Below are 72,089 nucleotides of genomic sequence, written 5' to 3'. Positions count from 1 at the left end.
ATAGTTTTAAAATCACAATGGAAGTATATGTTTTGGTATATTTGGCAGAAAAATGTTCTAAAATAAAACGCGAATTTTGAGAAACTTATGAATGAAAAAGCAAATTTTTGGTGCCAAAATACAGGGTGTCCAAGATGAAACACCCTAATTTGAACTGTCGTATTCGATGCATAAAGATGATTGATACAACAATGGATACACATAGTTATGAAGTTTTGTTTGTGCAATTACACCATTACTACATGAGCCCCATGAATGGCACGGAGGATGTTTTATCAATACTCGATTTCACACCAGGTAGCCTGTAGCATCTGTGGCGTATCTGTCTCAATAGCAGCTCTAATCCTCTCCCGAAGCTGTTCCACAGTTGTCACTTTGATAGAGTACACCTTATCCCTTAACATACCCCCACAGGAAGAAATCCAGGGGAGTAATGTTAGGCGACCGGGGTAGCCAGCTAATTGGACCACTTCTCCCAATCCATCTTTGTGGGAATTCTTCAGTCAATGTGTTCCGAACTTCCAAATGCTAGTGTGGAGATGCTCCATCCTGCTGGAAGAGCAGGTGTGGTTGTCAATGTCTTACCTGAGGGAGCACAAAATAACTAACATATCAAGATATGTGTAACCGGTGATAGTTGCCTCTGCAAAGAAAAAAAGGTCCAGTGACTTCATCCTTGAGTAAGCGACACCAAACGTTGACCTTCGGGCTGTCTTGTTGATACTCTATGGCCTCTCGAGGATGTTCACTACCCCAAATTCACACGTTGTGTCTGTTGACCTTACCACTGAGGTGAAATGTTGACTCATCAGAAAACATAACCTTGGCCAAAAAGTTGTTGTCTTCGGCAAACGTTGCTGTTTGGGTTTATCGTCGGGTTTCACCTCATGTAACAATTGCAATTTATATGCATAAAGCTTTAGGCACTTGAGTAGCACATCGTGGACAGTTGATTTCGGGACATCAAGCTCACGTGACGCCAGGCGAACAGATTTTTGGGGACTTCTTGCAAATGTATCTGAAATGCGCCAAACATTCTCCTCTGATGTTCTTGAAGAGCCACCACTATGCCTTTTAGCAAAAGATCCTGTCTCTAGAAATGCTGCTTTCCACGCCTTGATTCTCTTGTCATCTGGAGGGTATCTGTGATTCTCTGCGCGGAGACGTCGTTGAACTACAATAATGGACCCTAATTCTGCACACCACCACACGGTTTGTGCTTTTTTAGCATTCGTTGTCATTTTCCTTTTTTTTCTTGTTTTTTTTTGTTTTAAGCACCTGCAATTAAAATGATCTTCCTATTACATGATTAAAATTTCCACAGCTAATCTAGGGGTGTAAGGGGTGACCTTCCACATAGTACACCCAAATGTCAACCTCACTTCCACGTTAGTACACCCTGGACTGAAGACTAACGAGGCTCTGGCGACTGGCTCCATGGCCAGTATAATTTTGTTTGTATTGTCCTGTGCTTTTGTGCTGAGTGCCCCTTTACAGCCTCAGCTTTTAACAAAAGTCAGAAGATTTTAATATTTTATGATTTTAGTTCTGCAACGTTAGAACTGTTATTTGTAACGATTAGGGGCTGGACCCCGTATAATGTGACGGGTGCAAAATAGCCTTAGTACTGACGCACCCAAAATTTTAAATTCATTTCAAATTCACAGCTAATCTACCATATACCACCTAACAAAATTGTCTTGGTTGTTTATTATGTTCAGTATAAGTGTTTCAAATTAGGGCGTTTCATCTCGGACACGCTGTATATCGGTATCTACAGGGGTGTCCCACGAACGGCGCAACTGGGAATTGAGTGTGGCGTTACTTTGTAACCGAAACCTGTACATACATAAGTCATATACCAAATGTTAGGCCTGTCCAAGTAGATATTTTTAAACATAGAAACAACAAACGGGGTGCAGTGTTGTTCATGCAGTGTTGCCAAATGTAAGTGAAAGTGTAAATTTATTTTTCCACAAAGCATGGAAAATTGCATGTCAAACATTCGTACGGAAATTTGAACATCAATTTCCACCTTGGGTAGGTGGACTATTTCGCCATCTATAGTTCAGAGAAACCCGATCGTTTTCATCCTGAAATGCCTCGGAAAGGCGTACCGGTCCAAATGGGTGTTTTAAAAAAATTATGAGGTGCAGTGGCAACACTGTTGATGTTTGAAGGCAAAAAGTGATGGTCTATGACATGGAAATTCTGGAAACAGGAAAAAAAGAAAATTAAAATTATGGTGATAAAAGTGTTACTTACCTACTCCTGGCAACTATGCAATGCGCGTAACAGGCAGTGTAGCTTTACAAAAGATGTTGAAAATGACAACCATTTTCCCTGAGGCATTAGTCAACACGTTTTATCATGTTGGAAGTAATGCAACCTTCATGCAAGGTTGTTTGGTTTATATTGTTAATGGAACTTTATGCAAGGTTGATTGGTTTATATTGTTAATGGCTGTGCAAATGTTTATTTTTAGATCATCAAGTGTTCTTGGGTTATTAATGTAAACTGTTTGTTTCAAATAACCCCACAGAAAAAATCTGGAGACGTCAGATCCGAGGAGCCACTGGGCCATAAGGTTTTGCTTATAATGTGATCGCCAAAAAACTCTGCCAACATGTGTAAAGTTTCATTAGACGTGTGACATGTGGCGGAGTCTTGTTGAAACCAACAATCATGTTCATCACGTTCCAAAAGAGAAATAAACTGTGTGATAAGGTCACGATAAACTATTCCGTCAACTGTTGTGTTGAAAAAGAATGGACCGATTATTTTTCTCCGCGAAATCGCGCACCGCACACCGATCTTTTGTGGATGAAGTGATTGTTCATGTAACAAATGGGGATTGATAGTTGACCAGTGTCGAGAATTTTGAGTGTTGACATATCCATTTAAGTGGAACCATGCTTCATCCGTGAAAAAAACCTTATCCAAAATATTCACACCATTGTCTCTAATAAAATTTCTAAACCACTGGCAGTATCTTACACGTGCACTTTGTCTGCTTCCTTCAGTTCTTGCACAGCCTGTACCTTATATGCACGTAGATGCAATTGTTTTAACGCTCGTTGAGTTGTTGTTTTTGATACACCTGACTGTGCAGCAAGTTTACGAACAGATTTCCTGGGAGATTGTAATATTCTCTGCTCGACATCCTGCAGCACACCTTGTGTCAAAACTGGTGGTTGTCTGTGGTAGGGTTTGTCATTAACTGATCCTGTTTCACGAAATCTGGAAACAAGTCGATATATCGTCGAATTTTCTGGAACACTGTTATTCGGATATTTCTCGCGAAACACAGTTTTTACACTAGCGTAGGATTTTGAACAAAAAAATAATGTTCCACAATGTACACCCTCTCTTCCAAAGAGTACTTCATTTCACAGAACAATTCTAATCTTCCCCTACGAACAAAGCAAAATGCACGGCTCAAACATTTCTGAGTACATAACTAACTGATTCTTTTGTTCTCGTTCGGTGGGTCCACGTTAGTACACCCTGGACTGAAGACTAACGAGGCTCTGGCGACTGGTCCCATGGCCAGTATAATTTTGTTTGTATTGTCCTGTTTTTTGTCCTTATGTGTGCTGAGTGCCCCTTTACAGCCTCAGCTTTTAACGAAAGTCAGAACATTTTAATATTTTATGATTTTAGTTGCAACGATAGAGTTGTTATTTGTAACGATAAGGGGCTGGACCCCGTATAATGTGATGGGTGCAAAATAGCCTTAGTGCTGACGCACCCACAATTTTAAATTCACATTCAAAAAATTCAAATTCGTTCGGTGGGCGCTCTTATCGCATTGCATGGTTGCCAGGAGTAGGTAAGTAACACTTTTTTCACCATAATTTTCATTTTCTTTTTTTCCTGTTTCCAGTATTCCATGTCATAGACCATCACTAAACACACCTTTTGTTGCCTTCAAACATCAACAGTGTTGCCACTGTACCTCATAATTTTTTTAAAACACCCGTTTGGACCGGTACGCCTTTACGAGGCATTTTAGGATTGGCTATACGCGAAAACGATCGGTTTTCTTCTCTGAACTATAGATGGCGAAATAGTCCACCTACCCAAAGGTGGAAATTGACGTCTAAATTTCCGTACGAATGTTGGACATGCAATTTTCCATGCTTTGTGGAAAAATAAATTTACACTTTCACTTACATTTGGCAACACTGCATGAACAACACTGCACCCTGTTTGTTGTTTCTATGTTTAAAAATATCTACTTGGACAAAGCTAACATTTGGTGTATGACTTATGTATGTACAGGTTTCGGTTACAAAGTAACGCCACTCTTAATTCCCAGTTGCGCCGTACGTGGGACACCCTGTATTACATGAGATTGATGTAAAATTTTTGGGTGTGTTGCTATATTGCACCCTTCAATATATACGGGGAAAAATCCCCTTACCTTAAAATTAAAAAGGGGATATGGAAAATAACTTCCAAGGTATCAAACTCTCATGAACATACGTAGGCCATGTGACCTACAATTGAAGACAGTAGTTTAAAAATACCATGAAGGTATAATTTTAGGTATTTTCCAAAAAAATGTGCTAAAATGAAAATGTGAATTTTGGGAAAAATAACATCAATAGTGGGGTGTAAGGGGTGATTTTCCACGTACACCCAACTGTCAACCTCACTTCCACGTTAGTACATCCTGGACTGCGTTTTGCAGATGAACGAGGCTCTGACGACTGGCACTCTGGCCAGTATAATTTTGTGTGTGTTGTCGTGTTTTTGTCTTTGTGTGTGCTGAGTGCCCCTTTACAGCCTCAGCTTTTAACGGAACTCAGAACATTTTAAGCTTTTAAGATTTTACTTACGCAACGTTCGAGTTGTTCTTTGTAAAGATAAGGGGCTGGACCCCGTATAATATGACAGGTGCAAAATAGCCTTCGTGCTGACGCACCCAAAATTTTAAAATCAAATCAAAATCAACATCAATAGTGAAAACAATATAAAAGAATAACACCAAAGATAACGAAAAATCAAAGTCCCTACCTGTTAGTCATAACTAAAGAAGAATATGAGGAGTCATTTATTGCATTAGTGACTCCTAACCTAATTTTCTGCTATCGCCACTGTTGTTCTGGGAGTTGTCGTAGCATGGCATTAAATTTTGTATGCCATGGCTTGTGTGTCTCACAGCAAAGACTGGAACTATTTGCACTACAGTGTAACTGTCAAAACCTTGTCCTTCAAGAAACCTCTTCAGCTGAACAAAAAGATGTAAGTTGGTACATGCAAAGCCGGGACTGTGGTCCAAGATCTCTCATGATGTGATGCAAAGGAGCCCACATGTTCTCAGCTGTATGGGGTCGTGCACATTGGATTGGCCTTCCATGAATTGTCTGCACCATCGCCTAACCATACTATCGCTCACGACGTCCGGCCTGTACATCTCACACAATTACTGGTGGCTATATTCCGGATTCTGAGCGTGCAACAATCTGATTACCACATGTACCTGACAGTCGGCGGGAGACTGTATGGGAGTTGTCATCTTTAGCCTAAAATGGTTGCGCTGTGACTCCACCAGATTGCAGCCACTTTTTCCTGCCTACATATGTGCATCGCATACAGACGCCATTTGAACTTTTTCTGGATGCCCCTCATGTATAAACTTTTGGAAGCTGTTTTGAATAGTGTGTTCCTGTTTTAATATTTGATTAGCTAAATCAGGCACCTGTACAATGAAGTAGATTCTCCTTCTATAAATTGCTTGCATTAAATTTTTAATACCTCCCTATATAATCTTTTCGCCAGCAATAATTGTATAACTGCGTGTAGGCAGTTTCACAGTATTTCACTTGGATATACTGTGAATTTTTGTACTGAAGGAGACATCCTATTGATAATGAAAGAAATATGACACTTTGTTTTGTACGAATCAATTGTTTCACTTATGTGCAAGAGTTAAGTTGTTTGCTTCATAGATAAAAGAGAAGTACATACGTTGATGCATCAAAAAATAGAGGGTTCCAAACCTCAGTGGAAATATCAACATATAATAACGAGAAAGGATAAGGCATATGCAGAAATCCAGCCTAACAAATTCACTGTTGGGCCTCCCCAATGGCGCAGTGGTAGCATCGTTGCCTTGTAATCAAGGGGTCCCGGGTTCAATACCCGGTGGAGACACAAGTGGTTTGGATCCCACTTTAAACTGTAGGTCAAGTCCCGATTAGCCTTACTGTGCATAAAGTGGACTTAAAACAACATATCAACGAATCAATCATATTCACTGTTCGCTCCTTCTTGTCAATGGCTGAGATGAATGTCTCAGGATCCTCACTTGCATTAGCCTGTGCTAACTGCTCAGGTGATAAGTATCTGATGTCGTCGGGTAATTCCCCATGTAGTGTCCTGGTCCGGGTTTTTTGCTCTGGAACAGCTCTCCATGATTGCTATCGCTGTTATCCGTGGTGCTATACATTGTTCGTATGCACTGTGCGTCGTAGGTGATACAAGACCGAAGTCACCTGTAGGTGTTGGGTAATCTGGTAGTACTAGTATGGTTCTAGCACCCGTGTGGTCCTTAACATTTCCAATTGATCGGAGGAATCTAGAAATGCGGCTGGCACTCGGTTTTGTTTATTCCTCAGGTCTTTCACTAGTTGTTGCGCGTCATCATTTTTAATGCCGCGGTGCCTATCAATAGTGGCAATTCGGGGTGTAAGGGGTGACCTTCCACGTAGTACACCCAAATGTCAACCTCACTTCCACATTAGTACACCCTGGACTGAAGACTAACGAGGCTCTGGCGACTGGCCCCATGGGCAGTATAATTTTGTTTGTATTGTCCTGTTCTTTTGTCTTGTGTGTGCTGAGTGCCCCTTTGCAGCCTCAGCTTTTAACGACAGAACATTTTAATATTTTATGATTTTAGTTCTGCAACGATAGAGTTACTATTTGTAACGATAAGGGGCTGGACCCCGTATAATGTAACGGGTGCAAATTAGCCTTAGTGCTGACGCACCCACAATTTTAAATTCAAATTCAAATAGTGGCAATTCTGCCCCATAAGTGCACCATGATGTAGTGCAAGAAAAGTTCTGCTGTAACAGACTTCTTGAACTGCGAACTGCAGACCGCAATTCTGTAATACTCCTCATGGGCTATGTCAACTAGGTGCTTTGTAATTAATTCTATGCTCCTTTGTTTCGGGCCACGGGATTAAATCCCAAGTCGGAAAATCCCCAACTGCGGTCATGAAGGCAGGGTCAGTCTTCAACTCTGCTGGCTCTCCATTAAGTCGAGGAATCTCACAGACAACAATTTGATGCACGATGAAACCCCAACGACTGGCGGTCTCTTGCCTGTCCTTCTACTGTTTGTCCTTTGGTGTGGTCTACCTCTACGTAGCCCCCCCTCTCTCTTTTGAAATGCTCGAAATTGAGCTCTCAACGGCTGGTACACCTGCTTCACTCGGTGGGGAATTAGCTGGTGTAGCCATTTCGATCCTAGCGACTCACATTCTCTCATGGGGTGTAAGGGGTGCTCCTTGCACGTAGTGCACCCAATAGTCAACCTCACTTCCACATAGTACACCCTGGACTGCAGACTAACGAGGCTCTGGCGACTGGCCCCATGGCCAGTATAATTTTGTTTGTGTTGTCCTGTGTTTTGTCCTTATTTGTGCTGAGTGCTCCTTTACAGCCTCAGCTTTTAGCGAAAGTCAGAAGATTTTAATATTTTATGATTTTAGTTCTGCAACGTTAGAGTTGTTCTGTGTAACAATAAGGGGCTGGACCCCGTATAATGTGACGGGTGCAAAATAGCCTTAATGCTGACGCACCCAAAATTTTAAATTCAAATTCAAACAAAACTTCTTTTTTCATCAATCACACTTCACTCTAATCTAATTTAATCGTAATTTGAAAAATAATCAATTATTTTATTTAAAACTGGCAGCATTTCAAAAAATCCTGTAATCCCTTCCTAGCTTGTGAATTGTAATAATTTTCAAAATTCACAATTTGCAATTTGAATGCAAATCATAGGGAAATGAAGTACATTTCTTGGAAGCTAATATGGGTTCTTAATATAGTACATACCTGGATCTGTATGACTTTCTTATTTCCATTTGCAAGAACATGGATTTGGTTTATAATTGTCAGGGAGAAATGTAAATTTTGTCCTGGAAAAGTCTGGGAATTTTACTTCTCGTTGTTTGTAGCCACCCTGTATTTAGTTTTTTGACTGAATCGTCCTTTGTTATTCATTCAGAACATTGCTTTCACCTGAAGAACATTTCAAATGTTATGTGACATTAGAAACATAGGCGTAGGGATGTGACGACCCCCATCACCACAGTTAATCAACCAAATCGAATTTTGCAAAGTTGACGCAACATTGTCATCAAGATCCACTGCACACTCAAATGCATCCCAGTCGGCATGACTAAGATGCCAGTGAGGGAGTTGCTCAGGTGAGCACTGAAGATGTTCGAAGTATCGTAAAAGAGGGAAGATCAGAATGAACGCAAATTTGCTGATGCAGATAGATGGTGATGTTCTCGGACACCTTCTGCCAACTAATGATTTGCAGAATATTTTTGTTTGTTGTCTTCTTGACACTTGGCAGGAAGAGTGGGATGAAGTAATGGGGAACAAGCTATTAAGCTCACCATATGTGCATGACATTCCTTGTTCCCTTCCTCTCGTTGAGAAGAGATTCTCTCACCAAACTGTGTTGGATACAACTGTGTAATGTATGGTCACTTGCTTCAAGGACTGGACCCTGAAATCTGTCGTGCTTGTGACGTTATTTCAAGTATTCGGTAAATTCTTGTTGAATGTACCAAATATGCTTTCCTTCAGCAGACTATTAATCTATAGAACTGTTTGTCACCCATGTTGAGGGATGACGGCTGATTTTTATCATATGTTTTTAGCTTTTTGCGAAGATCTGTATTCTTGCACTCTCTGTGAGAAAGCTTTCTGTTGATTCTTACTTTTAATGTGTTGTGTTTGTCTTGTGCAGGTCCATTACAACCTTGCACTTTTAATTTGTCCCAATTAGCTTTTTACACAATTTGTTTCAACATATTCAGTAAGGATTTTAGATAAGGGGATATTTCCCTGTGTATATTGAACGGTGCATAATGGCCTAACTTTCCGACACACCCAGAAATTTTAATTCAGTCAGTCAATTAAAAAGTTGCTTGTCCACCATCACTTCATCCTTACTGGCTTCTAACTTTTCGATCAATTTTCATTCTTCAAAAATAAACTTAGGAGATAGAGAGGGAGAAAGAAGGATAGAAAGATAGAAATAGATATTCTACCCCCCCCCCCCCCCCATGGCTTGCTTACAAATGTAATTAATCCATCTGGTGATACACCAGTCATGGATTTGATTGTGAAATTAGACTTATACTGTGAGTATAATTTTATTCGACACTGGAGACACTTTCATCTCCACTCTACAAGTTCTGTACAGTCAAGCACAAACTTTACTTTTGGAAATTCGTTGAAGCACAATGTCCTTAACATCTGAAGGCCACGGTATTGCTGTTTCGAGGCACTCTGAGAAAGCAATAATGTATCAACAAATATTCTTTTAGGGGTGTAAGGGGTGACCTTCCATGTAGTACACCCAATTGTCAACCTCACTTCCACATGGGAGAGGCAACGCTTTTTCGGAAAATCTCTGAGGTGTTCTTATGCGCAATTTGAAAGCGAGTCGCACCGAAACCAAATCAGCTGGTGAGGGAGTTGCAACACGTGACTGTTGGTGCTAGTTTATAATTCTCGAGCAGCATTGCAAGTGAACAAAAATACAGTGGGTAACAATGACTCAATGCAGAATTGTACAACAATAAAAGCTCACTAGGAAAAGCAATACAGTAAGCTTACCTTATGTGTTGTAAATACTGCAAATAATATCAAATGAAGAAACCAATGATTTATTCCAGGTCTTCGATGCCGTCCAGTTCGGAATCTGTATCGGACATTTCGCAAGAATCTTCTGCACTCGAGAATGAATCGTCCGCACTGCTGCTATTGTCGCCAACACTGAAAGTAAGATGCTCTATTTCTGGTTCCAGTAAACCCTCCGTCCGAATGTATTGTTCCTTAGTTTTCCTAATATTGCTGCAACATGACTTCCATTCTTCCTCACTAATCACCGAAAACACTTCCTTAGACAGTTCCCACACATCATTTAATTTGCAAGTCACATTGCGATTTGCAACCCATTGTTTAGAAATGTCCCACATTTTCTCTATAGCATTTAAATCGGGATGATGTGCAGGTAAGCGAAGGACAGTGTAGCCATGTTCATTCATCAGTTCATCTAAAATGTAGGATTTCATCTTCGGTTTGTGCAGTTTTATAAGGCTGTAAAGTTCAGGCTTGAACATATTGTCCGTAAATGGTATATTGTTTTTTAATAGCCACTCTTGCATTTCCTTTTTCTTGGTGTTAGACGAAGGGCATCTTTCTTTCTTAATATTTTGGTAGGATGCGTTGTCGATTACGAAAGACTGAATTTGAGGGTAAATGAATGGAATGACCATTTCTCTTATCCACCGCATGTAATTGCTGGAATTCATCTCAGAGTGCTAGAATCCAGTTTTCTAATTTGATTTAAATATCAGAAGGGTATTAGGGATGAACCCCTTGTCGCTGCCTGCATGGACATTAATGAGACATTGGATATTGGAGATTTCAGGCCCCACGAGACTATCGTTGCACCATGTTTTAGTGGTTGTGTGGGAACTGTGGATGTATGTTTCATTGGTATATACAATAGGATGGCCTTCCCAACGATATCTACTGATGACCCGTAAATAAGCAATCCTTGCATTCTGAATGTCATTCCTCTCAATAAGCACACATCTATTAGTTTCCACTTTCTTCCATTTACAGTCTGCGCAGAAAGTATTGACGCCACACCAGTGAAAGCAAGAACCACAACAGATGTATACACCAAACAAACAACAAAATCAATGTTGTACTACTCACCTTGTAGTCAGTATTTTGTCGACCCTCCTTTATGCTTCCAGCATTCTGTCAGTCGTTTTGGAACCCTCAAAGCCAGGTTTTGGAGGAGATTAACTGGCAGATTGACCCAAATGTCCCTTATGGCAGCTTCTAGCTTAAGGAGTGTAGATGTGTCCCTGTTCCTTAAACGTCGCTTCATAATAGACCACAGGTTTTCAATCGGGTTGAGGTCGGGACTTTGTCCTGGCCAATCATCAAAATAAGGGACACAAGCATCTTTGAGCCATGACTTTTGACTGTGTGACAAGGAGCCCCATCCTGCATAAAAAAAGATGCTCCACTTTTTTCAAAGGACACTTCCAAAACATCATTTAAGAGCTCAAAATAGGAGTACTGATTCATGGTCTGGTTTTTAGGAAGAATAACTAACTCTCCTACACCACCATAACTAAAGGAACCCCAGACTATAATACTGGGAGGGTGTTTTATAGTTGGATGTGTGTACTGAGGAAGGGTGGGATCATCACCGAGAGAACGGTACACTCGCTTGGAACCACTACCAGTAAAAAAGAAAGTGTCTTCATCACTCCACAACACTTCTTTCCAGTCATGAACAGTCCAGTTACTGTATTTCTTACAGAAATCACGTCTTTTCTGACGATGCTTCTCTGTAAGGCGAGGTTTCGGGCGAGATCTGTAACTGCATAGCCCTATGTCATCATGGATCTTCTCCTGAATTGTCCGGAGGGACACATTATCAAGCAACAGAGGATTTTTTTCTTTGAGTTCCCTAGCTGTTAACAAAGGTTGGTTCCTTAGCTGCCTTTTCACGATGTGCAGTGTTTTTCCAGACACTTTCCTAGGCCGACCAGACTTAGGTTTTGGGCAAGGCATTTTGACCCCACCTTCGTCCTTGAAGCGTTTCACCAAACGTTGCACTGTTCTCAGGTTCACGCTTGTTTGTGTCGCGATTTCTGTGCTTTTTATGCCTGCAAGGCAATCACCTGCTCAGTATCACCAGGCTTCAATATGTTGTAAGGCATCGTTTCACACACAAAATCAATTCAGAACACCAACACAACAGCCCAAAATTCACAGGAAATACCACACGCACGTGCGCACGTACAACAACGTCTCCCACTCGAAACTGAGCGAGTTGAAACTTGCAGCTACGAACAAAGGAAGATCGCAGGTGGTAGTTTACTCTTTTCATGGTGTCGTTTAGGAGATAGGTGGTCCTATGTGAAAACGCGAAAATAATTGACGTCAATGCTGTTGGCGTCAATACTTTCCGCGCAGACTGTAAACCCAAGTTTTTTGAAGATCTTCAATAAACTGGTTGCCTGCCCTTTATATCCGATGGTTTTTCCTTAATTTTGCAAGCACAGATTTTACTGTTGGGACTTGCCTGTCTACAGTGTAAAATTCATTAATTGTTCTCCGAACAACGCACATGTCAAAATCATCTCTATCTGTACACGGCCGCGGCTGATTTTTATTTCTACGGAACGTGCTGTATGATGACGATGATCTAGCACGAACTGCCGAACTTTCCTTCTTAATTGATTTTACCGTACTTAAAGATACACCTGTCGCAGCACAAACACAGTATTGCAAGATGTTTGCCACAACTTTACGCGTTTGTCCCCTGAGCGTTCTACGGTAAACTTTGGAATGAACAGGAGGCATATTTTATGTGAGGAACACACTACGAAATTGCACTTCTATACACCCAGCAGCAAGCTCAAGCCTAGCACCAGATCCTCGCACCTTGGTATCACTTTCACGAATGTTTTCTGAGCATGTCGTTCTGCGCAACGTGCTACGCCGTCACAAGGAAGAAGACCATTTTTGGGTCGCTGACTAGCGAAGCGACAGAACTCAGAGCTGTTCCGAAAATGTGTTGCCTCTATACCCTGCACTGCGTTTTGCAGAAGAACGAGGCTCTGGTGACTGGCCCTATGGCCAGTGTGTGTGTGCATGTTGTCCTGTGTCTTGTCCTTATGTGTGCCGAGTGCCTCTTTAGAGCCTCAGCTTTTAACCGAAGTCAGAATATTTTAATATTATAGTTACAACACGACATTACAGTTGTGTTGATTTTAGTTCTGTTAACCTAAGTCTGAATGTTTTAGTCTTCCAACGTTACAGTTATGTTATTAGTTACATTTTAGTTCAGGTAAGGCGCTGGACCCCGTTTAAAGTGACAGGTGCTGACACACCCAAAATTTTAAATTAAAAAAAAATCTTTTAGCATTTGAACTGATCACAATATCAAACAAAACACTAACTACAGAAAATGTACAGTTTTGTTTCAGTTTAATCACAATCACACTTTCTTTTATACTCAATTTATGCATTCTCCTATCTTTACAAATTGCATCTACCATTGATAATAGCTTATATAACAAGTTGGAGTTCCAGTCACAGTGTTGAGTTTTCTGTCGCTATTGATTACCGTAACGTGTAGTTTCATCACTCTTCATTTGGACACACTTATTTTCTTTCTCAACTGTCACGCTGGTGTTAGGTAGTCCATTGGTTTCTAATGGTTTTAAATGTATAAATTTAGTTATACATTTGCAGAAAAATGTGATAAATAAAAATTCACTGACAATAAATAACAAAGAAATCAAGGTCCCTAATTATAAGCACGGTTTGTGGAAGCTTTTAAACACAGCTCATCTTATCAAGAACTCTTGAGACAGGTAGATTAAAATGCACATCAAAATCATTACAGCCACATCTCAAGGGCATGGAAACAAACAGTAGCCAAAGGATATCAGTATAATGATAGACAGAGTGGAAAAATTCAGATGGATTTGTCTTGATTGTGAAAACTTCTGGAGAAATTGCATTAAGAGTTCATTTTTAGTTTTATTTTTTTTATTTTGTTGCTTTCCTTCTTGAGAGTAGTGTTCTCCTCGGTGTCCTATCTTCACTTGTGAAGTTCCTGCACCCTTGCTGCTGCCAGCTCCTCGTTTCTTTTTCTGTTGATATCCAGTTTCCTTCTTTGTACACATTGCCCTGTGCAGATTAAGAATGTTGGATGGAGGTGGTGATGGTGGAGCAGGAAGAGGAAAGACACTGGCATCACTGACCCCAAGGAAGAAGTTGACATAGAATGTCTGCAGGAAGAAGCCAATGTAAGACTGAAATTACAGTATGACATGCATTGAACAGTTCTGGGAACGTGCTGAAGTATTTCCAGCTTAAATTCCCTCTTCCTGAAGCTACCTCCTTATCTCATTGTGGTAAAGGTCTTCATGTTATGAAATTTGTGGTTCAGCATTTCTTCTGTAACATCATCATCTTTGCTACAGAAGACATCCCGCATTTGCATCCATAACAAATTCTTCTTGACCATTGGGTCTCGGAAGCTATATATCCTCTTCCTGTACTCCTCCAAAAACAGTTCTGTTGATTCCTAGTTCCACGTGAACATGCCTAGGAAAAAAATAATATCGTTCTCTCGTTTTTTAAATATTTTCTGATTAGACATAGTAGGTAGTTATAAATAAAAGCGAGAGTTGTTCACTGTTCATGTGAACCAAGCCATTCAACGTTCCTTAAACTTAAAAAACAATAAGTATTTCATAACATATAAAAAACTGTTTACTTATGTTATGTGAGTATGTTCCGTTAGTAAAAGGGGTGCTCCTTCCACGTAGTGCACCCAATAGTCAATCTCACTTCCACATAGTACACCCTGGATTGCAGACTAACGAGGCTCTGGCGACTGGCTCCATGGCCAGTATAATTTTGTTTGTGTTGTCCTGTGTTTTGTCCTTATTCGTGCTGAGTGCTCCTTTACAGCCTCAGCTTTTAACGAAAGTCAGAATATTTTATGATTTTAGTTCTGCAACGTTCGAGTTGTTATGTGTAACGATAAGGGGCTGGACCCCGTATAATGTGACGGGTGCAAAATAGCCTTAATGCTGACGCACCCAAAATTTTAAAATCAAATCCGTTAGTAAAAGCAAATTTTCGGAAGTCTACTGCTCCCTTCTTCAGGCTTCTTTCTTGTCACGTATTATTGCTACATGCCACGTCAATTTACATTGAACAAGGAATAAGGTAAAAAGGTTCCAATTTGTAAAGGAATTGTTAAAAACTTGCCTCAATAAAACTTTCATACACATTTCATTCTTTGTAAAAGCTTCCGAAAGTGTTTAAAGGTTGAAACTTAAAACTGTAAAAAAGCACTATCCTCAGTCACCAGTGTTGGTACCCAGTTTGCTTTCTTGTAGAATGCAGGAAGTGCCTCCAGGCTATTCCCCTCCTATGTAGCTTTCCACCCCTCCACCGTATTCTTACGTCATTTCCAACTCGAAATCCCGCGTGTCCTAAACTGCACGGATTACCCCCGGCGTGACATGAAATCCTATTTTGTTTTTATTACTTACCTCACACCTTTTAAACATCTTTATCCATATTTCATATAGGTTCCCATCATCTCTATTTAGTTCATTATTATTCCTTTCTTTACATATATTAGCGGCCTCATATACATTTCTATTTATTTGTTTATTTTCTCTTTTAGTGACTTCCCTTTTCTTAATTTTGTTGTTTTTCTATAATGTGTTGAGATAAACCTGTTGTTGGTATTTCCTCCCTAATATCTTTATCGTGTTCCTTCCATCTTACCTCCATGCTCCTTCGCATTTGCCCAATGTATTCTTTATCACAATCACGCCTAATCCTATATACAACCTTTGCTCCCCCCTCATTTTCCTTTACCAGTTCTTCCTTCTTGTATCCTGTGAAATGTTTTTCAATATTGCGTGAAGCCCTCATTCCACATTTTATGCCATATTCCTTTACTGTTTTGTCAATCTTTTCAGAAACTCCTTTAAAATACGGGATCCCCTTAAACCTATATTTCCTTTTCTCTTGCCCTTTGTCTTCCCCCTTCTTGTTCATTCCCCTTTTCTCTTTCTCGCAAATTTTGCGTTCTCCCCTTTGTATGCTCCTCATTTCATTCTCCTTATACTCATTCCTTTTTCGGGGTGTAAAGGGCGGCCTTCTTCTAAGGCGCCCAAAAGTCAACCTCACTTCCACGTAGTGCACCCTGGACTAAAGACTAACGAGGCTCTGGCGACTGGCATTATGACCAGTATAATTTTGTGTGTGTTGTCCTGTTTTTTGTCCTTGTGTGTGCTGAGTGCCCGTTTACAGCCTCAGCTTTTAACAGAAGTCAGAACATTTTAATATTTTTAGTGATACAACGTTAGAGTTGTTATTTGTAATGATAAGGGGCTGGCCCCCATATAATATGACGGAAGCAAAATATCCTAAGTGCTGACGCTCCCAAAATTTTAAATTCAAATTCAAATTCATTCCTTTTTCCTACACCCATGATCCATTTTTCCTCTTTTATCAATTCCTCATTACGATTACATAGCCTTTTCGCCCTAATATAGAAGTTTAAAAATACATTGTTTTTTGTTCTCGCATGCTTAGATTGTTTATTTGTGTATTTGTTAAAAATATTTTTTACATATAAAAGTTTGAACCATTAAAATGCATCATTGTTACTACAATTTTGCAATACAGAATGAAATATAAGTCTCTGAACACTGATTTTGGAGAAGGTATTATTTGAAATATTTAACGCAAAGAAGTCAATGTGAGATAAAGGAATTGCCGACTTTTTGTTCTGTGGCATGGTCACTTGAAACAATATTGCTCATGCAGATTTTGCTTATTGCATTAACCACAGTCTACTTTTTGTGTTTGCCAAGCACATATTTATTTATTTCAAAGAGCATTTATAGTGCAGTATACAGAAAGTTCCGAAGTACAGCACTTTTCCACACAGACTCATAAGCAAATATCACAGACTAAAGAAGAAAATGAACATAAGATTAAAATACAAAATGTTGGACAAAGAAAAGAAATATATAAAAATATAAATAATACCAATATAATCGAATCCCTAAGAGATATATCAAACAACAGAGAATCCAAACGAAACATGTATAACTTCAGCCATTCTTGGTAACATTATACTGACTACATCATGTAAAAATGACTTCCTCCCATTACCCTTATGCATCACTGTCACTGCTCGATAGTTTGAAACACCATAAACCGATGTTTCTAAGCCCAATTTCATAAGAATAATGGGGCATTCTATTTTTCTATTCAAAATATCTATATACATTTTTGGGTTCAATGTTACTTCTCCTATCTACTAATGACCTGAGATTCAATCTGGCAATATATTTTCATAGCTATAATAGAGGCGAAATAATTTAAATTGAAAATAAATAAATCTTACTGGTGTTTTCTATACACTCTATAAGAGTTGAATATTACCCTTAATGCAATTCCAGTTCCAAATAACTGGGGTGTAAGTGGTGATGCTTCCACATAGTGCCCCCATTGTCAACCTCACTTCCACATAGCACAGCCTGGACTGCACTTTGCAGACTAACGAGGCTCTGGCATCTGAACCTACGGTCAGTATAATGTCCTGTGTTTTATTTTTGTATGTGCCGAGTGCCTTTCTACAGCCTCAGCTTTTAACCAAGGTAAGAATATTTTAATCCTCAGAAACGTGTTTTATTTTATTAATGGTAAGAGGCTGGGCCCCATATAGTGTGACGTGCAAAATAACCTAAGTGCTGACGCACCCAAAATTTTAAATTCAAATTCAGTTACAAATAACTGTTGCAAAGTCTTAATATCGGTATAACTTTTAGTTTGAATAACATTCAAGGTATGCACTTTAGATGTGACTATGAAAGTATTATATTCTTCATAATAACTGGTGCTTTTCTAACAGCTTGTAAAACATGCAAGTTGAAATTCAGTCGAGAGTCTAATATTACTCCTAAATCTCTTCTATAGTCCGCTTTTTTGATTTCAAAATTCTTTGAGATATTTGGAAAAAAGCTGGTTACATTTTGGACAAACGTTAAATGTTTGGATTTAACTTTGTTCAAATTTAACCCATTAAGTGATAACCACTTATTGACAGTTAATATCTGCTTGAACATTCCTAAGGTCTTCATTAGCTATAGCTTCATTGTATAACTTTGTCATCTGCAAACATTAAATAGTTACTATACTTAATTGTTTTACCTATGGCAGAAAAAGCTGACTGTTTTGAAATGTGTATATAAATTAAACAATTAATGTAATGCAATGTTTAATAATCAAAATTGCCACAAAAATAATTGCCATTTACAGTGCTCACATTACTTTTTCTTTGTTTTGAAAATTGTCGCCCTCACGAGCATTTCATTTGAAATTGCCGCTATTTCGTTGCGAATAGCTAACTTGATATCACCAATTGTGAGGTTTTTCAATATACTCTTTTGATTTGAGGTAGCCCCAGAGGAAATAATCATACATCGTCAGATCTGGGGATCAAGGAGGTCAGGGAATGTCACAACCATTTCTTGACACTACACGTCCAGGAAACATTTACCAGACCATGCCCATCAAGATTCTTTTTCAGACTTGACGCTGTCTTTCAAAAAGTTCTGACCCAAAGCAGCATCGTATTCTGACTGGGTACACGGCTGTGACGATTGAAACGTCCCGTGTCCTCCCAGCTCTACCTTAGGGGGAACTCCGGATCTCTGCATATCTTGTGTACTCAACACATATCGATACAAACTTAGTTTCTACCCATAATGCTACAACTTTTTAACAGTCGGGGCATGAGATATCATTACACTCAGGGTTCGGGTGGTAGTGCACTAAGTAAGGCTACCGAAGATTTTGCCAGAGCGGTACATAGAAAACTTCAGAAAATAACTTTAACACATCAAGTTTATTTAATAACAGTTTTAGGGGTGTAAATGGTGCTCCTTCCATGTAGTACACCCAATAGTCAACCTATAAATTTCAAAAAGTTACTAATCGCTTCCTCCTGGGAGACCCCACACGCTCCTTGTCGCACACAGCCCTGGATAGCAGAAACAAAGCTTCCAAACGTTGCCTCTCGCTTGCCTGCTCGGGGTTAGCAATCAGCATATTTGTGTTGGTGGCCATTTCGCTGAAAAATAAAATCTGCATAAGTCTCAAAGTAATTATTTTTTTAATTTTATAAATTTACTAGATATAATACAATTTCTATCAATTATTTTTTTATTTTTGTCATATAGCCCACAAAAATATTCATACACTCAATATTAGATCCGTGCCTGATGCTTGACAACTAGTTGAACTATTTACAAGAACATCCTTCTGGTTATTGTTGTTGATATCTATAAGTGATGCCCAAGAAGCCAAAAGGGACAGTTAAAGTTCATGTCCTTATTGGCATCACATGCGGCACCGGGTAAAACAACATATAATTACTAAAAAAATATTTAAAAAAAAACTCTGGGATGGAGGTGAGAGGCTTTGGAATGTAAATATTATTAGAACCACTCTGAAATTACCGAGGTTGCTCAAAAAATTCATAACCCAAGGAATACAGTCATGAATTGAATATCAAGAGTATGTCAAGCCTCACTCTGTGCTGTTTATGCCACTATACAGACAATACTATGGAGGGCTGCCCAAACCACTTTTCATAGGGTCAGTGACCTAGGCGTGGTGTAAGGGGTGACCTTCCACATAGTACACCCAAATGTCAACCTCACTTCCACGTTAGTGCACCCTGGACTGAAGACTAACGAGACTCTGGCGACTGGCCTCATGACCAGTATAATTTTGTTTGTATTGTCCTGTTCTTTTGTCCTTATGTGTGCTGAGGCCCCTTTACAGCCTCAGCTTTTAACAGAAGTCAGAACATTTTTAATTTTTTAGTTATGCAACGTTAGAGTTGTTCTTTGTAATGATAAGGGGCTGGCCCCCGTATCATGTGACTGGAGCAAAATAGCCTAAGTGCTGACGCTCCCAAAATTTTAATTTCAAATCAAATCAAATCAGTGACCTAGGCATGTATTTAGACATAGAATATGTAAGATACATCAAAGGCATGTTTCTAGCTGTGTGGAGGATGACACAAGTTCGTACATCAAAAAGTGTTCGAATCATGCAGCACTCAATGCTGATAACAGGACACTTATGGTGTTTTAAAAAATCCCCAAAAAGGACTTGAGATCATTGCATATCGTATGTGGAGAAACTTGCAATGGCGAGACATGCTGGATCTCATCTAATTTTGGAGTATGAACCGTGGAAGAACGTTCAATAGGGACAGGAGGATTTTGGGAGATAGTATCTGAAGATTTACTATATGGACGAAAACAAGCCAATGTTGATGGCAAATCAAGGCTAAATGTACTTGTTTCCAATACCGTAGTCATGATGAAGGTGTCAACTAAGGTACACGAAAGGCTAGAAACTGGAAAGGCAAACAGCTGAAGAAGCAGCGGCATGAAGAAGGAGAAAAAACTATGTGGCAAGCAATCGGGACTGTAAAACGTCTATCATGCTCGCTACCATCTTTTTGTAACGGCAGCTCGGTCCCAATGGTAAATACCGTTCTTTTTTTTTTATTGCAACATTGTGCATTACAATGTCTATGCTACAATAGCAATTTCTAACGGAGATGGTATTTTTCTCCTTGTATCGGCTCAGTGAATGCTTTCACTACAATAGATTGTTAGGAGCTGGTAAAACAAGGTCCGTAGAAAAGATATTCAAAGATATAAGCCGTTTAACGACTTATGTAGTCGCCAATATTAACACAAGCATTCACTCACTCTTTCCACACGATTTATATACATGTGGTTAGACGACCACAAAAGGCAGGACAAGCTATACGATAAAGTAGAAAAGCAGCGATACTCAAAATACAGGATTGGGTACTAGAAATTATCCACGGTTTTCTGAAGTCAACATCGTGGCCTAAACTCTCGGTAGTTAAAAGGGAGGAAGGAGGTTGTGTGAGATTTATTCGTAGTCTACTTTAAAGATAAGCATTCAACCTGATTCCTCTGACTGGCTAATGTTGATGTGAGGTGGTCGTTCGTTTTCTGATGCTTAAAAGCAAGATTTTTTTTGTTACTTCCAAAAACATTTTTTGTTTTAATGCAACGACCATGTCACAATCCACCACAACTGGTAGTTACAGGCTCATCGCTGCAACTGGGGTGTAAGCGGTGCTCCTTCCATGTAGTACACGCTGGACTGCAGACTAGCGAGGCTCTGGCGACTGGCCCCATGGCCAGTATAATTTTGTTTGTGTTGTCCTATTTTGTGTTGAGTGCTCCTTTACAGCCTCAGCTTTTAACGAAAGTCAGAATGTTTTATGATTTTTAGTTATGCAATGTTAGAGTTGTTATGTGTAACGATAACGGGCTGGACCCCGTATAATATGACAGGTACATAATAGCCTTAGTGCTGACGCACCCAAAATTTTAAATTCAAATAAAAATAATAAAAACTAAGCAGCTCCATTCATGGGATGTTTGTGCCCACATGGCGTATGGGTAACCAGGGCAAGAGTGAACATTTTTTTTCGGATGTCATATTTGAAGTGAAACACGTAAAGTAAAGATATGACAATGGTATTACATGAAAAGTTCAAGTTTCTAGTATCATAGGAATGCCACATTTATGAACTTGGGCAAACTACAAGTGTGCCACAGGGAATATTTCCAAACTCTGCAAAAATTCACTCTTGCTCCGGTGGGTGGGGTAAGAATAAACAGGGCATGGGGCAAGAAGGAACACACAAGTAAACATTAGACATTTAATGGAATACAAAACTATTACACCATAAGATCTCAAATATTGTAGTTGGAAGATATGTGAAAGAAAATGTTATGCAGAAAGTAGCTATGAAACACAAATGGACACAAACAAAATCACTTGTAGTAGTCGCACACATACAGAGACTATGCAGGATCAAAGTTTGAGCACTGCTCGTGAGACCATTGCTGGCAAATGGCACAGCGTACCACATTTCACCTTCGGGAGTTTCAAAAAACAATTCACCACAAAACTGACAAGGTGCATTGTGACTGGTGTTGGAAGCTTGAGGTGTTGTTTCGTCCACTTGCACAGAAGATGTCTCATCAGATCCATGAAACGAAGGGGGTGACCTTCCACGGAGTACACACAAATGTCAGCCTCACTTCCACATTAGTACACCCTGGACTGAAGACTAACGAGGCTCTGGCGACTGGCCCCATGGCCAGTATTATTTTGTTTGTATTGTCCTGTTCTTTTGTCCTTATGTGTGCTGAGTGCCAGTTTACAGCCTCAGCTTTTAACAGAAGTCAGAACATTTAAATTTTTTTTAGTTATGCAACGTTAGAGTTGTTATTTGTAATGATAAGGGGCTGGACCCCGTATAATGTGACGGGTGCAAAATAGCCTTAGTGCTGACGCACCCAAAATTTTAAATTCAAATCAAATCAAATCAAACCATGAAACGAAGGTATGTTCTTGGATTGTTTACCTGGGACTGCTGGCTCCAATGATGACCTTCTTTTGGCACGACCGCACAGTTTTGTTTCCTTGCTCTTTCTATAAGCATATTTTTATGTGGTGACGATGTAAGAACAGTTGATTTTTCCCTTCGCCCTGTGTTAGATGCCTGTAAGAGAGGAAGTGGAGAAATATCTAAAATACTTTGCGCTGAAGTGGATGGAACTGGTTCATTGCCTTCGTGGTGGACTATCTGTTGTGTTACTTGGCCATCTGAGATATCATCTTGTCGACAAGCTGCCTCTGGATCACTATTTCCTGTGACAGAACTGCCTGGAATGTTGTGATGGACTTGCTCTGCCACTTGGTGCTTTGAAAGGCTGGAGATCACGTAGTCGACATCCTGGATTATGTCGGGGTTGAAAGGATATATCCCAGTACATTTGAATCCGGCAGAGGCAATTGCACCCGTCGCTGTTGAGCTACAAGCTTCTGTTACAAGTTTAGCAAGATCAAAGTGAGTAACTTTTCGCCCTGGATGATTTGACATCCATAAGTCCAAACATTTGCTGTACTTTGCTTTAAAAGGAGAAGAGAAAGATCTGTCCAAAGGCAGTAATTTATGAATGCAATGGGGTGGGGGCGTAACCATTTCAATTCCATGTGACCGTGCAAGATGAGTAGCAGGTAGGAATTTGTGGCTAACATGTCCATCGATAATTAGTAATACCCTATGTTCCTTGCTTGCGTGCGAGTATTTAATGAAATGGAGCTAAGAGACAAAACCAGCTGCCAACCCAATAGATCCAACAGGAGCCCCATCCAGTAATCTAGGTGACCATGTCTTTCTCGGAAACAAAAACATAGGAGGAATAAAATAACCGGCGGGATTCATACCACAGACGAGAGTTAGTTGCTTCCCCACTCATCATTTGTAGCTCTCCCAACCTGTCTCATCCCTTTCCTGCAAAATATCATCCTGGGAACCATGAACCGTCGAAATTCCAGTCTCGTCAGCATTGGAACAACGTTCAGGAGGAATATTGTGTTTGTCATTGTGTACCTTTTCCTTAGTGAATCTTAGGATTCTATTTAGACTGGGAGGTGTAAGGAGTGACCTTCCACGTAGTACATTAGGGTGTTTCATTTTTCCAAAGATGTGATTTGCATATGGCTTTGCTTACGCCCCGAGTCTCAGTGATGTAAAGGATATATATGCCAAATTTCAAAAAGATTGGATAATATTTAGGGGTTGCCCACATTGATCACTTTTATCTCAAACTAGTAAAATTTCTAATATTGAAGTGCTTTGTACTAATGGGCTTCTCATGTATTTCTTTCATCTTTTGCAGGTAATTGAACTTTAAAATGGAAACCAAAAGAGGAATTTGGCTTCTAGAAAAGGTGCCTACTGGTGAGTTTTTAGGAGTTCGGCTCCCTTCAAAGGAACAAGTACTTTTAGTTTTATTTACCATCACAAGGAAATGAAAGAAACACTTTCGGATGCTGCTGAATCTACCAGTACTAAACTAGAGGAAGTGTGGAGGAAAGCAAATATCCCTGTTAAGACGGAGGAGAAAATCCGTGTGCTGGTATACAGAAGATGTACAAAGAATACCAAAATCTGGGTAAAGAGAAATCGAGAAACACGGATAAAGCAAATGTGAAACGGCAGATTTGGAAAGGTGATCTCGTCGAGTTATTTGACATTTCCCGGCAAAATGTGATGGACATGACTAGCGTATCACAAGAAGATAAATAATTTCTTAGGTCACAAAGAGAAGATCGTATGAGTTCGTCAATGAGTGGAGTAGACAAGGTTTTCGACTCGAAAATAAGAACTAAGTGTACAAAAGAAGACAAAAATGATTCATATAAGAATAAACATTACAAAGCTATCACTGAAATCAATAAGACAGTTATACTGAAAGACTCATCTCCATCATCATCAGCACCTAGTGATGAAGAGGCCGAGTATTTGCCTCCAGCAACGAAGAAATTACGTTCAAGTCCTAGATTAAAACCTCTTGATCAGACACTCACGTCTACTTGGGATCGAGAACAGCTGTCTATTCGACAAGCAAGTACTTCATTTATAGCAACTGCAAAGAGCCTTGGCCACAATGTTTCAAAAATTGCCGTATCTCCAGCTACCGTTTATCGAGCTCGGGCGATCAATAGAAGTAAAATGGCAAAGAAAATCGAAGAGTCACTCTTTGAAAATCCTTCTCATTTGGTCTTGCATTGGGATAGCAAACTGTTGCCCTCAGTTGCCCATGATAGTGTCAAAACTTTGGAAGATAGAGTTGCAGTTCTAGTGACTGCAAAGATTTTGAGCATTTTCATGGCGTACCTGTTGCCCTGAAAAGCACTGGTGAGCAGATGGCTGAAGTAGTTATTCGGGAAGTGGACCGATTTGGGCTACGTGACAATATCATCGGTATGTGTTTTGATACTACAGCGTCTAATACAGGACTGATCCAAGGGACATGTACCATAATTGAAAGGGAATTCGGACGAACATTGTTGTGGTTGGCTTGCCGTCATCACACCCATGAACTAATATTGAAATGAGTGTTTGAGGAGTGTTGTGGCGTACCATCAAGTGGTCCTGACATCCAGATTTTTCGGAAGTTCCAAAGTCTGTGGGCTTCACTTGATAAGAAGTCATATACGACAATGATGGATGAAGAAAGTCCCGTTCAAGGCTTTCTAGAAGAACAACGAGTGAAAATGGTTAACTACATCCAAAATGTCCTAAAAGACGGAAGTCATCCAAGATAAGACTACAAAGAGTTATTACAACTCTCACTCCTGTACTTTGGAGGTTGATCTCAAAACGACTTCAGTTTCAAAATCCCAGCGGCTCTGCATCAAGCAAGGTGGATGGCAAAGGCAATATATGCACTTAAAATTGTACTATTCACTAAACAGTTGAATATTCCTCAACTAGAATTGAAAGGAATGAAACGGGGTGCATATTTTGTCAACCTCATATATGTTCGTTCGCTTTTGGCACGAGGGAATTGTAAGTCGATGGGCTCCAAAGAATGATTTGGATATGCTACAGATTCTGAGCACTTACCCAGATGCAGACGTCAAAAAAAAGTGCTCTCACAGTTGCTAAGAGACACCTTTGGTATCTGTCAGAAACAAACGTAGGATTGGCTTTTTTGGACGAACGTATTACTCAGACTGATAAGGAAAATATGACTAAAAATTTAGAAACCAAACCTGCAAAGAAAAAGGAAATGAAACGATTAGAAGGTAAAATCCTAGTTTTTGAAGGAAAAGACCTGAGCCATTTCGTTACTAATAAAACAAAGACGTTCTTTGAATTGTTTGGGATCCACGACGTGACAGAATACTGCAGTGATTCTCTAAGAAGCCATGTTAACGCTCTTAAGGTAGTCAATGATACCGCAGAAAGAAAAATTGCTCAAATAAAAAAGTTTAACGAATCGGTAAGGGACGAACAAGAAAAACAATTGTTGTTGAGGGTAGTCGAGCATCACAGAAAAGTCGTCACCAAGCGAACAAAAGAAGGGATTGCATCGTTCAAAGTTGATTAATATAACACATGTTTTGCCTATCATACTACCTATTAATCTTAGTGTCTAGTTTTAATATTATTTTAAGTTTGTGATTTCTAGTTTTCCCAATAAAAGTAATTAACATTGAAGAATCGTATTTTTTGCCTAGTTTTACAAAACTGATCAAAGTGTGCAACCTTTAAATATTATCCAATCTTCTTGAAATTTGGCATATATATCTTTTATATCACTGACACTCGGGGCGTAAGCAAAGTCTGCAAAAATTTTACATTTTATTTTTTGCCTTACAAAATGAAACACACTATAGTACATCCAAATGTCAACCTCACTTCCACGTTAGTACACCCTGGACTGAAGACTAACGAGGCTCTGGCAACTGGCTTCATGGCCAGTATAATTTTGTTTGTATTGTCCTGTTGTCCTTATGTGTGCTGAGTGCCCGTTTACGGCCTCAGCTTTTAACAGAAGTCAGAATATTTTAAGCTTTTTAATTATGCAACGTTAGAGTTGTTCTTTGTAATGATAAGGGGTTGTCCCCCGTATAATGTGACGGGAGCAAAATAGCCAAAGTGCTGACGCTCCCACAATTTTAAATTCAAATTCTATTTAGACTGGTTGTTTCTGCAGCACGTAATGTTAGCTGAGGATGGCGACGCCTGAAACACATCTCCCAATCCTCCTCGCCAGTTTTGTTGTTTCATTAAAGGGGTGGGTGATGTTTTTCATAACTTCATAATCATAAGCCAGTTTGCGAAATTTGTGTGTGGAAAACCCGTAAAAGAGCTTCACCATTGCAATGGCATGCTCAACCAGCTCTACCTCCTGGTCTTGTGTAAACACAGGTCTGAACCGACCTAAACTTTGCACACTATCTTGATTCAGTCGAATTCTTTTCACTATTGTTGATATCGGTACATGATATTTATCTGCTGCTTTCCTCTAAGTCATCTCCTTCGATTTCACTGCTGTAATCGCTGCCTCCATACTGTCTTCTCCGTAGGCACCTCTGGTTGTCTTTCTCTTGTAGTTTCACACCATATTTGAGAATTCCTGAAATAATGTACAAGAAATGAGAATCGGTATTGTTTTATGGATCGGCGTAACCAGAACATTGTGAAAGTGGTTCAACTGCTGAAAAGTCATTGACATTATAGAATTTCGATTCACGATAGGAAATTAGAATTTGAATACTTTTATTACCATGTTTGCAGGGTAATGCAGTTTCCCGACCCCCCATAGCTCTGCCTCTTGGGTTCGTCCATGGTTCTACGACAATAAAAATATCGCTTTTCTATACGCTGTTTCAAGTGTATACTATGTAAGCATGTCAAGATTACATCTCTCGAGGAGGGGCAAGAGTGAACATTCCTTCTTACCCCGGAATTGTCGTCCTTTAGAATCGTGGATGCCAGCTCTTGACTAGGCACGTATTTTTTTTCTACACCATGTCCAAATAATACTTAGGAATGATGCCTTTCGCACGAACATTTTCAACCATCCACTTAGGGGTGTAAGGGGTGATCTTCCACGTAGTACACCCAAATGTCAACCTCACTTCCACATTAGTGCACCCTGGACTGAAGACTAACGAGGCTCTGGCGACTGGCCCCATGGCCAGTATAATTTTGTTTGTATTGTCCTGTTCTTTTGTCCTTATGTGTGCTGAGTGCCAGTTTACAGCCTCAGCTTTTAACAGAAGTCAGAACATTTAAATTTTTTTTAGTTATGCAACGTTAGAGTTGTTATTTGTAATGGTAAGGGGCTGGCCCCCGTATAATGTGACGGGAGCAAAATATCGTAAGTGCTGACGCTCCCAGAATTTTAAATTCAAATCAAATCAAACAACCATCCACTTGTCGTATATACTACACTATCAAATGTAACACATACCTGTAAAAACTTTGCTCGGGTGGGAGTTTTCAACACTATGCCACTTTCCTCGACATCACAGTTCAGGCCGAACGTTCTGCTGCTGTTAACACTCGGTAGTCATGTTGACTTCCCGGTTTACGCTATTAATTTGTTTTGAGGTCTTGCAAAATCTACGGAAATGCCATTTTTACTCTTGCCCTGGTTACCCATAATATATTCAGAACTTTTTATCCATTCGCTGTTTACGCGTTTCAGATCTTCATCAGCAAGAATATGGTGTCCCGCAAGTCAGCGTACTCAGTATGGCTCTTTGCCATAGCAATGAACAGTGTTGTGGCAAACATTCATTCACCTGTACATGGTCTCCTCTATATGGACGACCTCACAATCTTTTGTCGCTCACGGAATCTCGTGTCAGCTCCAACTGACCATTAACCGTTCTGTTGAATGGGCCTCCCAAAGTGGTTTCGGCTTTTCATCCGAGAAGTACTTATGTGTTTATTTTTGTCGTCAACGTACCTGCCATCTTGACCCTGACATGAATCAGGTTCGATTTCTTGGCCTCATTTTCGACAGGAAATTAAACTGGCAACCTCACCATCGCTAATAAAGTTATCTTGTCTCCGTGTTCTCAAACTTTTACGCCCGTACATCTTGGGGTGCTGATTGGACGTGCCTGTACGGAGGTCAAAGCTGGATTATGGATACGTTGTGTATTTGTCCACCCTCCCATCTCTGCATCTCATCCTAGACACAGTGCATCATGATGGTATTCGTGTGTGTTCCGGTGCTTTCCGTACCAGTCTGGTCGCTAGTTTATGTGCAGAGGCACCTCAGTTGTCGCTGCTTCTATGAAAACTGCGCTAGGGGTTTAAGGGGTACCTTCCACATAGGGGTCCAAAAGTCAACCTCACTTCCACATAGTACACCCTGGACTATAGACTAACCAGGCTCGTCCTGTTTTTTGTCCTTGTGTGTGCTGAGTGGTCGTTTAGAGCCTCAGCTTTTAACAGAAGTCAGAAGATTTTAAGATTTTTAGTTGTGTAACGTTAGAGTTGTCATTTGTAATGATAAGGGGCTGGCCCCTGTATAATGTGATGGGTGCAAAATAGCCTAAGTGCTGATGCACCCAAAATTTTAATTTCAAATTCAAAAGACTGCGCTAATCGTCAATTAGTTCCTTCATCTTCTCTCGATACCCTCGCATCCGTCATATGACACCGTTTTGGTCAAGAGAAGGCTTGCTCTGTACAGCGAACACCCTCGTGCTACTAGAGGATTTAGTGTTCGTGCAGACGAGATCTTGTCAGTACTAGGTGTAGATTGTGATCTGCCTAGCGTCTCCCCACTCTTACCGCCTCTCCCAACTTGGGAGTTTCCTGCACCTTTGATGGACTTGTCTCTAAGTGCCCTCTCAAAGGCAGAAAACCAACTGTAGAATACCTGCGGAGGTTTTTAGAGCTTTGATCTCAGTTCCCAAATTTTAACGTGTTTTACACGGATGGGTCCAAATCAGTGGAATCAGTTGGATGCGCCTTTGTTGTGAACTCCCAAAGCTACAGTTTCGCTCTACACAGCCTAATCCATTTACATGGCAGAACTGAATAGTCCTAACAACATTGGATTTTACTGATATTCACGCCGTGAGGAAGGTCATTTTATGCACAGATTCCACCGATTCCTGCATCGTATATGTCGACGGGTTGTGTTCTTGTGTCTTCCAGTGCTGATGTCCACTTCTGCTGGACATCAAGGGAACGAAGCAGCAGATGCTGCCGCCAAGTCTGCTGATGCAGAGGGTGACGTTCTCGTGAATCTTCTGCCAGCTAGGGATTTACAGAATGTGTTTTGTGGATGTGTTCTTGACACTTTTGGCTGGAAGAGTAGGATGCGGTGACGGGGAACAAGTTTTATGCTATGAAGTCCAACATAGGTACGTGGCTTTCCTTGTCTCGTCTTTCTAGTCGAGAAGTTCTACTTACTCAACTGCATATTGTACACAGCCATCTAACACATAGCCACTTGTTGCAAGGGCTGTCGTATTTGTAACGTTGCCTTAAGTATTCCTCACATTCTTGTTCAAGGTATCGACTATGCTTTCCTCCAGGCGAATTTTAATCTCCCGAAATGTTCGTCATTCCTGTCAGGTGATGACGAAAGAATTTTATCAAATGCTTTTAGAAAAAAATGCATGCAGACCTTGATTTAAAAAATGTGGGTGTGTCAGCACTTTGGCTATTTTGCACCCATCACATTATACAGGGTCCAGCCCCTTGCCGTTACAAATAAATACCCTAATGTTGCATATCTAAAATATTCTGACTTTTGTTAAAAGCTGAGGTTGTAAAGGGACACTCAGCGCACACAATGACAAAACTCAGGACAACACACAGAATTATACTGGCCACAGGTCCAGTCGCCAGAGCCTAATTTGTCTGCAAAATGCAGTCCAGGGTGTACTCCGTCGGCAGGCCATGATGTAATCGCAGTTAAAGATATGGAACTTGGGCCGAAAATTGGCATCCAGAAATGAGAAGTTGAATTGCTCCACGAGAACACTACATAGTAGGAGCCAGATAAGTTCACCCTTCATCACTGTCCAAATTGATAATCTCATTGGACATATTCAACTCCCATATCACAAAAAGACAGCACAAAAAAAAAAAACGGTCGGCATTCGAAAGATTTGTAAAAATTACAACATCCTCAAGGAAAGAGGTGAAAAATGAAAGAAAGAAAATTATGGTGGACGAATTTGGCACGAAACCTGCTTGAAAACCTGCATGCACGATTATCAATCTTTGGCCTTTAGAGATTGGTGCTTTCAAACGTTGTAGATAACCGTCACTCCAAGAGCTTGTTTTTGTGTGCGAGCTGTGCATATATGTTTCGTCAGTGTAAACAATAGGCCTGCCTTCGTTTCGGTATCATTTTACGTTCCTTATGTATTGCATTCGCAAAAACCTTATGTCATTCTCCTCCATTAATATTCTGCGCATGTCTTCTGTTTTTTTCCATCGAACTATCTTGCTTAGTGTAGTTACACCACCTTGAAACTATATCTTCAAATAATTTCCAGCGTTGGTCTCTCGGCATTGGTTGTATGAAAATTGTGAATCTTTCTCCTTATCACACACTTATCAAAATCATCCAATTGACACTTTTTGGTCCCCAGGGTTGTAAATGATTCAACTTCTCCACTTTCAACCGTTCTCGCTTGTTGAAGCACACTCCGCACCGAACTTTCGGACACACCCGTTGCTTTCGCCACTTTCAGTTGAATTTCTTTTACATTGCAAGAAGCACCTGTTTCATTTCTCATGAATTTATAGACGTTATAAATAACTTCCCTTGTTTGACTATGTAATGTTTTGGCACTTCCTAATTTAGACACACGTGGGGCCGTTGTTACGCTCTACAGCACATACACAAGTCACGTAGAGCTGATATTTTAATATTTTAACAGAACGCCACAAGCCGCCACGATTCCACAATAACACTAACTTGCTCTTGCTGTGCGTTCACCGCGGGACGATACATACTGCTCGAGCCGATGTTGAAGACTGTGCCCTGCAACAAGCGTATTATCAAGCAGAGCAGCCTCGCGATGAGGATTGGTTCACACAGGCGAAATTGAGTTCTCTACGCATCGGTGATCGTGGCAAGCTTTTATTGTGAGGTGTAAGGGGTGCTCCTTACACTTAGTGTACCCAATAGTCAACCTCACTTCCACGTAGTACACCCTGGACTGCAGACTAACGAGGCTCTGGCGACTGGCCCCATAATTTTGTTCGTGTTGTCCTTATTTGTGCTGAGTGCTCCTTTACAACCTCAGCTTTTAACGCAAGTCAGAAGATTTTAATATTTTATGATTTTAGTTATGCAACGGTAGAGTTTGTTATTTGTAACCATAAGGGGCTGGACGCCGTATAATGTGACGGGTGCAAAATATCCTTCATGCTGACGCACCCAACATTTTAAATTCAAATTCAAAAGCTTTTCTTGTGACTACTCTACCCATAACTTTGTTACAGTATATAATGTTCAAGCACTGGAAAAAATAAAAATTTCAGAGATATTAGAAACTGAAATCTTTGAAACGAACGCGTAGCGAAACTCCCACACAAACATAATCTAAAATTTTGCCACACGGTGGTGAACTCTGAAGTTATAAACAGTCAGTTGTGTGGAAGACAAAAATCTTGAAAATAGGCAGTGCATGTTGCTGATGTCAGAATCTTTTCCAATGGAAGCTGTACAATTTCAGTAGGATTGGGTTTGTTCTATACAGAAGATTACCAGTGAGTTGGAATGAATGAATTTTTACATTTTGCACCTTTCAATATATTCGGGAAAATATCTCCTTATCTAAAATTCTGGCTTAGTCCTTAACTGGTAACGTGTTTTTTTGTAGCACACCCCACTTTAGCTTCCCCCTCCCGATCACTATGATGTAAAACCTAATTAAACTATTTTTTTTTTATGTTTGTTCGTCTCCATGGAAGAAGTGTAAGAGATCGCAGAGGAAAAATAATTGATACCAACTACATAAATGATGCAATAACGTTATATTATCCTGAAATTCTAGCTGATCACCATAGTATACTCAAATTAAATGTTTCAGTGCATTTTCTGAAATTCAAATGAACACAGCAATTAACAAAACCAAGCACTTTGAAAACCCAGCAAACATAATGATTTCTGCAAGTCTTGAACTTCAACAATTCTTACATACAGTTTTGGAGCACTCTATGCAGATGGGGGGGGGGGGCGTGTAAGGGGTAGGACACCCAACTGTCAACCTCACTTCCATGTAGTACACCCTGGACTGCATTTTGCACACGAACGAGGCTCTGGCGACTGGCACTCTGGCCAGTATAATTTTGTGTGTTCTGTCCTGTTTTGTCCTTGTGTGTGCTGAGTGCCCCTTTACGGCCTCAGCTTTTAACGGAACTCAGAAGATTTTAAGCTTTTATGATTTTACTTATGCAACGTTAGAGTTGTTCTTAGTAATGTTAAGGGGCTGGTCCTCGTATAATGTGATGGGTGCAAAATAGCCTAAGTGCTGACGCACCCAAAATTTTAAAATAAAAAATCTATGCAGATGGGCTTTTCACATACAGTACGCACTGTTTTAGTCTTCTTGTCCTTTGCTCTGGGGCATAAGTAGCATCTCTTTTGTGTGCCTAGTGGCTGCGCGTTTGCTGTTGTTGGAATTTCCTTGTTCACGACTCTTGCTATAGTAAGCGTCAGCTCTCGTGGGAGATTGGCTGAGGCCAGCCTTCTATCGAGGTGAGTTCAACCAACTCTCTGGCTAATGCTTTGATGTAATCCATTGTTGTCAACTTTGGCCCTTAGGCACCATAAAGCAGCTCCATTCTTGGGTCGTCCGTGGCCATATGGCTTACTTTATTCAAAACTTTTTATCAGATCGTTTTTTCCGAGTACGTTTTGGGAACTCATTTTCAGATCTTCACGAACAAGAGAACGGTGTCCCGCAGGGCAGCGTACTTAGTGTGACTCTGTTTGCCATTTACCCCCCTTTTTTAGTTTTTAGTCAGAATTTTAGATAAGGGGCTAAATCCCATATACATAGAAGGGTGCAAAATGGCCATAAGTGCCGACGCACCCATAAAATTTAAATCAATCAATCAATCCATAAAGTCGACTCCTCCCATATGCATATTATATAGCTGTATTGCAAAGTCTTGGTATTTCAATGTTACTATTTGTTGCTTTGCTCCTACGTTTGGCAGAATCTTGTGGCTCTATGCCAGCAAATGAAGAAACAACACCAACAATATTTCTGTCATTCAACTTGATTACTGTTATGTTTTCCCTAGACGTAGCTACCACATTGATCCCCTACTCATCTTTTTCATTTCCTTGTCTCACAAAAGCTTTGCTTCAGCTCCTTGAAGTATCTTTGACCTGTATGTACCAATCGCATATATGCCTTGCTTTTCTAACTCCTAGACTAATAGCACCGACCTAAAGAGATTGTCAACATATTCCTTGTGATTTCGCCCTGTTATGTCATGACACAGACTGGGAACGACGTCCCCTGTAACGCCAAAGTCACTAGAATTTTCTCTTCCTGCTACAGAACCTTGATAGACTTCAAAGCAATATACATATCCGGACACTCCTGCTCTTGCCCACACTTTGAATCCCCACTTTGGAGTTTTTGATTTTATATATTGCTTCAATGATGACCGTCCCTTGAATGGAATCATCTCATCCACAGAACGAGATTCTTCTGGAGTCCCACTCTTCCGGAAAGTTTCATGTAATTTGTCAATTACAGGTCTGATTTTTGTATTGTCTCCGGATGCTTCATTATTATCTGAAAAATGCAGAAATCTTATTTCTTCGAATCTGTTGATTGACATGTGATCAGCTTCCATAGATAAACGAAGTCCTGAGTCTCAAGGCCAGTGCTGTCTAATTCCGGGTATTTCATATAAGTCATAACAAAATTTGTCAATAAATTGTTTCACTCAAAGTTAGATGACATTTTCTTTTCCTTTCTGTGTGGCATATAAATTGCTCTGATACACAATGTCACATAACAATTCATCTGGAACCAAAGCAGTATCAATTAGAGTATCACCCTTAACACTAGTTGTTACTGGTGCGGTAAATGGGGTAGGGTTGCTTGCATGATACGATTTTTTTTTCATACTATACCATACTGTATCACGTTTTGGAGGCTTCTTTTATGCACCGTAACATTTTGCCCATTGCTAGCTTCTCTCTCATGATTTGACGGGGGGGGGAGGGGTGTAAGGGGTGATTTTCCACGTAGTACACCCAACTGTCAACCTCACTTCCACGTTAGTACACCCTGGACTGCGTTTTGCAGACGAACGAGGCTCTGGCGACTGGAACTGCCCAGTATAATTTTGTGTGTGTTGTCCTGTTTTTTGTCCTTGTGTGTGCTGAGTGCCCTTTACAGCCTCAGCTTTTAACGGAAGTCAGAACATTTTAAGCTTTTAAGATTTTACTTATGCAACGTTAGAGTTGTTCTTTGTAAAGATAAGGGGCTGGACCCCGTATAATGTGACGGGTGCAAAATAGCCTAAGTGCTGACGCACCCAAAATTTTAACACCAAATCAAATCAAATCAAATCATTTGACTTGGAATTGTTGATCATTTGTAATAATTCATTGGATTTGCTTTCATCACTACTTGATACTTCAGATTCAGGATGAATGGTCTTGTCAAGGTCACTGTCATGACTTTCGAACCCATCTTCAGATCCTGAAGGTTAGTCGAGTAGCATTTGGATGTCCTTCGAAGACATCAGCTTCTTAGACATTTTGAAAACTGAAATATACAAGGAAAAAGGAAATTAATACTGCAATTATCTAGAAACAAGGAAATACTGAAAACAAATTTATATCATTCTATGGAGTGTAATCAAAAATGCAAAAAGTAACAAGAAAAAAAAAATTGTAACTAAGTTTTGTAACCTGTTCTCAACAAATTTATTTTTTATTCATATTTAGATGCTAAGTTGTGTAAAAACAATATATACAATGATAAGCTCTTTACTATGCAATCATATTCATACCACATCATGGGGTGTAAATTGGTGAACTTCCACGTAGTTCACCCAATTGTCAACCTCACTTCCACGTAGTACTCCCTGGACTGCATTTTGCAGACGAACGAGGCTCTGGCGACTGGCCCCATGGCCAGTATAATTCAATGTGTTGTCCTGTGTCTTGTCCTTATGTGCGCTGAGTGCCTCTTTACAGCCTCAGCTTTTAACCAAAGTCAGAATGTTTTAATATTTTTGTTACAACACGACGTTACATTTATGTTATTTTAGTTCAGGTAAGGGGCTGGACCCCGTATAAATTGAAGGGTGTAATATAGCCCAAGTGTTGACGCACCCAAGATTTTAAATTCAAATTCAAAACATCCCTATTTCGCCTTTCAAGTTGTGCTGTTGCTACCTAGAGAAGGATGCATTTTTGGGGATGTAGGATTTGAAGCAAAATACAAAGATTCACTGTATTACTTCGTATTTTCTCCAATTTTTGGGAGGCGGTTATGACCCCCGTCGCCCCAACATAGAACCCTGAGGCTACCGTAACATAACGGGAAATTTAAAGTAATTCAATTTATAACTGAGCACACATTCCTCTCTAGTCCTTTTCATTTTCAAAGATGTTGCTGTCACGCCAAAATACATTTCACTGGATGTGTAAAACACACTTCGTTACAACATTTATTGCAATAAAAAGTACTGTTTCTTGAATAGGGGAAAAGATTGAATGCTAATCTAGGATTAATTCCACTCATAAAATAATTTTCTTACCCGTTTTGATCATCCTTATATCACCTACAACCAGCTTCAGCAACTGCAGCACATGGCGCCTACGCATAAACAAAGACTCAAGAGCTTGACCTTGGAGAACACAAGAAAGAAGCAGCACCAGCCATATAGCGATGAACCATAAAAAAAATCCGATGTTTATATCCATCGATGGACGCAATAGTTGACATATTTTTAATAAATTATTTAAAATACAACCTCATATGAGGTTGTTATGCATGAAAGGGTTAACTACATGAATTGCCCTAATGGTTTAGTCTGGAAATTTTGGTTTTGGACCTTACACACCCTTTAGGAATCTAGAAGTGAGAAAGAATAAAAATTTTGTAATATTTCCCAAGTTTCAGGTTAGTATTTTTATAATGTGATGTATATAATGTAAATAGTGTAGATTTAGAGCCAAACTCATAAACCAGGCATTTGTAAAAACAAAAAAGAGAGTTGTCTGAATTTCAGATATGTTGCATACAAATTTAAATTATTTAGTGGATTAGTTTAACCTTCTTGAACAGCTTATATTGCGAGAATTAAGAGTAACGTAAATATATATTTTAAGAAGTTAATAAAGTGTTTACTTTACAAGTGGATATACAGTCCTTCCTTGGATGATTTACAGATTCCTTATTAATCATTATTATTAGAAACTGTATTTTTTGCATTATGTCTAAACGTTTTATTTGTTTAAAACATGTTCTTTTTTTTGGTTCTTGATTAGAACACTGTTTAAAACATGTTTGAAACAAAAAAAATGCCAACTTGTTCTTGATACATACTTGAGTACTTTCAATGTCATTTTCTTTGAGGGTGATAAAAACTCTATCACGGCTAAAAATAATTTTCTTTTACCTGGTATTTAATATTTTTGGGGGGATTAAGGTAATCTTTTGCATCCTCCCCTGTTCATTTACACACTGATTCAAATTGGTAGCATATGCATTTTCAACATTTGAATTATTGTATATCAACGTGTAGACAATTTGGGTGTCCATCATGATCATGACCAGGGTTATGTTTTTAAGTAAGGTCTGTTTTGCAATAAAAACGAAGTAAGTAAATGTTTTTAAAAAAAAAATTGTTTTCTGAATTTACACACACACTGTCCTGTGTTTTGTCCTTCTTTGTGCTGAGTGCTCCAAATTATTTTTTTAAATTTTTCATCAGTGTTCAAACGCTTGCCGCCCAGGAAGGTCTTCAGATGGCAGAAGAGGTGGTAGTCGCTATGCGCAAGGTCTGGACTGTATGGCGAATGATCGAATACCTCCCACTCGAAAGATTCGATCAGATCTTGAGTTTGAGCCACAGCATGTGGCCTTGCATTGTCATGAATAAGTACGACATCGGCTGACAGCATTCCGCGCCGTTTGTTCTGGATTGTTAGACGAAGTTTTCTTAGGGTCTCACAGTAGGAAGCTGAGTTAACTTTTTGTTCGTTGCAGCAAAAAGTTCACTAAAAGAACACCCTACCTGTCCCAAAACACAGTTGCCATGATCATGCGCTTTGAAAGTGTCTGTCTCTCCGTAAACTTAACATATCTGGCGATGAATATCCGCAGGTTTCATGTTTCTTGCTGTTAAAAATCGGATGACTGAACGTATTTCAAAGTTGGCGGGGCGCCCGATTTTCTTAAACATTTTAACGAAGTGTACAGACTTACGCCGTGAATGCAAATGGCGTCGGATGCTGCTCAACGAATGCCGGGAGCCTGAGGGCGCAATTTTGAACAGTATCCACAAACAGACCTTGCGCCTAGCGACCACTAACCAGCTATCATCACAGGCGGCAGTGTTCTATGAGGAGGGTATCCAGAAACTTAGTTTGTTACGATAAATGTTTAAACTGGCAAGCAAATTATGTAGAAAAATAGAGAAGTGTATGTAAATTCAGAAATAAATATTTTTTTCTGAAAAACATTTACTTCGTTTTTATTGCAAATCTGATCTTACTTAAAAAATAACCCACGTATTACATATTTATGTATGAAGCTGAAATCAGTTGCATCTTGTTTTACGTTTGTGCATCATGGCATGTATTTTTGATTTTCCATATTTGTACACACATTAGGTTTTGGCTCATATACGTATTTTAGGGGTGTAAGGGGTGCTCCTTCAACGTAGTGCACCCAATAGTCACTTCACTTCCACGTAGTACACCCTAGACTGCAGAATAACGAACCTCTGGCGACTAGCCCCATAGCCAGTATAATTTTGTTTGTGTTGTCCTTGTGTTTTGCCCTTATTCGTGCTGAGTGCTCCTTTACAGCCTCAGCTTTTAACGCAAATCAGAAGATTTTAATGTTTTATGATATTAGTTCTACAACGTTAGAGTTGTTATGTGTAAGGATAAGGGGCTGGACCCCGTATAATGTGACGGGTGCAAAATAGCCTTAGTGCTGACGCACCCAAAATTTTAAAATCAAATTCAAAATATACATATTTTAGTTATTTTTACATATTATTCCATATTCTCAATGAGGTGTAAGGGGCGGCGTTCTTCTAAGGCGCCCAAAAGTCAACCTCACTTCCACTTAGTACACCCTGGACTGCATTTTGTGTGTGTTGTCTTTCATTTTGTCCTTGTTTGTACTGAGTGCCCCATTACAGCCTCAGTTTTTAACCAGTCACAATGGTTTAATGTTGTAGCTAACGACATTAAGTTATATTAATTATGGCACAATTGTGTTCTTGGGGTGTAAGGGGTGACCTCCCACGTAGTACACCCAAATGTCAACCTCACTTCCACGTTAGTGCACCCTGGACTGAAGACTAACGAGGCTCTGGCGACTGGCCCTATGACCAGTATAATTTTGTTTGTATTGTCCTGTTCTTTTGTCCTTATGTGTGCTGAGTGCCCCTTTACAGCCTCAGCTTTTAACAAAATTCAGAATATTTTAATATTTTATGATTTTAGTTCTGCAACACTAGAGTTGTTATGTGTAACGATACGGGGCTGTACCCCGTATTATGTGACGGGTGCAAAATAACCTTAGTGCTGACGCACCCAAAATTTAAAATTGAAATTCAAATACACCCTGGACTGCATTTTGCAGAGAATCGAGGCTCTGGCGACTGGCGTTGTCGCCAGTATAATTCTATGTGTTGTTCTGTTTTTTGTCCTTATGTGTGCTCAGTTCTCGTTTACAGCCGTAGATTTTAACGGAAGTCAGAATATTTTAGGATTTTAGTTATGCAACGTTAGAGTTGTTAATTTGTAAAGGTACGGGGCTGAACTCCATATAATGTGACGGGTGCAAAATATCCTTTAAGTGCTGACGCACTCAAATTCAAATCAATCAATCAATCAATTCATATTCTCAATATTTGGGGTGTAAGGGGTGACCTTCCACGTAGGCGCCCAAATGTCAACCTCACTTTCACGTAGTGCACCCTGGACTAAAGACTAACGAGGCTCTGGCGACTGGCACTATGGCCAGTATAATTTTGTGTGTGTTGTCCTTGTGTGCTGAGTGACCGTTTCCGGCCTCAGCTTTTAACATAAGTCAGAACATTTTAACATTTTTATTTATGCAACGCTAGAGTTGTTATTTCTAATGATAAGGGGCTGGCCCTCGTATAATGTGACGGGAGCAAAATAGCCTAAATGCTGACGCTCCCAAAATTTTAAATTCAAAATCAAATCAATCAAATATTCTCAATATTTGCGTAATTTTATATTTTCCAATTACGAATTTTCTGTCATCCGAACATTTTTATTTTTTATTGTACACATTCCAACTATTTGGTTTTCCTATTGTAAAACACCTGAAATTCTTGTTTAGTTACAATTGTTGTCAACAATAGAGATTGGGGATTCAAGCACCGGCTCCTGGTTGTTGCCAACGTTATTTTTGGCAATGCTGAAAGATTCCCTCGCTAGTTGTGCAGTTTAAAGCGCACCAGGAGCAACGATTTTGTGATACACACACAGAATTCGCTTCTCGGGGTGTAAGGGGTGCTTCTTCCACGTAGTGCACCCAATAGTCAACCTCACTTCCACGTAGTACACCCTGGACTGCAGACTAACGAGGCTCTGGCGACTGGCTCCCATGGCCAGTATAATTTTTTTGTGTTGTCCTGTGTTTTGTCCTTATTTGTGCTGAGTGCTCCTTTACAGCCTCAGCTTTTAACGAATGTCAGAAGATTTTAATATTTTATGATTTTAGTTCTGCAACGTTAGAGTTGTTATTTGTAACGATAAGGGGCTGGACCCTGTATAATGTTTCGGGTGCAAAATAGCCTTAGTGCTGACGCACCCAAAATTTTTAAATTCAAATCAAATCAAAGAATTTGCTTCTGGTTCCTTGTCGATACAGTAACGGTAATAGTTACAATGCCAGGGCTATTTTATGTAGCTCGTGTAGTCTTTTAAGTTATTGAGAATTCATTAAAATAGCCAAAATATTGTTCCTAAAAGAAATAGTTCACATATAACCATAATTTGTCTGTGGTAGTGGGCCTTCAAATATGCTTCGTGAAGTGAAAGACGCAGTGAAATTGAAACTAATGTGAACATAGTCATCATCTCTATGTTAAAATGCAATTTAGTCTATCTTATCAATACATAACAATATATGAAATTGAATAGATAATTATGGGCTGAAACTACCAACATGAATTTCACATATTCGAGCAAATCACACTCGAGCATGGGGGATTCGATAGAGCCTAACCGAACGAAAGGAGTCCAATGCAGTACTCTAGTATTGACACCTTGCACTACATTGGCTCCCTATACATACATCTGGTAACTTATTTTTCATCTTCCCACTGTGAATGTTAGATGGTTTTGGTGAAGCATGAATAAATTGATTCTGATCGCATGAAAAATTATTGATTACTTAAAGTTAGATATTAAAAAATATTTCTATTAAGAATACAATAAAAATATCATGAAAGCTATTTTACTTACGTATTTGTGAGTCTACTGCTTAAGTTAGCTACGTTTCGGGGAAGCGACTGCCGCCTTCTTCAGGCGTTCTTTAAGGATGCAATACTGCCATGCCTAGTCGTTATTTCATACAAGGAAAGGTTGAACGGGTAGGATTAGGGAAAAATTTATCAGAAAAAACTATGTCCCTTTCTCTCTTCATTTCCTTAAAACTTGTCATGTTTGCTATAAAATTCAGTAAAAACCGTAAAAACAAGTTATAAATCAATAAACTGTGCTCACTCCCATCTGCATGTTAATTAGCTTTGAATTTGAATTTAAAATTTTGGGAGCGTCAGCACTTAGGCTATTTTGCTCCCGTCACATTATACGGGGACCAGTCCCTTACCATTACAAATAACAACTCTAACGCTGCATAACTAGAAAATTTAAAATGTTCTGACTTCTGTTAAAAGCTGAGGTTGTAAAGGGACACGCAGCACACATAAGGACAAAATAACAGGACAATACAAACAAAATTATACTGACCATGGGGCCAGTCGCCAGAGCCTCGTTAGTCTTCAGTCCAGGGTGTACTAATGTGGAAGTGAGGTTGACATTTGGGTGTACTACGTGGAAGGTCACCCCTTACACCCCATGTTAATTAGCTGATGTTCCGCTTACCCGAAACGTAGCTAACTCAAGGAGTAGACTCACAAATATGTAAGTAAAATAGTTCTTATATATTTTTATTGTGTTCTTAATATAAATATTCTTTAATATCTAATATTGTAATACGCACGAAATCCAATATGAAGTGTACTTAAAGTTATACTTTTCATGTAGGAAAAGCGTTTTTCAGGTGACCAAGCTGAAAAAACATGCGGGGCAAATTTTATAACATTTTGCTATGTTGGGACCGTCTGTAAGTCGGGGTTCCACTGTAAATAATAATTGTGGTTGCCAACTGGAAGGACCTTCGTATAAAATGCCAAGCATATTGTCCATTGATAATGCAAATGCAATATCTCCAATTCACAGAATTAATGTTGAATGCAGTTGGTCACCTGATAATTCAATTCTCAACGACGTCTACAATTCTCTCCAGCAGGGGTGTAAGGGGTGACCTTCCACGTAGGCGCCCAAAAGTCAACCTCACTTCCACGTAGTGCACTCTGGACTAAAGACTAACGAGGCTCTGGCGACTGGCACTATGGCCAGTATAATTTTGTGTGTGTTGTCCTGTTTGTTGTCCTTGTGTGTGCTGAGTGCCCGGTTACGGCCTCAGCTTTTAACAGAAGTCAGAACATTTTAACATTTTTAGTTATGCAACGCTAGAGTTGTTATTTGTAATGATAAGGGGCTGGCCCCCTAATAATGTGACGGGAGCAAAATAGCTTAAGTGCTGACGCTCCCAAAATTTTAAATTCAAAATCAAATCAAATCAAAATTCTCTCCAGCAGTTTATTTCTTTCCTGCTGGATTTCATTGTTTGTGTTAACAACATCCAACATCATCTCTTTCTCGGGGTGTAAGGGGTACCTTCCACGTAGGCGCCCAAAAGTCAAACTCACTTCAACTTAGTACACCCTAGAGTGAAGGCTAACGAGACTCTGGCGACTGCCCCCATGGCCAGTATAATTTTGTTTGTGTTGTCCTGTGTTTTGTCCTTTGTGCTGAGTGCTCCTTTACAGCCTCAGTTTTATCGAAAGTCAGAACATTTTAATACTTTATGATTTTTAGTTCTGCAACGGGGTGTAAGGCGTGCTACTTCCACGTAGCGCACCCAATAGTCAACCTCACTTTCACGTAGTACACCCTGGACTGCAGAGTAACGAGGCTCTGGCGACTGGCCAGTATAATTTTGTTTGTGTTGTGCTGAGTGCTCCTTTACAGCCTCAGCTTTTAAAGAAATCCAGAATATTTTATGATTTTAGTTCTGCAACGTTAGAGTTGTTATGTGTAACGATAAGGGGCTGGACCCCGTATAATATGACGGGTGCAAAATAGCCTTAGTGCTGACGCACCAAAAATTTAAAATTCAAATCAAATCCTGTGGGTATCAGCAATGGTTGTTCTCCTTTTGAGAGGTGTGTTCATGGTGGTGGGTGTGGCTTCAGGAAGATTGCGAAAAGTGAAGGGGGATGGTACAATGGGATTTTGCTGGACTAAACCAGAGTGCATTGGAAAATTGAATGCCAGGGTGGGCCCCAAGTTTACAGATTTATGCATGTCGAATAACTCCAAGAAGGTTTCGAAGTACTCCCATGACACCCTTTCCCTCCCACTCTTCTTTGAATTGTCCAGAGCAGATACAAATGTCAGTTTCATGTTACGAAACTTGCGCTCCGCTGCCTCCCACGTTATGGTGTAGCCATGATCCACCACAGCCTGGGCCACACCACTCTACAATAACTTCTGTTTGGCATCTCTAAACTGCTCTGATCGCTTCCCATACTCGTCCAGGAGCAGCAGAATGCAATTCCTGGTCCACACAATGTTTTCTGTTGCTGCAGAAGCAAATAATCTAAATCAAAAGAAAAATCAATTACAAATACCTGTGTTTCTGCATTGTACAATTATCATTATCCATTGAATAAGCAATATTTCTTGTTGCTCTCACAGTATTATAAATTCACAGAAGTATGAGGGGCATTCAAATGAAACCCGGTCACTAGTGTAATTAGTGTATTAAGTGAAAGATGTAGTTATACACATTACACGTACTCAAAAATGTAGATACACACAGTACACATACTCAAAAATAATCTCCAAAACTGTTTGTACATTTATCCTATTGCGACACACGCCGATCGATACCATGCTTGAAGAAGCTAGTAGGCTGCTCTCGGATCCAGGCCTGGACCCATTCACACACTTCGTCGTCCGATGCGAATCGATGTCCGCGAATAGCTTGTTTGAGAGGTCCAAAAACATGGAAATCACACGGGGAAAGGTCTGGACTCTACGGTGGATGTTCCAGCGTTTCCCACCGAAACTGCTGCACTGTCGTCTTCACCGCATTGGCCGTGTGTGGGCCGGCATTATGATGCAGGAGGATAACGCTATTGGACAACATGCCTGGGCGTTTCGACTTGATGGCTCGTAGAAAGTTCTGTAACGTGGCTTGATAACGCTGGGCATTGATGGTGGTTCCCCGTTCCAGGAACTCGACAAGCAGTGGGCCCTTGTGGTAAAAAAAAAAGGACATCATGACCTTACCAGAACTGGTGTGCACGGCCTTTGCTTTCTTTGGAGGTGGTGAATTCGAATGTTTCCACTGCTTGCTCTGACGCTTGCTTTCCGGGTCAAAATGGTGACACCATGTTTCGTCACCTGTGACAATACGCGACAGAAAGCCGTATTCCTCCTCATGATAACGTTGCAGATGACTCAAAGACAAGCGCATTCGATTTTTCAGCTGTTCGGCGGTCAGGTGGTGGGGAGCCCACTGCGCATAAATTTTGCGAAAGTTTAGGTGTTGATGCATGATGCTGTGGGCGGTGCCCACCCTAATACCCAGTAACCGATGGATATCGTCTACGGTGATTCTGCGGTTGTCCAAGACTAAAGCATTCACTTCCGCAATTATTTCCGGTGTGATGACACGATGAGCCTGTTCAGGACGAGCATCGTCTTCCAGTGACTTGCGCCCCCCAAGGTATCGTTTTCGCCATTCCACAACACTTGAGCGACTCAGACTGTACTCACCGTACACAGCCTTCATCCGTCGATACATTTCACGGCCTCCAGCTCCTTCCGCCGCCAAAAAAACGAATCACTCCTCGTTGTTCCTGCTTCCTCGCCTGCATGTTCTGTACTGGACGATAGCTTGTGTGACCACCTTCTCTTCGACATGATACCACACTGGCGCTATGCAACGTCAAATGGTGCGCATGCCTCAGTCTCTCGACCAATAGCTGGCGCTACCATACCCGCAGTTACGTGGTGCCACCGTACATGTACGGCACATTTAGACGCACTGACCGGGTTTTATTTGAATGTCCCTGATAAACATATTGCAAGGTGCTGCGTGAGATTAGAATGCAGGGCTCCCATCCATTCTGTAAATTTGAAATCTTAACCCATGAAGTCCCAGAGAACTTTTTTTGCTTGGATTTTAATTTATTTTCGTATATATACTTCTGAAGATGGAATATGAGCTACCTAATCGAAATTTTTTGTTTGCCATGCGTTATTCCCTAGGGAGTAGGTGATCTCATATGAGATCACTGGGACTTCGGGGGTTAAAGTTAAACATGAGAAATAGAAAATGTAACACAATATATATATATTGACATTTTATTTTTATGCATAATATACAGTGTGTGGGATGTGTGTGCGCACGTGTAGGGGTGTATGCGTGCGTTCGTGCGTGTGTGTGAGTATGCGCGCACGCGCATGCGCGCTGTTACAAAAGGACAACTTAGATTAATTTTATTTTATGCATTTTAGAATTTTATTGTTTTTATTTTATTCAAATTAGTAGCACATTTATGGTATTAATAATTGGAATAGTAACAAAATAATATTATAATGTTATTTTTCATACCTCATCTACCCAATATTTGATGTAATTTGAAGTCTTAAAATAATACAAGTCATACAATACAGTATATCTATGACAAAGTAAATTAACACATTAGATTCATTTTAGAAATAATATCAAAGAAATTTTCCAGCTTCACTGAAACGTCTACAACTTGGTATGATATGGCACATTGCATTCCACGCATAGGGTAACATTACACTTCATGCAATAAGTACGAGGTCGTCCAGAACAACCTTGCCTCTGGCATCGTCGTTGTTGATCTCTTCTCGTCAGCAAATGGTCCTTGTCGAAGCGTATTTCTGCTAGAGAAACCAGCCTGGAAGTGACTCTTGATGACAGAGCGATTGGGCGGTGTTGCTTTATAAGAGCCAATGTCACTTACCTGCGAAATTCCAAAAGCGAAATTTCTTGTTTGTTAACAGTTCTATATATAAGCCAGCTGTTTACCACTGCCATATCCAGGGCTCTAATCACGAGAGGCCAGTACCATTTTTTCCCTCGAACACTTACTTCATGTTTTGCACACAACCAGTCATGGAGGTCCACCCCTCCCATTCCCTTGTTGTAACTCCGGATTAGTTTTGGCTGGCGCACAGTAATCCTTTGCTTCTCTTTCCTGGAATATCGAACTTCATTACCAAGTGGTTCTACTGTATCAAAGTTTGTGGCAACAGTAACTGGACTGTTGTCATTCCACCTGACAACCAAAATGTCATTGTTCTTGTCGAAACGATAATCAAAATCCCCACGTTTCATCTTCTTCATATCCTTAACATTTGTAATTGGGCACTTGTGCATCTGTTGCTCCCTAACTGTACCACTTGCTCGGAATCCTATTTCTTTTAACTCGATCAGAAGTGGAAATGTTGTAAAGAAATTATCAAAATAGACTTCATACCCTTCTGGTTCATCAATGGTAGTAAGCAAGAGTGACTCCACAACACTTGGTCCAAGAGGAGTTTTATCATAATTGTCTCTTCGTCCTTGGTAAAGTTCAAAGTTATAGCAGTACCCATTTGAACCACATATTGCCCACAATTTGTATCCAAAACGCACAGGTTTTCCTTTTATAAATTGCTTCAGCGTGTTGTGCCCAAAATATTTTACAATCATTTCGTCTATGGACAATTTAGCCTGAAAGACACCGAACTGCATGAAATTTCGGTTCAGTATGTCTTGCAGGGGACGTATTTTAAAAGATTTGTCAGTGTCATCATTTCCTTTATTTGTCTCTTCACTTAGTTTGCTGTTATCATTGAAGTACACAACAGAATTCAATTTCTGAAAACGATTACGAGTCATGCTTTCCCTAATCAACGGAATGCCTAAGTCTTCTTTCTCACTCCAATAATGTTTCAAGTTTGGGAGCTTATGGTAGCCTGTAAATAACAAATTGCCAAAGAAGACCTTCATTTCTTCTACACTACACTCAAAACCGGTATCATTTTTAAACGTTGTTGCATATTTGACAGTCTCACGTACGATATGATCAAACAAGTCAGGAGAAAAAAAAAGTTCAAACATTTCTACAGGAGACAAATTCTTACACTGAGATTCTAATGCAGCCTCCTTCTGTGATGCAATATCAGATTTACGTGGCAAATCATTATAATTGGGGCTGCACTTCCTCCACTTCGCACAGGTTATTATCAACGCATTTCCTCTTCTTCACTTGCACTGCGTCATTTTCAACAGTTGAGCCACCTAGGTATAATGATTGAACTGGATCCCCTAAAACTGCATTAGAACCATCTTCATTGACTTCCTCTTCTTCATTGCACGTACCAGCATGATCTCTGTTAACAGAATGGGTATAACACACTTCTAGTGGCCCTGGCACCTCACTGACATTAGCTACACCAATCTCATCATCGTCACCTTCATCTGTAAGACAATCTACTTTGTCCGGCGGAAGAACGACAACTTCGGTATCACTAACTGATTCGTTTTCACTAAGATCACTTAGGATAGCCCTTATTTCGTCAATTGTACATGCTTGTATGTGCGAAAAACACGACATTGTTCTTCGAACAATCACCAACAATAAATGCAACAGCTGGCTGTGTACATAAACGCAGCAGTACGTGTTGCTAATCGTTCGACGAAAACAACTGCGGAGTATGATAAACCAAACATCATTGTTGCCAGTTCCGAAATGTCGAAGTCCCAGTGATCTCATATGAGATCACCGTTTTCTTGGCAAGGAAATATCTAGGATGTTTTTAATATAGATTGACCAAAATTGCTTTATATATACTTCAAACTACTGATGATAAAATAAAAGCAGAAATACGTCAGTATACCACATTAACAATGAATAACAAAAATTCTCGGTAACCCTTCTGTGAAACTTAATAGAATGAAATTTTTGAACACTAAAAATCATTGTCTTAGTTGAAACTAGTAAATTATATTTACATTATACACAATTCATGGACCTTTGAAAAAGATATGAAAGAGCATTTATAAAAAATTATTGCAAAATATTTACTAAAATGTCAGTTTTGTTAGGTGATCTCATATGAGATCACTGTGACCTGATGGGTTAATGTGAATCCAAGGATACGTCAGCAAATTACTTTCAAATAATAATAATTATAAATTACTGATAAATTATATTTAATAATACACAACGGAGAAATTTACACTTGGCAAGGTATATTCTTGCAATACACAGCTAGAAGTTTATTTAACCAAAGTAGTGCTAATACTTAAGTTTTAAAGATATTCTTCAAGAACTAGACGTAATTGAAATATCCTTATACCGGGTGAGTTTTTTAGCTTGACACAACGAAATATCTCGAAAAGTACGCACCTGATCAAAAAAAAGTTCTGAATGAAATTTGTTCGTCACGAAGGGGCTCATCCAATGATGCCAAACTGCACCCCACCTCACCTCCTGGGTGTGGGGCGAGGGGCAACTTAAAAATCGGAAATGGAAACCCCCATTTTGTATTGCAGATTTGAATTCTCCAGACAAAAATACATAGGTTTTGTCTTAAACGTGTTTGTGGATTTGTGATAGATGGCGATGTAATCACAAAAATGAAATATTGCGGAAATGGTTAAAAATGCACTTTCAATCGCAAGATGACGCACCTGACGTGAGGCATGTTGAATTTTTATAAGAAACTGCATTTAGCATAACGGGTGCTTTTTTAAGGCGAGTCCCCTCGCCTCTCACCATCGGGGTGCTTGTTTTAATAATCATTTTACAATAAGTGCTCGAAAATATTACCACCCACTTCGAAACACTTATTAATCCGCACTTGGAATGATTGGACGCAACTGAGAAGCGTGCCCGGTGTAATCTTTCGACATGCATTGGTGATTCGCTCAATCATGTTCTCACGCGTTTTTGGCAGTTCATTATAAACTTCACTCTTCACGTAGCCCCACAAACAAAAGTCAGGCGAATCAAGATCTGGCGATCTTTCAGGCCAAGACACTGGACCACCTCTTCCAATCCACCGACGGTTGTACACTCGATCTAATACTTCCTGTGCTGCAACGGAATAATGTGCTGGACAACAGTCATGTTGAAACCACATTGTTTGTCGCACGTCTAAGGTAAGGTCTGCAAGTAATACTGGAAGTTCGTTCTGCAAGAAGTTTCGATATTTCTCACCATTTAAGTTCCCATCTATAAAATATGGACCAATAAGTTTATCGTCAATTATTCCACACCAAACATTTACATTCCAAGGGCGCTGATGTTCAACTTGGCGTAACCAATGCGGGTTTTCAACACTCCAATAATGCATGTTGTGTCGATTAATCTTACCCGGGTTTGTTAAAGTCGACTCGTCAAAAAACTCGAGTAGAGAAATTGGTGTCTCCTTGTATTTGTTGAAGCGCGCATTGACAGAATGTCACTCGGTTCTGAAAATCATCAGCATGAAGTTCTTGATGCAACGAAACATGAAACGGAAGATATTTTCTACGCTTCAGTATTTGGCACACAGTAGTTTTCGAAATTCCCGATTCACGACTTATTTGACGAGTACTAACGTGGGGGTTATGAGCCACTGCAGCTAATACCGCAATTTCGTTATTTTCTCCAGCAATTGTTCTTCGGCGATTCCTTTTTTTTGGGGGGGTGGTTGTACAGTTCCCTCGGTGGAGAACTGTTGAACAACTCTGCGAAAAGAAGCGTGCGATCGCACCCGGTCTGGATAACGTTGAGCATAAAAAAATCACAGCATCATTGATATTCCTGCCACTTTCTCCAGAAATGTACACCATTTCAATTTTGTCTTGCACCGTTATACCCTGCATTATACATATCCTCAAGGAAAGAGGTGAAAAATGTAAGATAGAAAATTACGGTGGACGAATTTAGTGTATGTGATGTGGTGAATGCTCAATATTTCATGTGATCTTATCCCTCAGCCTGAAGAATATAATGGAGTTGTTTCAAATGTTTAAAAGCAGAAGTTCACGAAAGTAAAAATAAACCATTAAAGGCACATTTTCGAAATGTATAAGTATTAATAAGAAATATTACCAACAGCGTTTTATAAATTCTTAGGCGCTCCTCATGTACATTTACATTTTGCAACATGATAATTAAGCTCCCCCTCCATGTAGGACTGCCTTGACGTGGCGAGGGGCTTAGTAGGTAGGCCATTTTCATCTCATCATTCATCTCCATTCCGTTGACTTCCCTATAACTAAGGGTCCTGCTAGAGGAGACAACCTCGATAAAAAAAAAAACTATCCCAAGGTGTTAGTTACACGTGCCGATGGGACAGTGTTGGGGATTTCGGTTTGGTCCTCGAGTAGCCTTCATTTTTGGGGGTAGGCCTTCATCAGCATAGACGGCATGTCGAGGTGACAATTTATGACCCTCCACAATAAATCATTTTTGTATATGGGTACAAAGAAACAACCCAAACGGGGGAAACACCCAAAACGAGCGCGGCCTTCGAGCCCGCTTCATTTGGTGGAAAAGACAAGTAACGTGCCCCCCTCCATGTAGGACTGCGGGGTGTAAGGGGTGATTTTCCACGTAGTACACCCAACTGTCAACCTCACTTCCACGTTAGTACACCCTGGACTGCGTTTTGCAGACGAACGAGGCTCTGGCGACTGGCACTCTGGCCAGTATAATTTTGTGTGTGTTGTTCTGTTTTTTGTCCTTGTGTGTGCTGAGGGCCCTTTACAGCCTCAGCTTTTAACGGAAGTCAGAACATTTTAAGCTTTTAAGATTTTACTTATGCAACGTTAGAGTTGTTCTTTGTAAAGATAAGGGGCTGGACCCCGTATAATGTGACGGGTGCGAAATAGCCTAAGTGCTGACGCACCCAAAATTTTAAAATCAAATCAAATCAAACCATGTAGAACTGCCTTGACGGGGCGAGGGGGCTTAGTAGGGAGGCCATTTTCATCTCATCATTTCACACATTCTTCACATCCATATCTCACGTTTTCACCATTCCATCACGTTATTCATCTCCATATCTTTGACCTCCCTATAACTAAGGTAGGGAGGCCATTTTCATCTCATCATTTCACTCATTCTTCACATCCATATCTCATGTTTTCACCATTCGATCACGTCATTCATCTCCACACCTTTGACCTCCCTATAACTAAGGGTCCTGCTATAGGAGACAAGGGGTGTAAGGGTTGACTTTCCACATAGTACACCCAAATGTCAACCTCACTTCCACGTTATTGCAACCTGGATTGAAGACTAACGAGGCTCTGGCGACTGGCCCCATGGCCAGTATAATTTTGTTTGTATTGTTCTGTTCTTTGGTCCTTATGTGTGCTGAGTGCCCGTTTACAGCCTCAGCTTTTAACAGAAGTCAGAACATTTTAATTGTTTTTTGCACACCAGCTGAAATTTGGATCCGAACAACTGTGAAATAAGTGCGTGAAATGGATATCGAACCCTAGACGCCTTTCAAGGAATATGTTTTTATTTTCATTTGTAATGGTAATGGGCTGGCCCCCGTATAATGTGACGGGAGAAAAATAGACTAAGTACTGACGCTTCCAGAATTTTAAATTCAAATTCAAATAGAGGAGACAACCTCGATAAAAAAAAACCTATCCCAAGATGTGAGTTGCACGTGCCAATGGGACAGTGTTGACTGCAGGGGTAGGTGCAGTCGCGAACGTGGCCTCGGGGATTTCGGTTTGGTCCTCGGGTAGCCTCAATTTTTGGGGGTAGGCCTTCCTCGGCATAGAGAGCATGTCGAGGCGACAATTTATGAACCCTCCACTTAAAAATCTTAGTTTATGGGAACTAAATCACCTTTTAACGGTCGGAAACTTTCAGAGCGTCGGAGGCCGACGAGTTTATTGGAAGAGACAGGGAACGTCACGTCAGTACCGCGGTACCTTGTAATAAGCATTGTGGAAATGAAAGATACTACCGATGAATGTACAAGCACGAAGAGAAATGGAGCAAAAACATTAAAGGACCTGTCACCATTCCTTATAAAGAAGCAAGTGGACTATGCCACCGGAAGTGATGTCCCTGACATCAAAAAACTGCGCAACGGAAGCCTTCTCATCCAGACCAGTATAGATCGCCAGACTTGCCACGTCCCTCGCGTAAACACCTACCAGCTTAGCACAGGGGAGAGACAATGATATACCTCTGGGCACAGATCAGGGTTTCTAACGCTACAAATATATGGAAAGAAACAACAGATTTAACCCACTACTGAGGGTACAATTCGTACTATATTCTTGATTAATTATGTATAAATATTAAATAACTTTTGAAGTCTTTTCATACAGTAATTTTCTTCTTTTTTTATTAATTCTAACCAATCTTCTTTGGGCTTCTTCTTCTTATAATCAATATGGCATCTTCTTCTTATGGCCTCTTCTTCTTATAATTAATATGGCGTCTTCTTCTTATAGCCTCCTCTTATAATCAATATGTCATCTTTTTATAATTAATATGTCCTCTTCTTCTTATAATCGCTAATATTCCTTCTATATATTTACATCTTTATTCCTCATCCTTTCGTTACTCTTTATTTACATCTTTTGTTTCGTTCCTTGGTTTTTCTAAGGAACATTTTATATCCTTGCTATCTGGATTATTCTTTGTCCGTGGATCATTAAATGAGCTTCCCTTTATATCTTTGTATACACTCACTGGAACGGTATGTATATCTATGTGCTGCAACTTATATCCACGTTCTTGTTTAGAAACGTCGTGCAAAATACCCAGTGTATCATAATTGATAATTGGAGGTTGTATTATTTCTCCTCCTTCCCTTACTCGTCTTGCCAGAATAGATTCTCTTGTTTTTCTACCTCCTCTCTTTCCTCGTTTCTGGGGTGTAAGGGGTACCTTCCACGTAGGCGCCCAAAAGTCAACCTCACTTCCACGTAGTGCACCCTGGACAAGAGACTAACGAGGCTCTGGCGACTGGCACTATGGCCAGTATAATTTTGTGTGTGTTGTCCTGTTTTATGTCCTTGTGTGTGCTGAGTGCGCGTTTACAGCCTCAGCTTTTAACAGAAGTCAGAACATTTTAAGATTTAAAATTTTTAGTTATGCAACGCTAGAGTTGTTATTTGTAATGATAAGGGGCTGGACCCCGTATAATGTGACGGGATCAGAATAGCCTAAGTGCTGACGCTCCCAAAATTTTAAATTCATATTCATATTCATTTCCTCGTTTCTTTGGCATCCCTTTATACCAATTGACGTAAATATCGATCTTCCAAATAAACAAAGAGAAAGGGGTTAGTTAAAGATCGCCGCCTGGCCGGCGCTAACCTTAACTTGTAATCGCTTATGTCATTACTGAATGATAATTCCCTTTTTCTCCTTATTTATATCCTGTTATTATTTTAAACTTATTTATTTATTTCCTTATAATTAGTATTAATATATACAATCGTTATTTCATCACATCTGCTCTTTCCGTTGTCTCTATTTACAATCGTATAAGGGGTGTAAGTTGTACCTTCCACGTAGGCGCCCAAAAGTCAACCTCACTTCCACGTAGTGCACCCTGGACTAAAGACTAACGAGGCTCTGGCGACTGGCACTATGGCCAGTATAATTTTGTGTGTGTTGTCCTGTTTTTTGTCTTTGTGTGTGCTGAGTGCCCGTTTACAGCCTCAGCTTTTAACAGAAGTCAGAACATTTTAAGATTTTTATTTATGCAACGTTAGAGTTGTTATATGTCATGGTAAGGGGCAGGGCCCCGTATAATGTGACGGGAGCAAGATAGCCTAAGTGCTGACGCTCCCAAAATTTTAAATTCAAATTCAAAATTCAAACAATCGTATAAGTTCTTCTGGGTGGTACATCTCTTACCCACTTTCCAAACTTATTTATGCAGCATCTTTTGTAACCGTTGTTCCTCTTGCATGCTGCCATCTATGGTCCTTTATTTCAATGAAAAGCAACGCAGTTTGTGTACGTGACACAAAATTCCCCTCCTCTGGGTAAAATTTTTCCTTCTCAGAAGATTCGTATGCAAGTAAAAATTTTCTTCAACATCCATTCTTACTATTCACTTCTCATATGTACTTTTCAACATTTGTTTAACGTCTTCGTACAATTATATCTTTTTACATTATCTAAATTTTCTCTTCTTACTTCCTTTGTCACCATACCTTGTATAACTATAGTGTTCCTAAACGTTTCTAATACCATATACGGACCTTCGTACTTGTTAAACTGTTTTTTCATTGTGCTGTCAATGGCGTTACTTATTGGGTGTGTTTTACAATAAACTATATCACCCCTCTTTAATTCTATCTTCTTTCCTTTCGCTTCCACTTTTGACGTCGTCTTCTTTCTTTTGTTATACAGGTCATTGAAAAATTCTTTCCTTGTTCCTCTTTCCATAACCTTCTTTGGCCATTCTAAATAATCGAAAATCATCGGCTCTGCTTCATATCACAAGAAAATCTCTATCGGGCTCATATTCGCCTCAGCTGATATAGATTTATTTTATAACATAACTATCCTGTTAATTACTGCACACCACCTTGTATGATGATCATGACAGTACATTCTGAGTAACCTCACAATCTCTCCATTGTAACGCTCAATTGGATTGGAACTTGGATGATATCTTGTTACATTAATCAATTTTATCCCTTTGAAATATGTATACTCCTTGAAATACTCTGAAGTAAATTGAGTCCCGTTGTCTGTCAACATTTTCTTTGGACTACCATATTACGGTCCGCTCTAACGGGGTTGCCCAAGCCTGACTATTCTGTGAGGTTACTTATCTCTCCTAAATTGTCACTCCCACTTATCACATCCAAGATTCCAACAGCCTAACTTTCTCGCGATCAGTTCCCTCTCACGTCATAGAATAACCGTACGGTCGCGCCGGCGACTCAATCCCTGCTAGTAAGAAATAGTACAACTATGTCTCTAGTTTACATTGATTTAAGATGAAATAAGAGAAATTCAAAAATTAGTCAATCTGTTGAAAACCGCCCTGTATTAAGCAGATGCACAAAGCAGTTACTGAAAATCCCTTAATTAGTGTCCTCGCTCTTTCCCTGCATCATGCCCGATAAGTCTGAAAGATCAATTCGTGGTAAGACGTGAATACGTCAATTCACTGTCACTCTTTTGATTTACGAATTTGAACAAGTTCAGTATCAAGCTTGAAAAATATCAATAATGTCAAACAAACACTCGGACATCTCTCTCACCTGAAAGAAATTTCATGGTTAGTAAATATTCAAAGATGGAGAACTAGACATCATGCATGAGCACCTTGGTGAATTATAACTCACTCGTACATTTAATTATTTATTCAATTTAGTGACGAATCCAAATTTACATCAAATGTTGCAATTAGTTTGAGTGATAATCCTTTGGTACCAAATAAACAATTTATGTTTATTAATTCTTGATTTACCAACAATGACGTTAACTTTAATGTTTAGAATACTCGAGGTACCTCTTTTTCAAAAACTAGACTGAAGTTAAGATTGAACGTCAAAATAAATTTTCATGTTCTGACAAACCAGCTGGTGCACCTAGTAAATCTAAATAATACATGCACGAACTAAATATTACCAAAATGACCTCATATTATGTCAAAGCAGGTTTCGATATATCCAAAGTCAATTGTACTTTCTAGTAGCTATTCATATCTGATCTTTGTCTCGACCGTCGCTGCACTTGAACGAACGAATGGCCTTACCTCATGGGCGAGCTCTCATCTTTCTCATTTCACAGTCCACGCAGCTGTTACTCACAGCTAATTATAACCACAATCCATCTGCATCCCCATCTAGGTGATCACGAATACACTTTCGTTCTGGTTTTCCGTCCATAACCGTGCAAAACTTGTCAATTCTATTGCGCCGTGTTCTTGTCATCCACCAGCTTTTCCCTCCATGCTTTTGGTGCGTTCATTGTTTTTTCCACGCCAGACGCAGTTTCCGAACACTTCATAACCAAACTCCATCACACTTTCACACGCAAATCACTTCAACGTCCACTTGTTTCTAACTACTACAGGTGCGTGTGTTAAGGTACAATTATCAATTACTTATATTCCCACTTTAGAATTTTATTATTAGAATACTCCCTCGAGACGTAGATATTTTGATGTCTCTTTTCCATCACTTCCGCCTCCGAGTTTCCGAACACTACCGTTTCTTTATGATTAGTGAAAATGTCCCTCATCGAGAGATAATTAAATTAAAAGTATTTACGTAATTCTGAAAATAAATATTTGATGGCTGTTAAGTTCCCAATGAATAAACTGAAAGTTGTACAAAAAATTTAATATTTACTACTAATTCAACTAGTATTTCCTCCCTTTTTTAGATTAATACGAAGAGCGACCTCTAGCGGTTAAATTTGTAACCCTAGTTTCCAGATCAAGTTATCCCCGTAAGCAGCTGCCCTCTCTCGTGAATTTCTCCGAGTTTCGTGTGCGTTCACACCATGGACTAGCAATTTCTATAGGTTAGGTCAGTTCTCCAACCATCAGAATATTACTGTAGCTGGCTTACGTTTTATCAACAAGGGAATTATGACTCCAAACCGTCATAACCATAATGTTTGATAAATCCTTCATCCAAGTTCTTGACTATCTCTTTGGTTGTGGCTTTCTTTAAAGGATAGCACATGATAAACTTGCTACATATGTCCACACACGTCAATATGTACAAAAATCCCTTAGACCTAGGTAATGGTCCTGTTAGATCTATCGAAACCATGTCTAATGGCCATTTAGCGATAATATGTAATTCTTCTTTCTTAAATTTTATTTTTAAAGGTTTAGTTTGTATGCAAATTGTACAATTTCTAACATGGTTAACAACGTCACTCTTCATAGTCTTCCATACGTAAAATCTTCTAGCTAATCTCAGCGTTTTGTCAACTCCAAAGTGGCCAGATCCTTCATGCACGATCTCGAGTACTCTTCTTATGAAAGTTCGTGGTACACTAATCCTTACTTGGTTCGGATTCTCATAACTAACTTGGAAAACGATGCCATTTATAACTTTGTATCTGTTCTTTATCTTAGACATCCTTGTTTTCTTGTTTCCTTCCTCTCCTTCCAACACCTTGATAATCTCCCTTAGTTCCTCATCTTCCTCTTTTCCAACTCGCTATTCCTCTTCTTTAATACCATTTACTTCTTCCTCAGCGATAGCGTTGATTTCTAGCCTAATCACTTCCTCTGGTTCCTGATTTCTCTTTAAAGATGCTCTACTTAGAGTATCTGCAACATGGTTTTCCTTTCCTTTTATATCTATAACATCAAAACTGTACTGTTGCAGTAATATTGCCCATCTCGTAAGCCTTGCATTCCACTGTCTTACAGAATTTTACCAAACTAGACTCTTGTGATCACATACCACCTTGAATCTTCTGCCTTTCAGATATGCAGAAAACTTTTCTATTCCAAATATTATCGCCAAACAGGGGTGTAAGGAGTGACCTTCTACGTAGTACACCCAAATGTCAACCTCACTTCCACGTTAGTACACCCTGGACTGAAGACTAACGAGGCTCTGGCGACTGGTTTCATGGCCAGTATAATTTTGTTTGTATTGTCCTGTTCTTTTGTTGTTATGTGTGCTGAGTGCCCCTTTACAGCCTCAGCTTTTAACGAAAGTCAGAACATTTTAATATTTTATGATTTTAGTTCTGCAACGTTAGAGTTGTTATTTGTAATGATAAGGGGCTGGACCCCGTAGAATGTGACGGGTGCAAAATAGCCTTAGTGCTGACGCACACAAAACTTTAAATTCAAATTAAAAAATTATCGCCAAACACTCTAGCTCACTTATAGTATATGCTCTTTCAAAGTTCTTCAAGCTTCTGCTAGCATATTGTATTACATTATCTTCATTGGATTCGTTTTTCTGAAATAGGTATGCTCCCAATCCAATGTTTGATGCATCTGTGCCTAAAAAGAACATTTTCCCGAAATCAGGTTGCCTTATGGCTGGTGTTTGTATAAGGTCTTGCTTAAGTCTTTGGAAAGCCTCCTCTTCGTTTTCCTCTCATTTCCATTTTATATGTTTTCTTAGAAGTTCGTATAATGGCTTGGCTTTGCTTGCGAAATTGTGTATAAATTTTGATCGCCAATTACATACTCGCAGGAATCTTTGAAGTTGTTTCCTTGTGTTTGGTCTTGGAAACTTGCTTATAGCGTCATTTTTGTCTGAGCACATCTTTATTTCACCTCCAGATACCACATGACGTAGGAAACGTATTTCCTTCCTTGCAAAAGAGCATTTTTCCAATTTGACAGTTAATCCTGCTTCTGCCAATTTACTTAATACCCAATCTATTTTTTGTATGTGTGTCTCCCAATCTTTTGTATGTATACACATATCATCCACATATATAGCAAGCCATTCTCTTGTTTGTATACTAAATATTCTATTTAGAGCCGTCATAAAAGCTGATACTGACGAATTTAAACCATATGGAAGCCTTCTAAATTGAAATAACCTTGATCCGTACCGAAACGCTGTATATTTTCTAGACTCTTCTTCTATTTCTACCTGAAAGTATCCCAAAGTCATATCAAATGGTGTGAAGTATATGCTGCCTGAAAAAGTGTGTAGTAATTCATTTATTCTTTCTACTCGATTTCTGGGAAGTAGCACGTGTTTATTTAGCTCTCTTAAATCCAGTACGAGCCTCACACCTCCGTCCGGTTTGTCTACCACGTGCATTGGGCTTACGTGTACGCTATTGGAGTTCTCTATTATCCCCCAACTTAACCATTTCTTCAATTCCTTTTCTACAGCTTCTCTCTTTGCAAAGGGTATAGGATATTGCTTTGACACTATTGGACTCGCTGTGTCTACCTCAATCCTATAGGTGTATACATCCGTCACTCCTGGGCGTTGCCTAAATATTCCCCTATGTCTCAACAAAATATATCTTAAATCTTCTTTTTCATTTTCTGAGATCCAATGACACTCATCCACTTTAGCTTGTATTTCTTCTTTTGATGCAATGTATTTATGGTCCTCTCTTTCGACCTCCTTTTCATATTCACCTTTTACATTTTCATTTTTAATTTTATCATCGTAGTCTTTCTTCTTACACACTGCATGATGTTTCTGATATACAAGACTTTGCTTCCTAATGCCTATTTCGCTCTTGGAACCTTTTATTTCATCCTCCATAGGGGTATCTACTTTCATGTTCTCCATTGATTCTAGATTTAGCCGTTTTTCTTTTATGTGTATGTGGCCATTGTAATTTTCTAAGAAAGGTACTCCTAGGATTATATCACACCTCAAACCCTTTATCACCAGAAATTTTACTTCAAAATTAGCTCCTCTGATGCTCATCATGATGCGTACCGTGCCCTGAATTTTGTATTCTTCATTTCCCGCAGCCATAACTAATCTGACTTTGTCCTTTTCAGAAGCGTCTAATTTTGCTTGTGGGTATTTCTCTTTAATTCTTTGCCAACATTTATAGCTCATTACCTCGACAACACTCCCACAATCGATCAGCATTTAGCCTTAATTTCTATTATTTCTGCTTCCACATACAATGATCTTCCAGGTTTTAAGTTTTCAAAATTCGGCTCTCAAATTAAAAGTAACTTCAGAACTCCTTGTTCATTTATCTTATGTTCTCCCTTCATATATTCATCATTTTCCTTTGCTCTCATCACCTGGGAGTTGCTGCGAGAGCTCTACAAGTTTAGCCTCTCGACCGATTCCACATTCCTCGAATCCTGATTTATCTGCTGCCACCCAGCATTTCCTACTTCGTTCTGCACCTGGCTTCTGACTAATTCCACTGCTTCTCTTCGCTCTTCATTTAACTCAGTATTTCCCCTCTCGGTCCTCTCGTTGTAATTGTTTCCTCTAGGTTGCCTTTCTTCTATCTCCATCCTTCTTTCTGAGTTCTTCGATTCACATTTTGCCAATAATCATTTCTTCCCCTATATCCGCGGTTTCCTCTCCACGGTCCTGTATTCCTTCTATCATAATTTCTTTGCTCTTCCTGAACTTAATTTCGCCTTCTGCCATTTCCGTTATCTTCTAAGAATCCTCTTCCTCTGCCTCTATATGCATTTCTGACCTCTATATTCCTAATCCCGAATTCTTGTTTCCGAAATTTCTGCTCTGGGCGTTGTTCCTCTTCAGGATGATGCCTCTTAGGATAATATCTACCTTCCTTTTCCGTATCCCATGACCTTTGAGTCTTTTTCAGCATGTCATCTGTTCTGAGGTAGTCTATCAAGTCTTCAACCTTCCTTATCTTTACTACGGCCACCGCTCTTTGTGTCCATATTTTTAACGTTTGTATCACTTGTCTAACCAACTCTTCCTCGTTCCATTTTTCATTCAAATTTCGGAAGCTCCTTAATGTTTCCCATGTGTGTGCTTCCAAACTCTCAACCTTGGACCAATCTATATATTTTATTTTCAATGTCTCCAATTGCCTTTCCCTAATTTCCTCACTACAATAATATTCCAAAAATCTTTTACTAAACTCTTCGAATTTTCCAAACTTGTGCTGATTTAACTGATACCAGCCTACCGCAGACTTTTCTAAACATCCTTCGATTAAGTCCAGTATCATATTTCCTGGTATATTCATTAGCTTCACGTTAGTTGTTAGTTCCTTCAGGAATTTCCGTGGACACTTGTCAGATATGTTTCCATTAAACTTTGGCAAGTGTTGTAATTCATTAGGCTTAGGGATTCTTGTCTTATATCTTCCATCTTCCAAATTACTTCCGTTTACTTTGTCCAACCATCTTCCATTGTCGCTCCCTTCTTCACTACTTTTCCATTTCCTTTTCTTCCTCTGATGATTCCTTTTATGCTTTATTTCCTCCTCTGTAGTCTATTCGTCGCTACTACATTCCTTTTTTATTCTCCTCTTTTCATACTCTTCTTTTCCATCATTTCCTTCTCGATTGAAACCTATCGGCTTATCTTGTATTCTCATATCCTGTATTTTAGGGATTATTCCTCTCCATTGTACTTTATTCTCTTTCTTTCCTTTGTCGATCTTACTTTCGAGGGTTTGCATCTTCTTATTACTCTCCTCTAATTCTTCCCTAACTTCTTGTCGCTCTCTAATTATCATTTCTCTAAATTTTAAAGTTTCTTTTACTATTGTTTCTTCTATCGCAATCTTCATTTCTTCTACTCTGTTTTCTACTTCATCTATTTTGGAAATGTTAATATTTATCTGTTTCTTATTTGCCAAAATTTTGTTTTCTAAACTGGTACTCCTCTGCTGGCATTCTTCATTCACTCTTGAAACTTCCTTTTCGATCTTTCTATTAGTTTCTTCATGTCTTTCATGTGCCATCCTTATCATTTCTTCTATCTTTCTCTCAAATGCTTTCCTGTTTTTGTCACATACTTCTGCCATATCTTCTATTTTTCGATTATTTTCTTCCAACCTTTCTTTAACTTCTTTGCTGTTCTCTTCCAACCTTCTGCTGTTGTGATCTTGACTTTCTTTTATTTCCATCATCATTTTCATCAACATCTCCATCGTATTTTGTTCTTCTTTCTTTCCTTCCTTTTCCTTTAATTTTACTGTCCTGCATTCCTTGCATTCGTATCCTTCTCCCCTTTCACATATCTTCTCATATTTTTTTTCCGGATTCCTTCACATAACCAGTGTTTAATTTCTTCACATATCTTACACTGTTTTATTTCTTCCTTATTTCCTTCTTTGCCACAACATATATATTTTCCTTCTTCCATTTTTGCTTTACTTATCTTTCCAAATTCTTATTCTTCGCGTTATTTCAACCTCTGGTCTGTATCGAGCCCCTCACGTTGGTCGCCATTGATCAGTGCCACGTCCCTCGCGTAAACACCTACCAGCTTAGCACAGGGGAGAGACAATGAGATACCTCTGGGCACAGATCAGGGTTACTAACGCTACAAATATATGGAAAGAAATAACAGATTTAACCCACTACTGAGGGTACAATTCGTACTATATTCTTGATTAATTATGTACAAATATTAAATAACTTTTGAAGTCTTTTCATACAGTAATTTTCTTCTATTTTTATTTTTTTTATTAATTCTAACCAATCTTCTTCGGGCTTCTTCTTCTTATAATCAATATGGCATCTTCTTCTTATGGCCTCTTCTTCTTATAATCAGTATGGCATCTTCTTCTTATAGCCTCTTCTTCTTATAATCAATATGTCATCTTCTTCTTATAATTAATATGGCCTCTTCTTCTTATAATCGCTAATATTCCTTGTTCTATATATTTACATCTTTATTCTTCATCCTTTCGTTACTCCTTATTTACATCTTTTGTTTCGTTCCTTGATTTTTCTAAGGAAGATTTTATATCCTTGCTATCTGGATTATTTTTTGTCCGTGGATCATTAAATGAGCTTCCCTTTATATCTTTGTATACACTCACTGGAACGGTATGTATATCTATGTGCTGCAACTTATATCCACGTTCTTGTTTAGAAACGTCGTGCAAAAGACCCAGTGGATCATAGTTGATAATTGGAGGTTGTATTATTTCTCCTCCTTCCCTTACTCGTCTTGGGGTGTAAGGGGTGACCTTCCACGTAGTACACCCAAATGTCAACCTCACTTCCACGTTAGTGCACCCTGGACTGAAGACTAACGAGGCTCTGGCGACTGGCCCCATGGCCAGTATAATTTTGTTCGTATTGTCCTGTTCTTTTGTCCTTATGTGTGCTGAGTGCCCTTTTACAGCCTCAGCTTTTAACAGAAGTCAGAACATTTTAAGATTTTTAATTATGCAACGATAGAGTTGTTCTTTGTAATGATAAGGGGCTGGCCCCCGTATAATGTGACGGGAGCAAAATAGCCTAAGTGCTGACGCTCCCACAATTTCAAAATCAAAATCTAATCCCGGGTGGTGTCATCTCTTACCCTCTTTCCAAACTTATTTATGCAGCATCTTTTATAACCGTTGTTCCTCTTGCATGCTGCCATCTATGGTACTTTATTTCAAAGAAAAGCAACGCAGTTTGTGTACGCGACAGACTAACCTCCTCCTTAAGCTTACGACCTTGGGCGACTTTCCTGTTCAGGTAGAACCTCACCGTCAACTGAACAATTGTAAAGGTGTTATACGCCACTGGGATCTTTTGAACTGCACAGAAGAAGAAATCCTTGAAGATCTCTCCGATCAACATGTAACAGCAGTGCAGCGAATCAACACGAAAAAATCCGGAGAACTTTTAGCGACAGCTTCACTGCTTCTCACCTTTAAAACGACCACTCTCACGGATGAGGTACGGGCTGGTTATTACAACCTCCATGTCCGGCCGTGCATCCCGAACCCGATGCGGTGTTTCAAATGCCAGCACTTTGGGCACACTCTGCCTTCTTGCAAGGCCACTACTGACATTTGTGGCAAATGTAGCGAGCCCGACCATGGGACAGAGCCATGCTCATCTGGTCCCTCATGCGTCAACTGCAAAGGCAAGCACCCAGTCTGGCATCGTGACTGCCCCTCTTTCCAAGAGGAAGAGAAGATCCGAAAGTTGGTCGTGACAGAAAATCTCTGCCGGCGAAGCGAAAAGACGTCTTTGTGAAAGTGTACGCACTCCTTTCTTTACCTGTGTCATTCGCTACAGTTGCTTCAAATTCTCTTGACCGTCGCAGTATTGGCGTCCAAACCAGCGACGTGTCCACCCAGACAACAACGATTCCCGGAGCAGCTCACCCCGCTCCGAAGAAACCAGCAACCACTACTCGCTCCGCAGAGAAGAAATTCAAGCAAGTCTATAATAAAGAATTTTTTCTGAAGTTATCGGATGGTTTTTTCCGCGTATGTGTTGGGAACTCCTTTTCGGATCTTCACGAACAAGAGAACGGTGTCCCGCAGAGCAGCGTACTTAGTGTGACTCTGTTTTCCATAGCAGTGAACAGTGTTATGGCAAGCATTGTTGCCCCTGTACATGGTCTTCTGTATGTAGACGACCTCACGATCTTTTGTCGCTCACGGAATCTCGCGTCAGCTTCTCGTCAACTCCAACTGACGATAAACCGTTTGGTTGAGTGGTCCTCCCAAACAGGTTTCACCTTCTCATCCGAGAAATCCGTGTATGTTCACTTTTGTCGTCAGCGTACATGTCATTTCGATCCTGACCTGTACATGGGGAAATCTCCCCTGTGCTTCGTGAATGAGGTCCGCTTCCTGGGCCTCATTTTCGATAAGAAATTAAGATGGCTACCTCACCTTCGCCAGTTAAAGTTCTCTTGTCTTCGAGTTCTTAACCCTCTACGTGTTTTATCTTATACTTCCTGGGGTGCTGACAGGATGGTACTGCCTCGCCTGTACCGTGCACTTCAGGTCGAAGCTTGATTATGAATGTGTTGTGTATACTTCTGCCCTCCCATCTAGACTTCGCATCCTAGACACCGTCCACCATGCTGGTATACGTGTGTGCTCTGGTACCTTTCGCACCAGTCCAGTCGCCGGTTTGTACGTAGAGGCATCTGAGCCGTCGCTGTCTCTGCGAAGTCAAGGGCTGGTATTGAACTACTTCCTCCATCTTCGGTCGATGGCTTCACATCCTTCATTTCACACCATCTCAGACAAGGGTAGGCTGGCAAGGTATCGACTCCACCCTAGTGTGACTAGACCATTTGGTGTTCGTGCACACGAGATCCTGTCAGCACTTGGTGTTGACAGTGATCTTCCTGGCGTCTCTCCACTTACGCCTCTCCCTACCTGGGAGTTTCCTGCACCTTCTTTTACCCCCCTTTTTTGGTTTTCAGTCTGAATTTTAGATAAAGGGATATTTCCCTCTATACATAGAAAGGTGCAAAATGGCCTTAAGTGCCGACGCACCCATAAATTTTAAATCAATCCATCAAACCAATTGACAACCTCAGTTCCACGTAGTACACCATAGCATTTTGCAGACTAACGAGCCTTATGGCCAGTATAATTCTATATTGTCCTATTTTTTGTCATGTATGCTGAGTGCCCCTTTACAGCCTCAGCTTTTATTCGAAGTCAGAACATTTTAATATTTTAGTTATGAGACATTGCAATTATGCTATTTTAGATATTTTAAGGGGCAGGACCCCGTATAATGTGACGGGTGCATAATAGCCTATGTGATGGCCTACCCAAAATTTTAAATTCAATTTCTAATATTATTTAGGTCATTTATTTATTTAAGAGCCATAATTTTAAAAATGATTTGGAGCTTGTGTAAGGAAATAGTTAAACGTACTTACTTTGAACACAATATTCTCACGTAATACTAGTTGCTAATTTTCAGATCATCCGTTCTAATAATTAGTATTTTCCAACAAATTTGCATGTAAAAAAATATTTCCTCCTCCGTCGTCGATTTTTCAACTTCAATATAAGTACTGAGGGTTCATTCCTTTTCCTCGACATCGGAGTTCAATAGGAGGCCATGTCCTTACCAAACATCCTAGGCAAATAAATGTTAAAAATAACTTCCAATCTAGATATGCAGGAAAATATTGCAGAATTTGAGTTTCCAGTTTTAAAAAAATCCACTGATTACAGAATGTATACACTTGCACAGGAACGCACACGAAGTAAAACATTTTAGCAAGCACCGCAAGAACTTCAAAACACACAGATGAATTATTTTCGTGTACTCATAAGTTTGTTACAGTATATAATGTTCAAGCACTGGAAAAAATCGAAATTTGAGAAATACTAGAAACTGAAATCTTTGAAACGAACGCGTAGCGAAACTCCCAAACAAACATAATCTAAAAATGTTGCCACACGGTAAACTCTGAAGTTATAAACAGTCAGTTGTCCGAAAGACAAAAACCTCTAGAATAGAGCACTACATAATGCTGATGTCAGAATATTTTCCAATGGAAGCTGTACAATTTCAGTAGGAATAAGTTTTGTTCTATACAGAACATTACCAGTGAGTTGCAATGAATAAATTAAAAATTTTGGGTGCAACGGCACTTAAGGCCATTTTGCACCCTTCAATTTTTCGGGGAAAGATACCCTTATCTAAAATTCTGGCTTAGTCCTTAACTGGTAACGTGTTTTTTTTTGTTGTAGCACATTTGGTAAGCACCCCACTTTAGCTTCCCCCTCCCAATCACTATGATGTAAAACCTAATTAAACTATTTTTTTATGTTTGTTGGTCTCCATGGATGATATGTAAGTAGAAGAGATCGCAGAGTAAAAATAATTGATACAATATATTGTTGTAATCCCGTTTACCTGGGATCTGAGAGGGGTGTAAGGGGTGCTGCTTCCACGTAGTGCACCCAAAAGTCAACCTCACTTCCACGTAGTACACCCTGGACTAAATACTAACGAGCCTCTGGCGACTTGCACTATGGCCAGTATAATTTTGTGTGTGTTTTTTTTTTGTCCTTGTGTGTGCTGAGTGCCCATTTACAGCCTCAGCTTTTAACAGAAGTCAGAACATTTTTAGATTTTTAGTTCCGCAACGTCAGAATTGTTATTTGTAATGATAAGGGGCTGGCCCCCGTATAATGTGACGGGAGCAAAATAGCCTAAGCGCTGACGCTCCCAAAATTTTAACTTCAAATTAACTTCAAAATTAACCTGGGATCTGAGGTCACAGGGAAGTTTCAATTATACATTTAGGTAGAGCTTAATTGTATCTGTTGGCTGAACCTGCTCCGATTAGGAGGGTAGAGATATGGAAAGTTGATGTAAAGGTTATTCACGCTTGTTCATACCTGGTAGGTGTGTGATGTTCTTGTCCTGATGCTTCTTGCAGACCGAGGTGCCAAGGTTCTATCCTTCGACCCTTGGCTCACCAAACCGAGCTATTCCTTGCGAGCCGTAGCATGCTAGGCAGCCGTAACTCCGTGTTCCATCGTCGTAGTTCAGTAGTGTTAATGTGTTGTAGAGTATTCAGAGACTACTTATCCATGTGAGCGTCGATAATAGGTGTAGTTCAAATGAGCGTCAAAATCCAAAAGAGAGCGAGCTCCGGGAGTGAGCTTGCTTTTATAATCTTAGGCTTCGAAAGGTTGTTAAACCTTTCGAACGCGGTAGATCTTGTTTTAATCCACGCGTTTGCCTTTCAGTTCCTTGTTTAACGGAAGTTACAAGTTGGCGCATTCTTGGGATCACCCGCTGGTCGGACAATTCCAGGAAATAAACAAGCGTGAATATTACCATGACGAGGTTTTCTCGGTTTAATAATCTCCATATCTCTACATTCCCCTTGTTGAGTTAATCGAACCAATCTGTGATGGTCGGCTACCTTCTCCGGAGGAGGTTATATTTAAAATTAGCATTTATTAACATATCAAAAAGCCGTAGAAAACCAATACATCAATCCATTCACCATAAGATTCACATCACCATAAAAAAATTGATATCACCAAAATAGTCATATTATAAAAAAAAATCGTAGCACCAAACACCGTTGAGAAAAAAATTAAAAACACGCAGAAAAAAAACTGTAGGTCCAAGCCTCTTGTGTACTCACAGAGTACAAGCATCAATAACGAAGTCTTGAGGCATGGATAAAAAAATAATCATATAGGTTTGACACTGAACTAGTTTTGAATTAAAGATGACAACACGATAACAGAAAAACACATGTCAACACACTGCGAAGGAACGCCGCATAACGCACGTGGTTTTATTGACTGTTTGCGGAGTTCAAAGTACACACTGAATAACACACACGAGGTTGGGCGGGGCATTGAGGTAAAGTTACCATGGCAACGCTGTAGACTGCACGGCGCTATTGGCCGAGTGTAATCTGTAGTAGACGAAAAAAACACAAAACAAAGAGACTTATCTCTAATCCACTAAAAGTATGGGCAGCACCCATGGTCACAACCCTGGCACTGTAAATGACATATTTGTGTACTAAATATGTGTGCCTGACGGTATTTGATGGAGGCTGAACACTGGAACACACTTTCAGCCGATGAAAAACGACAATGCGTATCATGTGATGGCAGTAAACAAGGGCAACACAACACGCTCTCAGTGGGAGGGGCTTTGCCGATGTAGGTCGCCGTGACGTCATGGAAGGGCAGTCTGGAATTCAAGTTGACGGTGTCGCTTGGGGTCGGTAGACGTCCTGAGTAAAGCGCTCCACAGCTGGGTCGCGGCAGGGAAGATGGGAAAATCAGCCATGCGGTCCAAACGGGATTGGGTCCTTTGGTGCTGGAAGTCCACAAGATCGTCGTCGTTCTCTGCGATGAGCCTAGATCTCGCGCGGAAGCACAGGCAGGAGGTCGTCATGATGAATCCATCCAGTAGCATTCGTGGCGATGAGAATGAAACAAGCGCAAAAAGGGAAAAATTAGGAAAAATGTAAAGGGTAGTGGAGCAGAGTTATAATAAATGATGGCGGGTGATAAAGTCGACAGAAAAAGGACTTTCATATAAAACTGGTGAATTATTGCGGGGGGGAGGGGAGAGAATATCTGATCGTAGTGACGGCGAAGGGGCATTGTTGCTTATATGACGTAGAGTTTTTAAGGGGACCTGTTTATGAGTGACAGGTTTACATGAGGGAAGTTCGCCGGGGGAATGGGGGTGGGATAGGTGGAATAACCGGACTAGCCGGAATAGGGGCCGGGGGCGGCGGTGGCTTCATTTGAAGTGCCGGAAGTCGGAGTCCTTTCGGAAGAACGGTGGTACATTGAGTTGGAGTATTTATTTGTTTCGTACCAGAGGTGAAAGTGGTCGGGGGAAGACGGGGTGGTGTGGGAATGACTGTTGTCTCCGGGGCATGCGAAATTGATTGTAAAGCAATCGGGGCACTGATGGAAGGTTTCTTTAATCGTTGTTGGGGTTTTGTGACACGTGATTTGGTGGAACAACAGCAAGATATAATTAATAATACCAATAAAATAAGTATGCCGAGAAGAGCTATCACGATGAATGCGATAATAGCATAATGAGCGGGAGACATCTTGTTCTAGGAGTCTGAAATGAGAAAAGAAAGGGGAGTTCAGCGATAATAGAACGAACTAAGTGATTACGAGACATTTTCTTCTGTAATATGTGTAAATGTCGTATATAGAAACAATTGCAAGAATTTTACGTGTCTTGTGGGCAAAGGATTAAGCGCCTTCGATTCGCTGCTAATAAAAAAAAATTGAAAAAAGTGAAAAAGAGTAAGTAATATGTTTACAGAAAGTTCATGGAAAAAGAGAGTAGGTTTTAATTTCATGTGATATAAGCTATACCATGTTGTATGCTATCAATAATTGAACTATAAAATTAAAGGAGAGAGTGGGAACATTTGCCTATATTTATTATATGCTTTGTTAACATATTTAGTGCATTGCAGCTTTCAAAGAAGCAGTTCGCGTTACATCTAAGCGTAAAATAAAAAAAATTGCTATGGCCAAAAGCCAATAAGTTCAGCAAGTTCTACGCAGTTCATTTGTTCTTTAAATCATTCATCTTGTTCTATCTTAGTTCTTACTTTCTTTATTTCTTTGTACTTTTTTTTCATTTGAGCGTATATGTACCAGCAAATGGAAAAAAAATGTTTGCTAGTTAGAATCATAAACGCGCTAAGTACTTATTAGTCAAATCAGCTAAGTGATATGTTCTGACTATTACTATGCGTTTAATCGCAAAATATAAAATAACATTAAAATATCAGTAGAAATTAATTATTAGGCAAGAGATGTATTATAAATGTTCCGACGATTGAGATAGCATTCTGTAATCCTGGTCTTGTTAAAAATAAAAATGAGTTCGTACTAACGAAGAAGTGCAGTGCGAGCACGGGAAGTGGAGAAAAAAGGGGGGGTCGATGAGCGTGAGAAAATGCTGGATCATGGGATGTTAGCATGTGCAATGTACGTAGCGAGGAGGCTAAAGAGAGTGATAACGGAGTGGAGTGTTAATGAATGTTAGCGTATATGTTAGTGGGGTTTTTATGGCACTAGTCGTAGCGGGCTTTGAGTCTAGAAACAGTAATCGTGTCAGTCTTTTGGTTACTTCTGCCGTCGATGAAAGTGACTTCATAGGAGTTCTCGTTAACTTTGCGAAGAATAGTTCCTTTATACTTATAAGAGGACGCAAAGGCTTTTGACACGCCTGGAGTCGGAGTGGCATCTAGAATCCACACATGTTGACCTGGTGAGTACTGTATTTGCCTAGAAGTGCGGTCTATGTACTTTTTCTGCTGTTCGTAACGCTTATGTAAGTTGTCATGAGCCGTCTTATGTATGGATGTCAGGAGTTCAAGTCTCTGTGCGTTCGTCTGGGAGATATTGTCAGGTTTCGAAGGAAGGGCTAAAATCCAAACAAAGTAAAATACGGGCTCTGGAGGGATCCAGAATGGATTGTAATGTTGTGGCTGAACGTCGCACTAGCTAAATAGTCACACCACGAAGCCTTTTTCTCTAACACAAAAACTCTCATAACTTTCTTTAAGTAACTAAATGAACTCTCAACTAACCCATTCGTGAAATGTGCACAAGTATCTACATATTTTAGTTGTACGCCTGTAATATCAGCTAACTCTCGTAAGAGTAAACTTGAATTGGGTGTTGAGCGATCTAAATAGACCGTTTCCGGGAGGCTATGGATTAAAAAGACTTTCTCAACTAAAGCTGTTGCTATGTTTTGTGCATCATGATTAGCCAAACGAGCTGTAATGACGTATCTTGTACAACTACTGATAGAAAATATTTGTATTTGTGCGTTTTAGAAGAGACTAGTGGTCCACAAACGTCAATATGAATTCGTTGGAAAGGAATTTGGGCTGGTTGAAATGTTTGCAGCGTATGTGGTTTAGAATCTTGTGGTTTCTTTGAGATCTGGCAAGGGATGCAATGTCGAACCTTATCGTACACAAATTTCTTCATATTAGGGAAAAAGTAGCGCATAAGCATTAAATTATATGACTTTTGTGCACCTTGGTGACTTCCATTCATTTTGTGTGCATGAATAAGATCGAAAACTTGATTTCTTAATGCATGATAATACAGAGTTTATCCCATAACCGGGGTGTAAGGGGTGACCTTCCACGTAGGCGCCCAAAAGTCAACCTCACTTCCACGTAGTGCACCCTGGACTAATGACTAACGAGGCTCTGGCGACTGGCACTATGGCCAGTATAATTTTGTGTGTGTTGTCCTGTTTGTTGTCCTTGTGTGTGCTGAGTGCCCGTTTACGGCCTCAGCTTTTAACAGAAGTCAGAACATTTTAACATTTTTAGTTATGCAACGCTAGAGTTGTTATTTGTAATGATAAGAGGCTGGCCCCCGTATAATGTGACGGGAGCAAAATAGCCTAAGTGCTGACGCTCCCAAAATTTTAAATTCAATATAAAAAATCAAAAAAATCGATCCCATAACCAGTTTTGATTTTATTAGTCCTGTATAAGACTCCATTTTTGAGTACATAAGAATACGAAAGTTTCTCTAGCTTAGGATGACTAGCTTGATCTTTGTTTTCTAAAACGTCAATAATATATCTTAATTAGGGGTCTTTACGTTGTTCTGAACTAATATCAAAATCTGCTGCTTGTGCATGAAATACTTGATGAAAGAATAGTGCATCATCATCATCATCATCTTTCTTGTCAGGATTAGTCTTTTCTATCGGTAAGCTTGCACGGGAAAGTGCATCCGCAAGTTCATTTTTACTGGCGCTGACATGCCTTATTTCGAAATCAAAATTCTGAAAATAAAGAGCTCTTCTTCCTAAAATAGAACTATGGTGTTTAATTGAACGAAGATAGGATAAGGCTTTATTGTCTGTGAGAACCACAAAATGTTCATTCATAAGAAAAAATTTGAAAGTTTTCGAAACATAATATGCACCTGCAATTTCAAGGGAAAATGTGTCAGCTTTTTTCTCTGTGTCTGTTAAGGCTCGTGAACAATAAGCACATGGATGTAAATTTCCTTCTTCATCAGGCTGTAAAAACGCTCCACCGATCCCAATTCCGCTTGCATCAATGTATACATATGAGGGGCGCTTAAGGTCATAAGGTCGGAAGATAGGGCGGAAGTGATCATTTCTTTCAGTGTTTCGAAACTTTTCTGGTGTTCATCAGTCCATTGAAACTTAACATTCTTTTTGAGAAGCTTGAATAAACATTATGTGGGTCCTGCAAATCCTTGCAGAAATCGTCGAATGAAATTTACAAGTCCTAGAAAACTTCGAAGCT

The sequence above is a fragment of the Lepisma saccharinum genome, unplaced genomic scaffold (genome assembly GCF_977018435.1).
Source record: "Lepisma saccharinum unplaced genomic scaffold, izLepSacc3.1 HAP1_SCAFFOLD_35, whole genome shotgun sequence".
NCBI lineage: Eukaryota > Metazoa > Arthropoda > Insecta > Zygentoma > Lepismatidae > Lepisma > Lepisma saccharinum.
This window is presented reverse-complemented; position numbering follows the sequence as displayed.